This window comes from Suncus etruscus, chromosome 16 (assembly GCF_024139225.1).
Source record: "Suncus etruscus isolate mSunEtr1 chromosome 16, mSunEtr1.pri.cur, whole genome shotgun sequence".
NCBI lineage: Eukaryota > Metazoa > Chordata > Mammalia > Eulipotyphla > Soricidae > Suncus > Suncus etruscus.
In genome coordinates, this window is record NC_064863.1 from 35,230,540 (window position 1) to 35,302,628 (window position 72,089).

Here is a 72,089-nt window from a genome sequence, read left to right on the forward strand (position 1 = left end):
TAAGCAACGATGCAGAAAATAATCCACACACACTGAAGGGGGTAAAACAGGTTCAGGAACTCCAACACACAAGCCTTCCACTCCTAAGTAGCAGATAGCTCAGTAGAGGAGAGCCAGAAATGCAAGAGAGCATTTTCCCGAGACCCGTGATTTTTATTACCCATCCTGGGGTGGATACTAGGAAGAGGTCTAGTTAATCCAATTGGACTCTGGTTCCAAGATCTCTCAGTTTTGCTCCACAAGAGTGACCTGACTATTCCATGAGTGAAGATCAGATTCCCCTAGACGCAGGGTTCCTCAAACTTTTTAAACAGGGGGCCAGTTCACTGTCCTTCAGACTGTTGGAGGGCTAGATTATAGTAAAAACAAAAATTATGAACAAAATTCTATGCACACTGCATGTATCTTATTTAGAAGTGAAGAAACAAAATGGGAATAAATACAATATGTGGCCTGCGGGTCGTAGTTTGAGGACCATTGCGAGAGCAATTGACACAAGAGAAAGGGGGTACAGAAACTAAGTATGTGGCAGCCCAGAGTACAAGCCAGTTCTCTAAGGTTCTGTTTTTTATATCTGGGTAAGAATATTACAAGAATTTGGGCCAGAGAGATAGCACAGTGGTAGGGCATTTGCCTTGCACACAGCCGATCCAGGAGAGACTGTGGTTCGAATTCCGGCACCAGGTATGGGACCCTGAACCAGGAGTAATCCCTGAGTACTGCCAGATATGACCCAAACCTGATATATGTATATGTAAATATCAATACGTACTTACGTACGTACGTATGTATGTACGTATGTATACAATGTAAATAATGTAGCAGAAAGATGTTTAAAAACCTACCACAAAGCTCCAAAGTCTGATCAGTTGACCTTGGGAAAAATTTTTATGAAATTAAATTGGAATATATATATAATATATATTTGGCCACATTAGGTAACGCTCAGGGGTTACTCCTGGTCATGTGCTCAGAAATTGCTCCTGACTTGGGGGACCATATGAGACACCTGTGATCGAACTGAGGTCCGTCCTGGATCAGCCGCTTGCAAGGCAAATACCCTACTGCTGAGCTATCGCTCTGGCCCTAAACTGGACTATTTTTAATAATTAGATTTTTTTAGTTATTAAATTAATTAATTAATTAATTAATCTATTTATTTATTTATTATTTATTGTTTTGGCCCAGATCCTGCAGTGCTCAGGAGTTCTGTGTTCAGAGGTGACCTCTGGCGGTGACTATATGTAGTGCAGGCAATCCAACCACATTCACCCTGTCTCTGGCTGTTCTTAGATGCCACCTGTCACTGTGACTATAATAGTAGACATTAGGCCTGTTCCAGTTCTCTCCCTGAAAACATGGTAGAAGCATATTTCTCACTCCTATTCCCCTTTTGTCTATCATGTCATATAAGTTACTTTGCCAATGCAGCACAAATAGAAATGAGATAACAATAATGGATAGGGATTGAAGGATTTGTTGACTATCTGCTCTTGTGCACAGAAGACCTCTTCAGCATGGACCTCTGAGGGACATAAGTGAGCATAGGCAAATGCCTTATAAATATACCTTATCATATGTTTAGATATGCTGTATATGTATATAACTTATTATAGCAGTATATAAACAGGAGGAAGCTGCCAGAGCTAAAATCCTCCTCATTCATGGAAAGCTCATTAGAGCTCATGGAGAACTGCAAGATTTCTTCACTGTGTGAGCTGATGCCACACTTAAGCCACCAAAAGCCACCACCGTTCACAGTAAAGAAAATCAACAGTGAATATTAAGTATGTCAAGATGACTAAATTCCTATTGGATTAAGATAAACAGAAAACATTCTGGCTCCTATTTTATAGTTAAAAACAGTAAGAACAGGGCCAGAGAAATAGCACAGTGGTAGGGCATTTGCTTTGCATGCAGCTTATCCAGGATGGGCCATGGTTCAAAAACAGCAAGAACAGAAAAAAATAAGGGTCTGAATGGATAGTACAGTGGGAAAAGTGTTTGCCCTTATGCTGACCCAAGTTTAATCCTGGCATCCTATATGGTTCCTCAAGCCCTGCCAGAAATAATCTCTAAGAACAGAACCAGAAACAAGCATTGAACACCACAGTGGTGATTAAAAAAATAAAACAAAACAAACAAAAAATCAGAACAACACAAAGATGAGCTCCATGAACTCAGAACTCCAGGGTGGAAGTGAGTCCATGTTATTCTGTGTTGTTCTGATGGATGCAGAAGAGAGAATTGGAGTTAGGTAATTAATTCATTTAATTCGTCCCTCTTAATCTTGCTCAGCCTGTCAGAACAGACTTAGTACTTTTTTTATTTTACCACAACTTTGGGAAACCAATATATTCATCTACTCAAATATTTACACCTTTATAGATAGGTAACATAAATATTTCTAAGCTTCAGAGATTGTCAGAGGTATCAAAGACAAAATAAAGTTCAAAAAGTTCTTACAAAATGTGAACTTTCTCTGTAGCAACAACACTAGTGAAAAGCTAGCAGTCAAAACCAGAAATATCCCTTGACTCAGTTGTTACTATGCAGGGGCAGAGCAGGGAAAGAGGATCTCCCTGGCTCAGGAATCAGGGTCTAGGGCAGTGCCAAGAATTGAACCCAGACCACCTGATACAAAATATGACCTCAGCCCACTGAGTGATCTCTTTGCTTAATTCTCACTTTTTTAATTAGTGCTTAAGTAGAAATAATCATAAAGAAATGACTATATATTACAGATGACCCTTTCTATGAATAAGGGGACTTTGATGGTGTAGGGACAGAGCTGACCGAAACCAAAGAGAGGCTTCAGTGCCCAGGGGCTAGGAGAGGCCAGGTGGGTGGGGATGGTAGGACCACAGGGGCACTGTTCTCTGCTCAGCTTCTTCTTGGGCTGTCTCATCCAGAAATTTTTTTAAGCATTTAAAGGAAATATAAACAGGAAATAAAAACAAAACATTTTTGTTTAGAGTACAGAAAACTATGCTAAAGTGAATAGTAAAAGGTAGTAAAAAGTAAAAAGGTAGTTTCAACATAAAAATAAATTACTTTTAGGTAAAAATGCCTTAGAGAAATAAAAGGTATAAATTAGAAAAAGAACAAAAAGGGACAAGGTTAAATTTCCAACTGCTGATGGCCGAAATATTTTTTCAAGGATAGGACTGTGATAATAAAACTATTATGGCACTTAATTATATTGGATATAGTTTTAAAGGGTAATACTTTATCAATATGGTCAGTATAGCAGAAATTATATTCTTTGCACTGATTTAACTTGGAATAAAAAATTTCAGGTCAATTTAAAAATATATGAGGAGGTCATATCATCTATGGTTCACACTAACTAAAAATGTTGGATAAAAAGAATTAAAGAAAGAGATAAAGAGGATGGATGTTTTTGAGTGGGGTGGTTTGAAGGTTATTCCTTGTAGTGATTAGGGGACCATGAGATTCCCAGGATGGAACCTGGGGTTTTCCATGTAGCTTATTACTTTTTTCTTAGATGTGCAACCATTTTCTCACTTAGAATAAATTATTTTTTAATTTTTAAATTTTTTTTTGGTTTTTGGGTCACACCCAGCAGCGCTCAGGAGTTACTCCTAGCTCTATGCTCAGAAATCGCCCCTGGCAGGCACAGGGAACCATATGGGATGCCGAGATTCGAATCACCGTCCTTCTGCATGCAAGGCAAACGCCTTACCTCCATGCTATCTCTCCGGCCCCAGAATAAATTATTTTTTTAAATGTTTATATTTTTGAGGTACAGTAATTTATAATACTGTCAATGATGGTTGCCTCATAACATGATGTATTCACCATTCCAACTCCACATCCATCACCATGGTGCCTTCCCTCCATCAAAGTCCTGACGGCCACCCCAAACATCTTTAGTTGTAGGACTGACTCTCCAGTTCTGCTATCTTTGGTTCTTTGTTACTCTATTACTATGTTTCTTTAAATCCCATGGAGGCAATAGATCATTCTGTGTGCCTCTCCCTTTCCCTCTGATTGACTTCACTCAACTTGATTATCCTCTAGTTCCATTCGTGTCACAACAAATAGCCAAATAGTATAACTTTGTTCCTTTCTTGCTGCTTTGTAGTATTCTATTGTACCTATATAGCACAACCTTTTTTTTTTTTTTTTTTTTTTTTTGGTTTTTGGGTCACACCCGGCAGTGCCCAAGGGTTACTCCTGGCTCTGCACTCAGAAATCGCTCCTGGCAGGCTCGGGGGACCATATGGGATGCTGAGATTCAAACCACTATCCTTCTGCATGCAAGGTAAATGCCCTACCTCCATGCCATCTCTTCAGGCCCCTATATACCACAACTCCTTGATCCATTTATTCGTAGTTAGTTGGGTTGTTTCCATATCTTAACTACTGTACTACTAAGCACTGTGATGAACATAGGTATGCATATATCCTTTCAAATTAATGCTTTTGTGTTTGGGGTGATAGATGCCAATAAGGGGTTTTTGCTGGGCTGTATTTGCATGTACTTTAGGCTTAGCATGCACTTCAGCCCATTGAACTCCTCAAGGCCCCCAAATAGATACTTGTTTATAAAAAGCATATACAGGGGCTGAAGCGATAGCACAGGGATCGGCCGTTTGCCTTGCACACAGCTGACGCAGGACAGACCTGGGTTTGATCCCAAACATCCCATAAAGTACTCCAAGCCAGGAACAATTTCTGAGCACATAGCCAGGAGTAATTCCTGAGCATCATCGGGTGTAGCCTAAAAATAAAAAAAAGCATATACAAAATAATACTAAATGTTATATAAAGTATTTAATATATAATATAGTATAAAACAGTTTAGTATAAAATCCATAATCTAAAGTAATAGATAAGCCCTAACAGAGACCATAGAGAAACAGATCCAAATGCTTCACAGGTGGTCAGTGCCTGTGCAGGACAAGAGATAGGAGCCCCAGATGTGGAGCAGCGGCTTCGTTGATTAGTGGAGTCACAGTGCCAGCTCTGAATCCCAAGAGATGCTATCCACCAGAATACATCATAATTGTACTCTAAAATAACCAATCTCTCAATGACTTGTGCATTTATAGAAATATCTGCAATGGACACACCCACTGTGATGAGACAGATACCAAGTTTCCCTCAGTTCATTTACTAGGTCCTATGGACTAGGACTAAGATTTGGGATTAGGGTGAAGCAAGAGCAGAAAGACCTGAGGTTCCATAGCCTGCTGCATCCACTCTCTTGCCCCAAGGGAGCCTTCCACAGACACAAGAGAACTCCTGTCTAAGGACCAAGTCATGCCCATGGCAGGCTAGGAGACTCCTAGTATTTTGTGTATGCTTAGCCATGTTTCATAAAACTAGGAATATATTACCATCATTGTTTATTACAAACAAATTCCAATTTCATCTCTGTCATCTGATCTGAAGGTGACTGAAACCAAAGTTTCAGGCAAAGCCATTCTTTGTTCACACAGAAAATAAGGAGATTTTTTTTCCAACATAAGATGCACGATACTCATCACATGTAGAGTTTTCTGGTTTAAATATGAGGTCAAATTTTACTTCCAAATCTTTGCGGTGTAGAGACAGTAGGGATTGAACTCCCATGTAGCTCTAATAAAGCCTATAATAAATGCAACCATAGAATCAACTTATGGGAAGATGACCACTGGACATATTAATTATTCAAAATAAGGGTTGATTATGACCACTCACATTGGCCTGCACTGATCACAGCCACTTTGAAGACAATTAGACAAGAAGGAAGCTTAAAAGAAAGATGCTTAATTCACTCTGCATGCATTTAATCTCCAACAGATGCTACAAACCATGCCAAGATTAGGGAATAGGCAGAGAAGCAAGGCAGTGTCAGCTAGGGGAAAGACTTCAAGCGGAGGCAGACTATTCCTCATTCCTCACGATAAACTGGATGTGTGAGGCACAGTCAAAGATTAAGAGAGGGTTATAGAAGCGTGCACCGAGGGACAGCCTACACAGAGGAAGCATTTGATCTCTGGCTTGAAGGAAGTGTTGGAATTTACTAGCAGCCAAGAACTAGCCATTCAACATGGAGAGAGCACAATTGCTACCTGGAGAGCCTTTAGCACATGTTGGCTTAAGAAATGGAAAACTGGGCCCGGAGAGATAGCACAGCGGCGTTTGCCTTGCAAGCAGCCGATCCAGGACCAAAGGTGGTTGGTTCGAATCCCGGTGTCCCATATGGTCCCCCGTGCCTGCTAGGAGCTATTTCTGAGCAGACAGCCAGGAGTAACCCCTGAGCAACGCCGGGTGTGACCCAAATACAAAAAAAAAAAAAAAAAAAGAAATGGAAAACTGGGGCCCAGAGAGATAGCACAGCGGTGTTTGCCTTGCAAGCAGCCGATCCAGGACCTAAGGTGGTTGGTTCGAATCCCGGTGTCCCATATGGTCCCCCGTACCTGCCAGGTGCTATTTCTGAGCAGACAGCCAGGAGTAACCCCTGAACACCGTCGGGTGTGGCCCAAACCCCCCCCCCCAAAAAAAAAGAAATGGAAAACTGGAAACAGGATTGGAGAGAGGAAAAAAGTAAGGCACTTGCATTATCTATCCAGGGGTGGCGAACACGCGGCTCCTGACCCGCATGCGGCTCCTGGCCAAAATGAACGCGGCTCTTTGCCACTTAACATTCTTTTGTATATTGTGGCTCTTTGCCAAGTTTGGATTTTGTTCTGCTGCTTCTGAGGAGGGACCTCTGAGGAGATCTCCGAGCTGCGTCCTTCCGTCTCCCATCCCTTGGAAACAACTACACGGGCCAGCGAGTGGGGGATCCGTGGGTCACATGTTGGGTCATATCTTGCCTTTAGTTCTGAGTGTAGAGGACGCAGCACACCCTCACCATCACTGCAGGATTTTTTACCCTCACTTAAAATGGCAAAATGCTATATGTGTTTAATAAATTATGGTTAAAATTAGATGCTTTTTGTAAGTGTTTGTTTTGGCAGGTCACTGCGTGGTGTGGCTCTCTGACTCTCACAGTTTAAAATTTTGGCTCTTTGTGTCGAACTTGTTCGCCACCCCTGATCTATCCAGTATCCCATGTGATCCTGTGAGCCTGTCAGGAGTGATCTCTAAGCACAGAGTCAGAAGAAAAGCCTTAATCTGGGGCCGGAGAAATAGCACAGTGGTAGGGCGTTTACCTTGCATGCAGCCAATTCAGGGAAAACGGTGGTTCGAATCCCGGTATCCCATATGGTCCTGCCAGGGGCGATTTCTGAGTGCAGAGCCAGGATTAAACCCTGAGCAATGCTGGGTGTGACCCCCCAAAACAAAACAAAACAAAACAAAAAAAGGAAAAGAAAGAAAAACCTTAATCTGCCAGATGTGGCTCCAAAACAAAAAAAAAACTGGTAAAGAGCTTCTTGTTCCTGACATATAAGGTTTGGTGGGGTAGACTACAGACAGGGGAGGGATGGCATCCACCCACCTGCAGCTGGAGAGTGATTGATTTCACATGATTGAGCCTGTGGGCATGCAAAGAAAGAGAAACTCTCCTGATCTCCCCAGAAAGGCGGACCAGATGGCGAAATGTAAAACACATCAGGGTTCTACAACCAACTAGAATCTTCTGGGTGTACAGACATTTGGTGCTTATCAAGATAACCATTTAAGGGTAAAGACAAGTTGTTGCAGATTATTTTTTTTATAAACAAGCAAGCGAATGCTGTGGGTTAAGAAACTGAGGAGTAATGTTCATATGCAGGATAGCTACTCTGACCAGCTTTTCTAACAGCCCAAAAGCAGAACACAGAGAAAGAGACAACCCTCCTACAGGCCCAGATCAACAAGATGGTGTTTGTCACCTGGGCCTTGTGGCCTAGTAGCTCCCACATAGTAAAAGCATTTATGACACAGAGGAATGCTTCTTTGGCTGACTTGAGTTTAGACCTTGAGAGTTTAAGCAAAGCCATGCATGCCTCTTCTGCTGACAATTCCATTTAAGAAATAATATCTGGCTTGTGTTTGTGCTGTAGCCAAGGCCGAACTGTACACACAGAAGGCTCATTATGATGTGAGTATTAGTGAGTCCTTCAAGTAATAGCATTTGCTATGCAGAGCAGTGACCCATTATCAAAGGGAAGAAGTGGGGCCATAAGGGCTGCCATTTAAGCAAGTGATTCAATGCTAACAGCTTCACTCCATAATTCCTTCCAGTTCTCAACCTATGAATATGGTCTTGGGTATGGAAGATAAAAATTTTAGATACAAATGATGATTTCCTAGGCCCAGAGAGATAGTACAGTGGTTAAAGCAGTTGCTTTGCATGTGGCAGATCCTGATTTGATCCCTGGTACTGCATAGTCCTCCACATACCTGCAGGGATCACTTCTAAGCTTAGAGCCAGAAACAGGTCCTGGTCACTTCTGGGTGCAGCCCCAAAGCAAAACAACAAAAATGATTTCCTGATCTCATGCAGAAACACAGTCTTTAGCAACTATGAATATTCTCCCCTTCCTTTCATTAGAATACATCTCTGTGTGTATTCTTTTTCTGTTTCCATAGTGGTTGCTGTCTCAGTCTCTTTTTTTTTTTTTTTTTTTTGTGTGTGTGTGTGTATGGTTTTTGGGTCACACCCGGCGGTGCTCAGGGGTTATTCCTGGCTTCAGGCTCAGAAATTGCTCCTGGTAGGCACGGGGGACCATATAGGGCGCCGGGATTCGAACCGATGACCTCCTGCATGAAAGGCAAACGCCTTACCTCCATGCTATCTCTCCAGCCCCCTGCTGCCTCAGTCTTAAGCTCCAGAATAACAAAGAGGGGTTGAAATGAAAAGAAAATGACTTCTGATATGAATTATGGAAGCAGTGGGAAGGTAAGTGCAAGCACATTTTTGGTTTGGTTTTGTTGTTTGGCTGTGCATGGTGCCGGGGTGTTTGTTGATAAACCATATTCATTTGGCTGACAACTGGAAGGAATTATGAAATGAAGCTGTTAGTACTGAATCACTTGCTTACATGGCAGCCTTGTGTGTGGAGATCTGGTCAAGGTCCTTTTGGCCCCACTTCTTTCCTTTGATATCACACATGAACCATACTTGGTACCATTGATCCTTCCCTGGACAAACAGGTTTTGCTTCTGTCTTTATTTGATGGTTTGGCGTGTTTAGAAGAGTCCAGAGCAGACTCCCCAGGCCCCCCAGACTCCCCATTAAATACTTGGCTGCACACTCAGAGGTGGTAATGCCATAGAAGAAATATTCTTGTCATAAACTGTGGTTCACAGATAACTCTAGTGACTGAAAGTTCTTGGCTCTCAGTATTTCCTAAAAGCTCAGGAGAAAAGGTAAATGGTCCCATCTCATGATAGCCAATGGTACCATCTATGAGAAATGATGTCCAAGATAATTTTCCATTTCACAGAAAGCAAGGACAGTTCAAGGAGGTGAAATACCTTTGCCTAGGTGATCAGAAAGCATATTGGTGTCTTCCATGCCCTCCTCCCTTCCTCCATTTTGGGTCTTCTTCATTCTCTGCACTCAGAATGTTGGACATATGAAAACAGAGAAGTCCAATCCATGATAGGAAGTTTGCCACAAATAGCAAGGGACTGCAGTTAGGGCAGAGAAGGATCTTCACTCTGTACAAGAACTGGGTGTTGAAAGGAGGTAAAGTGCATGATACCCCTTCAGTAACAGTATTGCAAACCATAGTGTCAGAGAGAGAGAGGGAGCAGGCAAGGGAGAGGGCAGGAGGAAAACTGGGGACATTGGTTGTGGTAAATGTGCACGCTGAAAGTTATTATATGTTGTAATACTGACACAATTATAAAGAACTTTATAACTGTGAAAAAATCCCAACCTTATTATGATCAATCTTGTAACCACAGTGCTTAAATAAAGTAATCAAAAACAAATAAGCAAACAACTAGGCCCAGGCATATGGTCGCTCTCAGAAAAAAATGTCACTGACATAAAAAAAGAGCTCAAACCACATTCAATCCCTGAAGAGTTCATGCTCCATTTTTTACTCATGGGTCCATACTACACTCCCAAACCAGAATGTTCTTCCATGTCCTCCTGCTCACACTTATCCTAGATCCTAGGCAGGTGAGTACCTCCTCTAATCAAGTCAGTACCACCAGCAGCAATAACTAAAAGACTTAAATTCTGCTTTAAAAAAGAAAGGACAGATATAATAGGCTAGGAAAAATTTTGATCATACATAAAAATTAACATCAATATTCTGCAAAATTTATCAATACCATTTAATGTAGCCAGTAATTATCACTTCTATCATTTTAGGTTTTGTTTGATCATATTTCCTTGAAGATTAAAAACAAACACTAAGGGCTAGCATGATAATATAGTGGGTAAGGAATTTGTCTTGTACATGGCTGACCTGGATTTGATCCAGGGCATCTCATATGATCCCTGAACTTGCCACAAGCTTAGAAAGCAGTGGTGACAAAAGTGATGGTGGTGATTCAGTGCAAACTAATACTTAAAAGGTAAAAAAAACTGGAGGCAGCAACAAAAAAGAGGGGACAGTGGCAGCAGGAGGAATGTAGGGGACAAGGGAGGACCACAACCTGGAGCACTTCCCTGTCCCTTCAGTTCAGGTCTTTCTACAGAAGGACAGAAAGCATGCCAAGTGACATCAAAGTAATTTCAAGGCAAACATATTTATCTATTCACAGAAGTTTAAAGAAACCACATTGAAGTAAGTGTTTGCTCAAACATACCACATTGGCTCTTCTGTCTAAGGTCATGGCCAAGGTCAAATGAATGAGTCAGACTTCTGAAAAAGGGTGTTTGAATGAATTCTCCAACAGAGAGATAATGTTCTTTCCAATGGCCTTATAAGTAATAAAGAAGCATTCTTGGGGCCTGGTGGGTTTCTATCCTCCTCTGCTCAGACCTGATATTCAGACAATTCACATAACCATCTGGAGTTTCACTGTGAACACTCAGGTTACAGGCAGAAATAGTTCATAATTCTAGGTCCATCTTCATTTAGTGCAGGATTTCAGGGAAGTTACATAACTTCTCTGTATTTTCAACCATTAGATGTGAACAATATATAAAAAGATTGTTTGGAGGAAGCCAGACTGAAAAAAAGAGCACATCATGTACAATTCCATTTCTATAAAGCTAGAAATTGCCAGCTGAGTGGTAATGACAGAAAGTAGATCATCAGGGAAGGTGGAAAGACATTACAAAGAGGCACAAGGATAACTTTGATTAAAATCTTAGACTTGGCAATTCGTTTCACAGGTGTAAACATATGTCAGAACTTACCACATGGCCCATGATATAATTGAAACATTTTTGTATTACCTGTTATACCATGTAAAGTTGTTTTTTAAGGTGAGGGAAGTAAATGGGATAGTATGTACAAAGAAATTATTACATTCTATAAGTAGATCTTTAAAAATGAGCTCTTAGGCTCCTTTGAGTCTCAAAAAAGGCTCAGTAGATTGAGTACCTGCTTCACATACATGATGCGCAGGTTCGATCCCGAGTATCATATGAGACTGCCCGGAATGACTCTGAGCACAGAGACAGGAGTAGCTTGTGAGCATTGCCAGATGTGACCCAAAAACCAAAAATAAGTTCTCTTTTCTATTTATGTCACATAATAGTACAAAAGTGATATTGGACTCCATAAACATCCATTACTATTATAAACCCTAAAATCTTCTCAACAGTTTTGTTTCTTGATAAATATTTTCAGAGAAAGATATATAGTGGTATGAAAATACCTATGTGGTTTATGTCTGATATTTTTTTTTTCAGAGTCTTTCTCTGAAACATTTGTTAGAAGCCTACTTCACATTATTGGAATAATATTGTAGATTGGATTTGTATAACCACTTTTCCACTTCATGTTTTTAAAATGTTAATTAATTTTTAAATTTATCTAGTGTTGGGAGGATCTCCCAAGCAATGCTTAGGTCAGAGGACCCTCCTGGCAATTTTCAATCAACTGGGCCAGTGGTTCAACCTAAGGACTTGAGGCTGCAATACTGCTCGGCCTTGTGTTGCTAGGGCTACCTAAGATACCCCAGCTGTATTTGGGGAGCTTCTAGAGCCACACCATGTGGTATCAGGATTGTATCCATGCTAGGCACTTGGCATAATAACTAAATTATCTCTCAGTGCCCATGTTTTATCCCAAATAACTGGATTCTTTCTTTCATGACTCTCCTTCATTTTCTCATTGAAAATAGAGCTGGCAGGATTTGTTGAAAAACTGGATTTGTGGGAAGGAGAAAAGGATGTACCAGTAAGGAGGGGAGAAACTCCAGAAGAATTGGCTGTGCTGGAATCTAAGAGGATATTTCAGAGAACAAATACTCCATGCATGGTGGGGGCTGTAACCATGGTAATTTTGAGAACAAAATATTTTTGGAGAGAATTTAAAATGTTATACAACAAACAGAAATTTCTCAAAAGAAGATATGTGAATGGCTCATAAGCACATTAGAAGATGATCAACATTGTTAACCATCTAATCAAAATTGCAGTAAAATACCAAATATTATAGGGTTATAGGGTGAAAAATAAAAGACTCAAACAAATGTTGGTGAAAACATTGGAATCCTCATTTGGTTACAAGTGGGAGATGAAATGGGGCAGCACTTTGGAAAATAGCTTGGAATTTCTCTAAAAAATGTTTAAAATAGACTTACACTACAAGTTACTAATTGAATACCTAGGATATATACTCTAAGAACTAAAAACAGATATCCACACCCAAACTTGAGCAATGTTCATAAAGACATTAAACGTATGAAAAAATTTCAAGTACAGAAATAAAATAGTAAGTTGACTTGGTGAAAGAAAATAAAGCAGCAAGCAAAACTTTTTGCATAGCAAAACACAGTCTTGGAATGCTCTTACAGTTAGTTTTTCCAAGCACACAGAGAAGAGTTGATTCCATTCCTGCACAGGTGATTACTGAGCCGATAAGAAGGAAATTCAGGCTGACATCAAAGATAGTGGTTGTAAAGTGAACCCTTTCCACCACCCCCCAACTTCCTTTTTTTTTTTTAACACTCTTTTGGTTTGTAAAAGCACACCTGGATTACAGGCCCTTCCCCCACCCTGGTGGGTGGGATTCTGGATAATAAAAAAAGGGTCTGGCTTTGGACTCAGAGAGAGGGCACATGGCATAGGCAGCACAGAACAGTGAGAGCACATGACAGAGGCTGCACATGGCAGAGAAAGGCCATGAGGCAAAAGGCAGACTAACTTCAATGAAACTTTAACTTACTGGCTGGTTGTATCATTATTTCTGCCGCTACCCTGCTTTATCAGACCTGTCCACCTGAGGGATTAGAAACATGGTGCAATCCCAACTTGTGGATTATATTTTTATTTTTATCTTACAAGTGGTAGCACAAGCACCTCCAAAAATAAAATCTTTAATAAAATATGACTCTGTTGTAACTTGAGTTGGAGATGTAACTCAGCAATAGGCACTTACTTTACCTATGTGAGACACTGAGTTCCATCCCTGACAACTTAAAAAGAAAACCAAACTGAAGGGGAACCAGTTTTTCCAGTACTCTAGAAATGGGTCCTTGGACCAAAAAGAAAACAGGTGCTGGTCTGCAGGTGAAGAATATTGAAGAAGGGCCAGAATGATAGTACAATGAGTAGGGTATTTGTCTTGCAAACAACCAACCTGGATTTAATCCCTTCACATTTTATATAGTCCCCCAGCATGGCTGAGAGTCATTTCTGAATGCAAGGCCAAAAGTAAGCCCTGAATTAAAACTATGAGCAGAAGCAAAAAAATGAAAGGGTTGAAGAACATTAAGCTAAACTGAGCTAGTGGCTCAGTTTAAATACACATTTAAATTTTTCATCATTAAATAAAAGTTAGGCAACACAGCTTATGACTTCACCTGTTAACCCTACTCCAACCAGGTTAGTATTATAGAGTATTTGGCTCACAATATTTCATCAAAAGATACATTAAAATATAGAGATGTGGCTCAGTATTGGTCATCTGCCTTATAGGCCTTAGAAGTTCAGTCTCAGGAGCTACCCCATATGCCAAGTGACACTGTTACTGCCATAGGAGCTTCTGGTGCCACAACAAAGTATGCAACCTCCCATCACTGCAACAGTCACAAAGAGAAGCAAAGGGAGAAATTATGTCAAATGGATCTATAGACTATGAAGCAAGGGGCTTTAATGAGAACAATGAGAACAGATATTCGATTCTCTCCTGTTCATTGTTTTTCCTTCAAAGTCGTGATCACTCAATTCATGAACTGTTTTTAGGAAACAGGAGAAAATGTTAATTTACCATAGGAAGTAACTGTGGTCACTTCTTGATATTTATATTATTTTTTACTGTGTTATTTTTAACTCAAAGAGCTGGATGTCAGAAGCTTTCTTCTGGGGAAACAGTATTTATTGGCAGAGGAATGGCAGTGTCAGTTGAGTCAGTTGAAAACTGTTGAGAAAGTACTCTGTCAATAATTAATGTCATGTTAATTATGAAGTCTAAGCAGACTCTAAAACTTCAAGGTGAACCTTCAAGGTCAACCTTCGATGACCTGCTATTTTCTGACACTGCAGAAATTATTTCTTGTTATTGGCTGCGCATAGTCCTTATTTCTCATGAGAACTCAGGCTGTGGGGCTGAGTTCCATTGGCCTTGGATGGAAGCCGGCAGGAAAGCTGTGCTTGCCCTTGGTTTTGAAACCAAAAGAAGTTGGCTTCAGACCCTGACTTGATCTCAGCAGCTCTGTGACCTTCAGCAAGTTTAAGGCTCTTTGGAGGTCCTGCAAAATCAAGGTAGAAATAATCATGATGTTGGCATAGGAGTCAATGGGAGTAATATACACAATATCTTTGACCAAAATAAAAATCAGTGCTTTTTTTTTTAATATCCTTCCTAAGGGCCCCTGATGGCTTCAAGATAAAACCCTTATTTCTCAAAATATTTGGGAATCAGTGTTTCAGTGTTTAAATTTTCTGCCTCTTTAAATGCACCGAATATTGTACCCATTCACTATCAAGTCTTTTGTGATTAAGAGTTTTTTGATCTTTGAGAATTGTAAATGAGATCTATTACTTTTTAAATATCCTTATAGGTGAATAATATAGGCTTAAGCTTAGAATATTATAGGCCTGACTAAATTGGTGACTTACTTGACTTTTTAGTACACACATATGCACACACACACACAGAAAAATATGCAGCATTTATTACACACATACAAACAAGTAACTATGCTTGATTTTCACCTAAAACTCTTTCAGGGGTGCAGAAGTCCAATACAGGTGTTCCAAACGATTTTAGGTATATGGGGGAATAATGGATTTTATATAGGGAGTTAATTGTTTGCAAAGCTACTGGGACCAGAAAGATAACATAGGGGTTAGGGCTTTACCTCATAAGGGACCAACCTGGCTCAATTCCTGGGACCACTTATAATCACCCAAAACAATTCCAGGAGAGTCCCCTAAGCACAGAGCCAGTTGCCTCCTGAGTTAGATAATCAGTAGATCTAGTCTGATGACACCTTTGTTCATTGCATAGTTCCCTTTTCTATGGGATTTTTAATGCGATCACCACTCCAGATGTCATCCATTGTGCAGTCCATTTGCTGAAAGGGACAGGCAATTTTGCAAATATACAAATGAGACTGGGACAATGAAGTTCATTCAAGGCCGATCATTTGCAGTGACAAAACAGAAAGCTTGTCTATTTGATTTTGTTCTTACTGGCCTCAAACACAAAGAGAATTTTGGTGTTCAAACGGAAATTCAAAAAAAAGAAGAGAAAGTGCTATTCAGGGAGTCAGAAAAGGGTGGGGTTCTGTGAGAGATATCCCAAAGGGTTTAGCACATCAGCACATTAGGAGCCTTGGGTTCAGTCCCTGACACTGCATTGTCCCATGAACACAGATACCAAGCACTGAGTTGGGGATTGTCTGCTGAGTACAGTAGGGTAGCCAAACAGAAATCCAAACAGAAATGGCAGAAATCCAAAGAGAAATGGTAGGAAATCCAAACAGAAATGGCGGAAGCTGTCCGCCACTGCCCACTTCAACTTGCTCAAGGAATCATGAAGGTAGACTGTCTAGACTAGGTTAGAGTTATCAGATTGGATGATATCACCCCAGTCTATTGAAAGAATCCAAAAACCTGGTAGGGGAGGGATGGTCCTTTCTGCATATTTGCTTAGCCCATTGATGCTGCTGTGTACCACTAGTGGCCCACATTCAGATGGGGTTTAAGTAGCACAAATTGCAGTGCCAGACTCAACATGTTAAAGAAGGTAGATTTCCAGGAAGGATTTGAGTGGTTACCAATTTCTGTTAAGTGGGAGTGCGCAATTGTTTGGGAATTTCTAATCTAGAGAAACAAAGACATAAACATAAACTCTGTGGTTTACAGTTGTTCATAATACAATTATTTCTGGCATTCCGTATTCTCCAACCAAGGCGACGTTCTCTCTACCCTGGTCATTAGTTTCCCAACCTTGGCAGGTAGGAATCATTTACTTAATATTTTGTGTACTCCTACTTGGAAATCAGAATTAAAATTATGAGGGTTGGAGCCGGAGCAATAGCACAGCAGGTAGGGCTTTTGCTGGGGTTTGATCCCCAGCATTCCATATGGTCAACCAAGCCTGCCAGGAGTGATTTCTGAGCTGAGTGCTAGGAGTAACAGCTTCTGGTGTTGCCCAAAAAAATTTTGGGGGTGTCATGTAAGCGGTTCCACAGATTTGAGGATGTACAGTGCTGAACTGATTAACTCATATGGTGACAGTAGTAGTTTGAAGGGGTCCATTGAAAGGTCCCGGAGTGATCAGCTGCGAGGGTGCTATATCCAGGAGTTTTTCCTGCTAGTTGGGCCTCTCCTTTGAGACTTAGAAGAGCTCATGGCATTGGCTGCTTGCTCAGACATGGCAGGAGGATCATGGGTATGCTGCTGAGTGCTTCTGGAAGTACAAAGGTGGGGTGGGGGTGGGTGGGAGGGGAGGCACCCCTGCCTGGCTCCACAACTCCCTGGAGATGTCAGCTACAAAACTGGCATACCTGGAGTGTTTGGCTGCTAGGAGTCTCTACAGAGCTGAGTGAGTAGCAGAGAAGCTGGGTCATTGGCGTGGTGGCAGTTGTAAGGTAGATTTGTGAATACAGCCCCCAGGACTTCAACGGGGCAGGGGTCTGGACCCCGTCCCCTTCTGAAGAGCCCTAGGATCAGCTGTAAGGCGGTGTGTCAATGAGTTTTTCCCAGCTAGTTGGGCTTCTCTTTTGAGTTACATGAGTCTATGGTGATGACCACTTGTGCAGACATAGCAGAAGGCTCTGATTTATGGGTGTGGCTGCCAAAGGCTTCTGGAATAAAGAGCCACTTTTGACCATTTGCTCACCGGTGCTACTGCCCTGAAAGATGAGTCTTGCCTATACTCTGCAGTTGCATCAGCCACTATTTCCAGCAAAGCCCTTCCAGCATGTTGTCTGATATTGCAGAAGTTGGAGAGTTGAACACTACATAGACCAGACACACTTGTAGCCAAGATTCCTGAGATCACTGTCATTTCTAGAGCTTTCACAAAAATTTATGAGATTTGAAAGGGGAACAGGAACAAGGAGTCATCTTTCTGCTTATCCATATTAGGAGTTTACATGATGCTTTTGAGGGCAGTAGGAGAGTCTCCTTAGGGAGTTAGAATCATTATTCATAATTCAATGCAGAGGCACAGGGATGGGATGCTGCTCAGACTTTAAGGTACATGGGATTAGCTGAGTCACCTCAGGGATGCTCAGTATTTCAGAGCTGTACCCAGCCATGTTTTGGGACCACGTGGTATCTGAGATTAAATTGGGAATATGTACACAAGATTTTTCTACAGTGGAATTCCATGGTGTGATAAAAAAACAACCACAATTGTCTTTAACATTACCAGGATCCAAGCCTCTACCAGGGAAGACCTACCACTGCTATGGCATTGACTTACTCCAAAGAGTGCTCCCAACACCCAGGAGACTCAGCAACAGTCTGCATGCAGGGCAGATCGCTCTGCATTTAATGATATGCTGAAACTAGAGGATGCTCCACATCAGCCTGACATCGATGAAAGAAATGCACAGAATCCAGAGTCTTTAAATATAAGAGTCTGATACCAACAATAGCTAAAGTGTGAAGAAGTTTCACCGGGACCTTGAGAATGACTGGAGTTGGATAGACTGGTATGCCTGGAACCCAGAGTCTGTCTTATGCCAATAAACTTCTGGGGTGAGGCCTTTTTGTAATCAGGTCAAGGATTTTTTTTCCATTTTCTCCATTTTTCTGGACCTATGCAAACATTGGCGATTGCCTCTATCACACCTTTACTATATTTTTTTCTCTTATCCTTTAAGGAAAAAAATAAAACTTACTGAACTTAAAAACTAATCACTAAAAAACAACAACAACAACAATAACAAAAAATAAATAAACTAATCACTGTAGTAGAATGCCTGTCTCGAATACAGGCAGGGGATGGGAAGTGGGGAGGGGGTAATGTTGCACTGGTGAAGGGGGGTTTCTGGTTATGACTGTAACCCAAATATGATCATGTTACTTAAATAAAAAATATATTTAAAAAAGAACTGTTTGAATATCCAGAGGGAATTGGTGATCTTGGACTCCTTGTGCAGTAACCACTCACCAGCTTTGTAAATTTGGGGAGGAAGTTGCATGGCAGCAGTGGTGGGAGATTAGGGAGCCCGGGATGGCAGGTATGACAATATAACCCTTATTTGAGTAGTTCCAGTGACTGCCTTAGACCCATATCTCTGGCAAGTTGGTTGTACAGTACTAAGGGCATCATCCCCAAATGGAGTCTTCTGGCACTTTTGATGGGCTTTTTGTGGGGGAGTGGGAGGTTGGGTTCAGGCCACATCCAGCAGTGCTTAGAGCTTACTTCTGAAGGCATTACCAATCCTAGAGATGCTCAGGGGATTGAACCATATATGATGCTGAGGATTGAACCAGGGCTAGTTTTGTGCCATACAAGTACATTAACCCCTGTAATATCTAGCCTGACACAGAATGATGTTTCTGCCTGAAAACTGCTGTTTAAATGACAAACAAAGGAGAAAACTCACCAAAAGCATCTAAGGAGTAAGACTAAAGGCCAGTGGAGGGAAGAATCACTCCACTTCAGCAATGTCAAGGGTGGAGGGCAGAGGACACTCATTAGGTAATTTAGTTCACAGGCCTGGTGCCACCACTTAAAAAAGCTGAATATGCTTTAAGGAAATTACTTCACTTTGCTGCACCTTAGTTTTCTCATCTGTAAAATGGATTAATCATTATAGAAATTACATGTATCTGGAAGATATTTTTTAAAAAGGGAATATTTTTAGTTCATGCTTTTGTTTATAGTGACAGGGATCAAATTTTGGCCTTCATATGAAGCATGTATTTTGCAGCTGAACCAACACCCTCAAGTCTCAAAACTAATGAATGTTATAGAACTTCCAGCTACAGACTACAGAGGAGTAAAACAATGCTCAAATCATCTCGAAAAAACAAACACCCCCACCCAAATAAAACCAGCTATATAGCACTGAGCAAAATTGTCAAATAGTTTCATCTCAGGACTCTGGAAAACAGCTCAAGGCACAACCAATTGAAGAATAAATGAATATTCATCCAAAAAATGCTGCACTCAGGCTAGAAACGGATTTTTTGAAAGCATTTTTAGAGGTCCTGGAGATCCTTCCGGCCTCCAGTCTAGCTAGGTCAGCACTGCACAGTCATTGACCATTGTAGGGGTGGTCCTAAAGACAAGTAGTAAATGGTGCCCAGCAATCACTCAGTGGCAAAACTATATACCCTCAAGCCTGAGGTTGTGAGTCTGACCCCCCACTGCTGCCCTCATGTACAAATCCAGGACCTGGTAACTAATGCTTAGGACCACATCAGAGAATGAAATCTCTAGTGTAGGTGCATACAAGCACATGGCTAGGTGTGTCAGCCCTGAAAAAATCACAGCTGAGTGAGCCCTAGATCATTACAAAAAACTCCAACAACATAAAGGAAGGGAAAGAGAGGAACTTTAGCTGTAGACATAAGTGATGACTTGATTTGGGGTGGAGGGTGAAGGGCAGGAAAGTATGCTCAAGGGCAGCTGGGGAAAAGCTTAGCTCCTCCAGCCTAATGCTGCAGAGGGGAGTGGGCTGGCTGCCTACCTAGACATTTCAAAGAAAGCTCCTGGAAATGAGATAGCTTCTGAGTTGTTTTATTTAAAAAAAAAAAGAGAGAGAGAGAAAGAGAGAAAGGATGGGGGCTAGGAGCCAAGTGGTCTCAGGGCATTGGTGGAGACAAAAAAAAAAAAGGACAGAACTAAAAGCCAAAGTAAAAAAAAAATAGAATCAAAAGACCCAAACTATAACAATCTAAACTTAAAATGAGCCTGTTATACTGACAGGCCAGGGGGCAAAGGGTGGTGGTATAGGATGCACTCTGGGAACATTGGTGGAACGAGGTCAACACTGGTGGTGGGAATGGCCCTGATTCACTATATGTCTTAAATCCAACTATGAAGGACTTTGTAAATCACAATGCTTTCTATAAAATAAAATACATTTCTAATTGAATCACCATGTTATAGATATAGTTACAAAGTGTTCATGAATGAGGAGTTTCAGTTGTACAATGCCCAGTACCCATCTATTCACCACTGTATATTTCCCACTACCAATGCCCCAGTTTCCCTCCCTCCTTCACCCTCCCCTGCCTGCCTCTATGACAGACATTTTCTTTTCTTTTTAATATTTTCTTTATTTAAGCACCATGGTCACAAAACATTCATAGTTGGGTTTCAGTCATAGAATGTACACCCCCCCTTTAACCTGCGCAATTTTCTCACCATCAATGTCCCCCATTTCCCTCTTGCCCCACTCCCAGCTGTCAAGACAGGCATTCTATTTCTGTCTCTCACTATCATTGTCATGGTAGCTGTTAGTGTAGTTATTTTTCTAACTTAGTTCATCACTCTTTGTGAAAAGCTTCATATTATGAGTCTGGAAGGCCCTCATCTCTAGTGTCTCTGGGTATTATTTACATATTCTTTTGTTTTTCTTATGTTCCACAGATGAGTGAGATTATTATGTTTTTAACTATCTTTTTCAGACTTATTTCACTCAACATAATAGTCTTCATATTCATTCATGTATAGGCAAATTTTGTGACTTCATTTTTTTTCTAACAGCTGTATAGTATTTCATTGTGTATATATACCAGTTTCTTTAGCCACTCATCTATTGTTGGGCATCTGGATTATTTCCAGATTTTGGCTATTATAAATAGTGCTGCTATGGCTATTGTAAAATAGTGCTGTTATGAACATAGGAATGCAGTGAGATTTTCTGCATGGTGTTTTTGGGTTCCTAGGGTATATCCCTTGGAGTAGTATTGCTGGATCATATGGGAGCTCGATTTCCAAGTTTGTTTTTTTTATTTAAATGACAGACATTTATTAGAATATATAATGGCAAATCTTACACAGTGATATTTAAGGTACACAGTGGCAATAAATGAGGGCCTTTCCACCAGCAGAGTTGTCATCCCTTCATCCCTGTTCCCAAGCATATATCCCTTGTAGCCCTCCTTTATCTCCCAGAATGCTAGTATAACTAAAAGCATATATGTTAACACTAATGTAAACCCCCCCTTTTTTTGCAGTTCCAGATATTTTTACTAGTGGTTTCTTAAAGGTTTGGAGTCAAAGGAGCACTGTAAAAACAATGTTAGTGTGGCAATTATCGTTTGCATGAGCCCACCAAAGTATGGGGGTCATGGAAAGGAAAAACTTTGGCCTAAGTACAAGGAGACCCTACCCCTAAAGTTTCCTGACATAAGACCATTTTTAGGCTCCAGGCAAACTAGTTTGTTCAATCCCAGTCATTGTCTGTAGTGCCCATACAGTTATATTTTTCACAGTCTCTGTTGTTGATCTCACGTTTCTGTATTGAAGGTCCTGGAATCTGTATATACTACATTGAAGTCTGTCCCGTCCTGCAGGACTCCGTTATTCCGTGGGCGTATAGAAGGGACCCAGTCTGAAAAGAAAATGGGGGAAAAAAGAGATGGAGACCACGTAAAGTGTCTTATCAAGGTCTCGCTTTATTGAAGGGTACAGGCTCTTTTAAGCACGATTAAACAGGGGGTGGAGAGGAAGCAAAATGGAACAGCCAGTATTACAGACATTCTCCACAGAAAGCATCCTGTGAATAAACTTTGTATGCTATCTTTACACAGGAACCATTTTCACTCTAAGATAGTAAAGCTTCAAAGATGTCTCAAGCTTCCTGGAATGTGCGACTGATAGAATGCTGTGGCATTTCTTTGAGCTCTTGGGCTAGTTAATAGCTAATGCCTTAGGTTACTCATTCAGGCCACACAGAGTAGCTTGTCCTGCAGAATTCCATAATAGGGTTTGGTCTCTGGCAGTCTCTGACAGAAGTCAGGATGGTGCAGAGCAGTGTCTAATTTCAGCTCGCAATTAATGGGCAATGCAGAAAGCCCTGTCCAGTACGCAGGTTGTTGTTGTTTAAGTCTTCTCAGTGTTAAGGGAAGACTATTTTGAGTAAATCTATGTCAGAGCAGCAGTAGGGTCTTCCCTGGTAGAGGATTGCTTCCAGGTGATGTCATAAACAACGTTGGATGTTTCATGGATGGCTTCCCTGGTTCAGGGGTGACTGGAAAATACCCAAACCTCTGAGGCCTGTGCTAGGTCATCATGTCAATGTTCAGGGTTTGTAAGGTTCCATTGCACCACAAGATTTGTGTCTTCCTATATCTATTAGATAAGAACTTATTTGTATGTATAGTATTTTCCATTTTAATGTGCCCATGCAAACAAGGAATAATGCCACCTGGCATTATCAGCGCATAAGAGGGCCGCAAGAACAAGTCCAACAATCCCCGTGACCTGGTTCAAACATAAACATTAAAATGAGGGACTCTTTCACCAAAATTCCTTATTGAACAGTTCACAGAGAGATTGGTGCCTATGGGGATGCTAGAACAAGTCCAACAATCCAATAGACTTGATCCTTATATAAACGTTGAATGGAGAGACACTTCTACAAACAATGGGAAGGAAAGATAGAGAATTGCAACCAAAAATGCAACCAAAATATCTTATTGAACAGTTCACAAAGAGGAGAAAAGATAAAAAATGGGGAAAATAAACAATCTAACTTAAGACAGTGGACTCAATTGTCACCGTTCATGGGAACTAATCAGAAACCTAGTATGGTAGCAACCATCAATTTCCAAATTTTTGAGGAATATCCATATTGTTTTCCAAAAACGCTAGATTTCCAAATTTGGCATTCCCACCAGCAGTGAATGAGAGTCCCTTTCTCCCCACATCCATGCCAGCACTGATTATTCTTAGTTTTGTTTGTTTGTTTGTGATGTGTGCCAGTCTCTGTGGTGTGAGATGGTACCTCATTGTTTTGGTTTGCATCTCCCTGATGGTTAGTGACGTGGAACATTTTTTCATATGCCTTTGTGCCTATATTTCTTTTTTTGAGGAAATGTCTTTTCATTTCTTCTCTCCATTTGTGAATAGGGTTAGATCATTTTTTTCTTGCTAAGTTCTATTGGTGCCTTGTATATTTTAGATATTAGCTCCTTATATGATGGGTATTGGGTGAAGAGTCTATCCCATTCTGTAGGTAGTTTTTGTATCCTAGTCACTATTTCCTCTGAAGTGAGGAGGTTCTCAGTTTAATGTTGTCCCATTTGTTTATCTCTGTTTTGACTCACTTGGACATCATGTTTCCTCCTTGCAGATACCTTTACTTCCAATGTCATGGAGTGTTTTGCCTAGTTTTCCTCAATGTACTATATGGTTTCAGTTCTGATATCAAGGTCTTTAATCTATTTTGATTTGAACTTTGTGCACAGTGTTAGATAGAGGTCTAAGATCTCTTTTTTTATTGCATGTGACCACTTGTCCCAACACCACTTGCTGAAGAAGCTTTCTTTGCTCCATTTTGTATTCCTTGCCCCTTTATCAAAGATTGATTGTATGCCTGAGGGTCATTCTCTGAATACTCAAGTCTATTCAATTGATCTGAGAGTCTGTCTTTATTCCAATTCCATGCTGTGTTAATGACTTTTGCTTTGTAGTACAATTTAAAGTAAGGAAAAGTAATGCCTCCCATCTTCTTTTCCTAAGGATTGCTTTAATTATTCCTGGGCATTTATTGTTTCAAATGAATTTCAGGAGTGTTTGATCCACTTATTTAAAGAAAGCAGACATTCTCCTTCTCCTCCTCCTTTTCCATCTCCTCCTCCTTTTCTGTTTCTTCTCCTCATCCATATTCTCCTCTTCCTCCCCATCTATATTCTCCTCTTCCTCTTCCATATTCTCCTCCTCTTCTTCCATATTTTCTTCCTCCTCTTCCATATTCTCCTTTTCCTCCTCCTCCTCCTTCTCTCTCTCTATCACTCTCATCTTTAATTTTTTAGAAGACAGAAAATTTATTGGAAAATAGAGGAAAAAGAAAAAGAAACTCCTCATGTGGGCAGGAATTTAGCACAGAACTAAGTTCTTACTCTCCATTTTTGACATTGTGATTTGAAATATTGTTACTGAAGGGATATAATGCATATCACTTTACCTACTTTCTGCACAAAATTCTTGTCCAGAATAATCTCAGGGATTTTGAAAATGGTCAGCTTTAGATATTTGGGGATCTGTGTACTTAAGAGGACTCTGGGTAAAAACAAAACCAGGATCAGCTTGAAAATTTCTCCAAAACCCTTAGGTTTCCTCCAATCCACTCAAAGCAATGGAAATCTCACCGAATCTAGTGGTCAGAGCAAAATATTTATCAGTGAGGCTGAAGCCTTAGTACTTAGCACTTGCCTTGCATGCGACCAACTGAAGTTAGTCCCTGGCATTCTATATGATCCCCTGATCATGCCAGGAGTGTTCCCTTAGTGCAGAGATATGAGTTTGTCTTGAGTACTAAATGTTTTCCCAAAACAAGCAAAACAACAACAATAACAACAAAAAAAAAAAACTCTATCAGTCACTGATGTCTGGGTAATAAAAGCTGGGCTAGCACTTTGAGGAGGAAGGGAAAGAAGACTTCCCAACAAAACTAAATAGCAACACGAATGAGGCAATCAGCGGCTGCCCACTGAAGGCCATGACCAATCTGGAGAAAAATTTGCAAAATCAATGACAAAATGATGAGAATTTAAATAAAAAGAAGGGTTAGCTAAATTGCAGAAACATAAGACCAATTTTTTTTTCGAAGTTCTAGCCACGAACAATAAGAAAAGGAACTAAGATTCCATTGTCAGGTTTAAATGGAATTTAGAGCAGATGTCTTTCATGCACAGGGGTCTGGGTTTGCTTTCAGGCACAACATTCCATCCACCCTGCAGGATATACCCCCACAGTGACCCAGCATTTCTATTTACGATGAAACCAAGCATACAGAATAAAGTACTTACCAATAAATTACAAAAGAATCCCAAGGTATTGAAAACATGTGGATATTGAAAATTATAGCATACTACTGAGGATGTTTACAAGGTCTAAATAAATAAAGACATTCAAAGCTCACAGTATTTCAATATTTTTCAGAGAGCAATTTCTCACAATTTAGTACACAGATTAAACTCAAATGCTCTGCAAATTCTGGAAGACTTTTATGGGTTAGAAATGAATAAGAAGGTCCTGAAATGTATATGGAAATATGAAGAACCTCAAATACACAAAACAATTTTCACAGAGAACAATAAAGCAAGGCTAGAACTTCCAGCTTCCAATCTTTACTTATTTTGTTAAATATAATATGTTTTGTTAAATGTTTTGTTAGATATAAGATGCCTCATTATATGCATGAAACATAGATATATAGTAGTCAAGAGTCCCTGGTGGCAAATTATTCCCATCAAATCTTCTTTTCTTGCATCATATTGTCTCAATTTCTTTAACCATTTTTGGTTTTGGTTGTTGTTGTGAATTGGGGGATTCACACCAAATGTACTGAAATAGGAAGTGTGTATGTGATACCAGATACTGAATCTAGGAATCTAGGGCCTTAATTAAACACACAAGGCAGGAAACTGGAGCAACAGTATAGTAAGGTGCTTGCCTTACATGGGGCCAATCTGAGTTTGATTTCCAACACCCCATATGGTTACCTGAGCACCATTGGGAGTAATTCCTGAATATAGATCCAGGAGTAAACCCTGAGCAACTTTGGGTGTGACTCACAAATAAACAAACTAAAAACCATACACCATACACACAACTTGAGCTATATCCCTCTCTTCCCATCCCTCATTTTTGCACTTTTATTCATCAGATCTCCAATTCATTGTCTCTTTTCAAGTGTGGTATTGAACATTTTCAGCTGAAAAGTAGTTGTTAAATATTTATCATATGCCAGGCACTGGGCATCTTAATCCAGTTATAAGCTGGTCAATTCAGTGGGTAGAATTTTCTTCCCTGATTAGCTTCTGAATATTACATTAGTCTAGAAAGAGAGCAAACAGCTGGCAATTGCTGCCATTTCCCTTCACCATATGTAGAACAGTTATCACTGTTCAATTATAACATTTTCCCTCTACGAGCTCAGTGCCCTTTGGAGCATCAGAAGCCAAAATGGTTAAAATGAAGTAGAATCTCTCATTCCTGGCAGTACTGATGAAGTCTCTGTAAGTTTTACATTCAAACTTTTATTCAAATTAGGAAATAAAATATTTCCATCTTTTCCTCAGGTATTGATCCCAAAGTTAGATCATCCCAATACCTACTCTACATATCAAATTAATTTTTAAAAAAGTGGTAAAATGCACACCTTACATGCATGGGATCTGAGTTTGAGCCCTGGAATTGGTACTACACACACACACACACACACACACACACACACACACATACACACACACATGATGACTTGGGGCTGAATGGAAGCTCAATAGGTTGAGTACATGATTTTTATGTAGGAGGCCTGAATTCAATCTTTGACATCAAGTACTTACCTGAATACCAGCAGATACAATTAATTAATTATAATTAATATAACCTCCACAAAATACAGTTTTTCCTTCCCTTCTTTGACTCTGTCTTCCAAATTATTGTGTACTTTTTTTATTTAAACACCTTGATTACATACATGATTGTGTTTGTGTTTCAGTCATGTAAAGAACACCCCCCATCACCAGTGCAACATTCCCATCACCAATGTCCCAAGTTTCCCTCCTCCCCACCCGACCCCCGCCTGTACTCTAAACAGGCTCTCCATTTCCCTCATACATTCTCATTATTAGGACAGTTCAAAATGTGGTTATTTCTCTAACTAAACTCATCCCTATTTGTGGTGAGCTTCCTGCGGTGAGCTGGAACTTCCAGCTCTTTTCTCTTTTGTGTCTGAAAATTATTATTGCAAGAATGTCTTTCATTTCTCTTAAAACCCATAGATGAGTGAGACGATTCTGTGTTTTTCTCTCTCTCTCTCTCTGACTTATTTCACTCAGCATAATAGATTCCGTGTACATCCATGTATAGGAAAATTTCATGACTTCATCTCTCCTGACAGCTGCATAATATTCCATTGTGTATATGTACCACAGTTTCTTTAGCCATTCGTCTGTTGAAGGGCATCTTGGTTGTTTCCAGAGTCTTGCTATGGTAAATAGTGCTGCAATGAATATAGGTGTAAGGAAGGGGTTTTTGTATTGTATTTTTATGTTCCTAGGGTATATTCCTAGGAGTGGTATAGCTGGATCATATGGGAGCTCGATTTCCAGTTTTTGGAGGAATCTCCATATCGCTTTCCATAAAGGTTGAACTAGACGGCATTCCCACCAGCAGTGGATAAGAGTTCCTTTCTCTCCACATCCCCGCCAACACTGTTTATTCTCATTCTTTGTGATGTGTGACATTCTCTGGGGTATGAGGTGGTATCTCATCGTTGTTTTGATTTGCATCTCCCTGATGATTAGTGACGTGGAGCATTTTTTCATGTGTCTTTTGGCCATTTGTATTTCTTCTTTGTCAAAGTGTCTGTTCATTTCTTCTCCCCATTTTTTGATGGGATTAGATGTTTTTTTCTTGTAAAGTTCTGTCAGTGCCTTGTATATTTTGGAGATTAGCCCCTTATCTGATGGGTATTGGGCGAATAGTTTCTCCCACTCAGTGGGTGGCTCTTGTATCCTGGGCACTATTTCCTTTGAGGTGCAGAAGCTTCTCCACTTGCAAAAAATTGAATTTAGACCCCCAGCTAACATCATGTACGAAGGTAAAATCCAAATGGATTAAAGACCTCGATATCAGACCCAAAACCATAAGATATATTGAACAACACATAGGCAAAACACTCCAGGACATTGAGACTTCAGGCATCTTCAAGGAGGAAACTGCACTCTCCAAGCAAGTGAAAACAGAGATTATTGTGTACTTTTATAATCAGAGAATCAAGAAAAAAAAAGTGGCCGAGAGGGGTTAAGTTGCTTGCTCTATATGTGGTTGATCCAGGTTTAAATCCCCAGCACCACATATTGTTCCCTAATCCCCACCAGGACTGATCCCTGAGTGTAGAGCCAGGAAGAAGTCATGAGAACCTCTGTGTATGACCAAAACAAAACCAAAACACCCAAAATAGACCTAAACCAAAAAAATCTGCAAAAGACACCACTTAAATCACTGTTTGGTATTGCTGGCTGAAATTATACCTTTTTTCTTTTGGCAGAATGGCTTTAACAGCCTGCAAAGCCACCTCAATATAGGGGCCACATAGTTCAGGGGTTCAACACCTGGTAGCACATGCTGCTCTGAGCATCACTGGGGGCAACTCACTATCTCTGAATCAACTCACCATCTCTCACTGCCAATGCCCCGATGCTAGTTGTGGTCCCCAAATCAACAAAAACACAGGTGTACAATGATAGTGCAGAGGGGAAGGTACACTTGACAGTGTTGTGAGCAGCCGTGGTATCCCGCACCAACTACACCAAAGTATTGTCTGCATTGCCTGGCTTTTGCATTGAACACCAGGCAGGCCAGTAATTACCCTGAGGTCTCCTGAGCCTCACTTGGGAGACCTCCCCCACTTTGCAGATTCAAATAAACAAACAAAACCACTCCCACAATGAAAATATTAATCTACCAATTCAAGCAATGTGAGGAATGTCACAACCTCCAAAGAAGGTGCGTAAAGTTGCATGGCTGTGTTAAAGTACCCTTCTATTTTTCTAAGAGTTCACAAGTGTGGATATAATAGTATTAGATTTAGCCTAATATCAAAACCCTCTGGGAACAACTTTTCTCTTGGCTTTATTTTTATTGTTTGAGTTTTATTTATTTATTTTTATCTCTAGGCTTACTTCTGTTGCTACACTTAGGGATTGCTCCTGGTGGGCTGGGGGGGGGGGCAAATGGAGTTCCAGGGTTTGAATTCAGGAAAGCATGCATGACAAGGGCCCTACCACTGTTTCAGAACGTTATTGTTTTGGGTGGCCACACCCAACAGTGCACAGGGGCCATTCTTGACATTGTGTCCAGTGATCACTCCTGGAGGGGATTGGGGGAACCATTTATGACCAGGAATTGAACCTGGGTCGGTAGCATGCAAGGCAATCTTGGTTTTATTTTGAATCTATGTTTTTGTGGTGCCAGTGCTTGAACCCATCACCTCACACAACAGGCAAAGGCTTTTCTGAGCTATGTCTGGGGCTGAAGTTTCTCTTACAGGTCATATTCATGTCTAATTTCTGGCACATCCTTAGCTGAGAATTGTGCGATTCCAAGTTCAGATGCTTCAGAAGGCACATGGCAGGCCCTCAATTCAGGGATCTGTTGTATGAATGTAGGATGGCCTTACCAGAGATTTCTGAAAATGATTTTATGATAGTTTATTGTTGATCTTGGTAATAATTTTCACCTGCTAATTTCTGCCTTTCCATTAGCCCTTATTGAAATTGCCCTTATTTTCTAGAAACTTACAGAACCTCTGTACTCAATAAAGTATTTTTGCTCTCTACTCTGTCACACAAGGGTCTTGTTTTGGGAACATACCCTGCAGTGTTCAGATGTATTTCTGGCACTGTGCAAGGGACCACATGTTATGGGGGTTGGAACCCAGGTATTGGATTAACTAGGTCCCTTCTTATTCTCCACCCCAGGGTGTGGTCTGGATTTTTCCTAATAAAAAATCTTGGATCTCAGGAAAATTCTCTCTTGCATTTCTGACTTTCCTCTATTGAGCAAGAAGGCTTGCATGTTAGAATTTCTGAACCCATTTTAAACCCTTCAGTGTATATTATTTCTTGTGTCAGAGTTTACTTCCATATCCATGTGTCTCCAATGACTTGGTCTTGAAGCATGAGGCCTCACACCTGTAAATCTTATACCTCAGCATGAGCTATGTCTAACATCCATCCCACACCACTGTTATGAAATGGACAAAGGCTCTATCCATCCATCCTCCATCCATGAAGCAGGGATCTGGAGATCAAGAGCTGGAGTATATGCCTTGTATGCTTCCTCTCGAGTTGGATATCTAGGCCCAGCTGGCCTGAATCACCTCAACATTACCAACTGGCCCTGATACACCACAGCAGCACTGATCCCCTGCAGCTCTGAATCACTAGATCCCAATATTGACACATCAAGCCTAATAGTAGCTCCTGGAGCCACCTGAGCTTCATTCAGGAAGCCTCTTGCAATAGTTTTTTGGTTTGGTTTTTGGTTTTTGGATCCCACCTGGCAGAACTCAGGGGTCGCTTCTGGCAGGCTCAGGGGACTATATGGGGTGCCAGGAATTGAACTCAAGTCTGTAATGGATCAGCAGCATGCAAAGCAAATGCCCTTCCACTGTGCTATTGCTCTGGCCATCCTGCAAAGCTTCTTGAGAAAAATTTCCATGTTGATTTGCTGTGTTTATCTTCATATCCTGAACTCCAAATTAGTTTCAATTCCAAAGTATGTATTGCTAAACCAATGGAGTAAATTGGAGTGCAAAGGCTGGCCTAAGACAAGCTGTGTGTTCTTAATATGACCAATTCACTTTTTGTTATTTTTTGTTTGTTTGTTTTTGGATCATACCTGGTGATCCTCTGGGGATCCTCCAATCTCAGTGCTTGGGAGAATCATGTGGTACCAGAAAAAGACTATAGGGCTCCCACATTCAAGGTATGCATTCCAGCCCTTTGAGCTTTCTCCCTAGCCCAAGAACCTGTTCTGACTTAGAAATCCCTTTCCAGTTTGATTGAAACACAATTTACATGCTTAAGTTTATCTGCTAACTTGTTTATTTTATTTTTTAATCTAATTTTCCCTCTCTCATTTTCTGTGTAGAGATCCACTTTTTTTTCTTATATAAAAAGGAGAATAAAATGTAAGTAAAATCTTGGATAGTGAACAGACTTTAGGGGCCCAACCTGCCATGATTTGTCTCTCAGTTTTACTTCTCAATTGTGACAAGAAGCAATGGATTCCTCTTAGTCCCCTATCCTGTTCTCTAAAATTGCATCGAGAACAGTTTCTTTATTGGAGATCTTAAGGATGAAATCAGATGACAGACAAGAAAAATCTGAAATCCTATCACAAGATGTCGATTCCTCCCTCTCCTCCACCTATTCTCCTCCAACTCCCTAATCAGTACATCTATCACCATCTTGCTCTGAGCACATTTACAAGCATATCCAATCTGTCTGGTTCCTAAGCATCTGGCAAGCCAGTCTAAGTTTTAGCTTTCCAAGCACTCTTCTGATTCATTCCCTGTTTTAAATCAGCCATTGGCAGATGCTTTCTCTCCATCTTTTCAACATGCTGATGTTAAGGAAAAAGTAATTCACCTGAGAGCATTAAAAATCGATGGCTTCTTCACAAGCCACTCCCTTTCTTTCTCAGAAGGGATATTCTACTGATAACTCAGTATTTTATTTTCCATTCGGTTGAAAACATGCATTTCCCTTTTACTGCTCTCATATCAGAATCATACCTAGATCTGTTTCCTAAAGTCTCCGGCTACCCTCCTTCTTGTGTGCGTAGTATTGGGTGACTTTACTGCTTCCCTATGACCAACCAATTCTTTAGGAGTCATATTACATCAGCATTACCAATGCTCTGACATTCCAGGCAGTTTTATTTCTAGGCAAGCATTAAACATGAAGCTCGTCCTGGGTCTGATTTAACATGGAGGCTGAATAGTCTGAAGGCTGATGCCCACAGCCGCGAGGCTGGGGAAAACCTAATTATAATCACTGTTGTACCTGTTGAATTTGGGCTTTTTTTTTTTTTTCCACAAAGCTTTTCAGGCCCTGAGATTTGGGTATTGAGGAGTGATCGAAACGGTACGTTCCCAGAAACTTGGCAGCATAGGGAAAAAACCTCCATCCAAAGAACTGCTCTGGGCACGCCCCAGGAACTTCCACCTGCCCACCCAACCCATCCGCACAACCGAGGGATGCATTAGCTCAATCTCCAGTGAGACTGCAAGGTTTGGGGGCCCGGCTGTACCACTCGGGGCCTCGCATGGGGGCGTTCGTGCCCACTTGGCTGCGACGCACCGTTCCCCCACACGTCTGCTTTGGCCCCTGCTCCCCCTGCGCAGGCACCCAGAGTGAGCCAGGCCGGCGCTTTATAAGTGGAACCTGGGCGGCTCCAGTTGCTGTTTTTTCCTTTTCAGTGGCTGCTGGCATCTCCTGCGGGTCCCCAAGATGCAGCTCAAACCCATGGAGATCAACCCCGAGGTGAGCGCCTGGGCGCCTGGGCCTGCCCTGGGGACCATGGGGGATGTATGCGCCCAGCCTGGGGAAGCTAGCTGCTTTCCTAACGGTTTTGGGGGGTATGTGGTTTTTTACTTTGTATTTTTAATGTTGATTTATTTATTTATTTTTTGCATTTGCTTTTCAGATGCTGAACAAAGTAAGTGGGGTCTGTCCTCCTCCCCCCCCCCCAGGAGGGTGACACGCCCTGGCTCCAGCGGCTTGACCCTGGATCTGGGTATCCACTTCTCTGTGCCCCCCCCAGCGTGGAGAGATGCCTACGAGACCCGATTTGGGGGTGCGCGGGGAGGAGTCGGGGCGCGGCCGAGCTCCCGAGGGCGTGGCACTGCGCGGTGGCGCGATGTCTGTCTGGTACCCCCGTTTTGTGGGAGCCGCGTGGGGCCACGCTTTGTGCTGTGTCATTGCACCGGGTGGGGTGGAGTGGGGTGGGGGCTCGTGGGGCGGACCCTCCCTCCAGCAGGTACCTGTTTCGGGGTGTCCTCTCTGCAGGTGCTCGCCCGGTTGGGGGTCACCGGCCAGTGGCGCTTCGCCGACGTTTTGGGGCTGGAGGAAGATGCTCTGGGCTCTGTGCCTGCTCCGGCCTGCGCGCTGCTACTGCTCTTTCCCCTCACCGCGCAGGTAAGGGCGTGGGGTCTGGGGTGCCCGGGTCCCCCCGCATTCTTACTCGCAGGAGGCATTGAGAATCAACCGGTTAGGCGCCCCACAACAGGTTAAAATCGCCTCCTTCCATCAACTGGAATCCTGGTTAGATAGAAGTCATTTGAGACGGTGGGAGATGGGACTTGATAGTTTGGGGGGTTCATAGCGCTTGTTGCTTTTCCTGAGCTTTCATCCAGAATTGCTTTGGGTTTTGGAAGTGAAGAGGCCCCTGGCAGCTTCTCATCCCGCTTCTCCAGGGAGCTAGCTTGATTCTACTCACTTAGACATCCATCCTAGTGTCCGCCAAAGTCTTCCACACCTCCCTCTCCCAGGCCTGGCTGGTGCCATTTCTTGGACCTGTCAATTGATGGTTTGGTTCTCAGATTTCTCACCTTGTTAAAAAAATGGAGGGGCAGGGGCTGCGAAGAAATCACTAGGAAACAATGGGTTTCTTTTCTACTGCCACCAGCTGTGTTTTCTTCGGAGGAGATTCTTCAGCCCCTTGATTCCCCCCTCTTTATCCCCAGTAGAACACATTGATTTTTTATTTTTACTTATTTTTAGCCTCTGGAATGAGCTGCTTTTACTGGGGAGGGAAGGGAAGGCTCGTCTTTCTGTGCGGGAATCTCCTCCTTTCCAACTCTGACCTTGTAGCTGAATGGGATGGGGTGGGGGCTCCCTTGTTTTTCTTCCCTTCTGGTTGGACTTTCTCCTGCTAGGTGCATTGTTTATGGATTCGTGTAGCTGGAGACTGAACATCCCACATGAAAAACAAAAAAGCTTCAACTAGTTGGGATCTTGTCATCTTGCTAACCAGCAGGGCCTTGTCTGTTGCTGTCTCAGAACTTGAGCCCTGGCTCCAAACACGGTTTAAGCCAGGGAAGCCCCTCCTAAGGCTGGGATGCTGGGGGAGAGAGGGGAGTTCCTTGGCGTGGGCATAAGTAATGATCTATTGAATTTTCAAGCCTTCACCTTAGTAAATGGGCAATTAGAAGGTTCATACTTATTTTTTTCATTTTTGAACTTGCCACATTGTTTACTTGGGTGAAATAGAGCTGCCAGTAACTGGGAGTTGAGGTTCCTTGGGGGCCAGCCCCAAGACTGTGTCCTTCCCAATCTCATCTACTTTCCTTGCCCGAAGGCACCATGATGACTCGGGGGTTTTGAGTCACACTCAGAGGCCGGCCTCTGGGAGGCAGTGAAGCACTGAGATCATCTTTCTAAAGCCCACTCACTGGTCTTTCACCGGCACCAGCAGGTCTCCTGAGAGGCAGTTCTGATGGAAGTGTGGTACATAGGAACAAGATACTTGGAGCAAAGGAACTGCCTGGTCCTTAGGCTCCATGTCATCTTTTGGGGTTCAAAACTCCCTCCTGGGCTAAACAAACACAAGACAATGTGGAGATTTACAGAATGACTGCTGAACAGTTGACGTAAATATGGCAAGTAAGTATTGTATCTGAGAGGATATTAAAGCTCCTAAATGGGCCCCTTGCAACACATCTATTTTTCATAATGATATAAAATTGTCTCCGTAATAGTTGGTATTATTTCATTAACAACTTAGTCTAGAAGAATGAGAAAGCCCAATGGGCAATCAGTAACAGGGTGTGTGTGTGTGTGTGTGTGTGTGTGTGTGTGTGTGTGTGTGTGTGTGTGTGTATGTGTGATCTGTGAATGGAACATCTTGTTGGAACTATAAGTTCCTCTAGGGCAAGTGCTTTTGTTCTGATGGAGCTGCAGGCTAGGTTCAAACATTATTCCTTGTAGTAGGAAGCAAATCTAAGATCAAAAAGAAGCTTTTGGCATTCTGTCTGGATTTTACTGGTTGTGGGGGATGAACCATTTCTGTAGTGCTCTCTTTTAACTGATTTGTCACCTTGCAGTCTCTTAAAATCTGAGGTGAAGAGGTGAGGCCATGACTTTGCACTACAACTACATGACTTTGCAAAGTGCTGTTACATGCATTGAGCCAAACTGTAGTTGATTTTCACAGATCCTAATATTAAGCTCAGCTATTTGGCAGGTCAGGACTAACACATATCCCATCTTCCTCCTGTGGGATATAAAGTATGTGAGATTACAACTCACTCATTTCTGCCCCCTTAATTAGTAGTTTTGCTTAAGAAGTGGTGAGAGAACATAGTTCATATCTTTACAGTGCTCCTTGCAACCAATTAAGATTGATTTGGGTTGTGCTTGAATCGAACAGAACTTGGAGCAATAGTTAGGTCTAAACTGCCGTATGTTCTCATGGGCTGTGCCTGTGATGTAGCTACGTTTGTGTGCGGTGTCCATGTGGAACTGTCAAGCTGAGAGGAGCTAGAGCTCATCTTGTTTCCTTGGCCTTGTGACACCATCCATTTCAAGCTATGAGGTTGCAGTGGTGTCTAGACAAAGCCTTGGGCGCTTTCCAAGGGCGGTCCTGCACTGCCGCATCAGGATGAGGTGGACTTGTCCATTCTCTGGAACCCATGGGCTGGTGGGTGCAGGAGGCAGACAGACCAGGCCACTATCTGGGCCCCAGCCAGCCGCAGGAACTGAACCCTGGCTCCCAGTCACACATCCCACTTGCATTTTGGTTGCAGTGGTAGAACTGGCTGTGCTGCCATCTGTTCTGGGCATTTTCATCTTGAAATCAAAAAATGTGTTTCCTATTCCAGCATGAGAACTTCAGAAAAAAACAGATTGAGGAGCTGAAGGGACAAGCAGTGAGCCCGAAAGTATACTTCATGAAGCAGACCATTGGCAACTCCTGCGGCACCATTGGGCTGATCCATGCTGTGGCCAATAACCAAGACAAGCTGAAATTCAGTAAGTATGGGGCTTAGGGGAAATTAAGGTTTACCTCTTCTTTACAGTTCTAACCCTTGCTCTCCCCTCTCCCCCTTAACAAGATCTATTTGGCATCCTTACTGGGAACCTTCTTAATCCAGGTAGAATGGGGGTGACTTCCTGTTGCCCTTGCGGGAAGGAAATGTACCCAGATTGGAGGCTGATTTGTGTGGTTTTTCTCCTGTTTCCATGGCAGCTGCCTCACATGGTCTGCCTGAGAAGCCTTGAGGGCCATTTAATGATTCTCCTATGTTCCAATTTAAGTCTCAATAATTTAAATCAGAGTTCAGGCCCACCTTATTAAGTATTGAATCATACCTGGCATTGCTTAGTAGCTATTCTGGCTCTGTGTCAGGGTCACTTGCAGTAGTGCTGGGGGAATCAAACTAGAACCTACTGTATGCAGAATCTTGTGCTAAATCCTGTGAACTCTCATTGGCTTTCCATCTTTATTTTTTGTTTAGGGACCACATTCAGAGGTGCACAGGGGTCATTCCAGCTGGTACTTAGATCATATATGGTTCTTTGCTTTGGTGTTGACCATATGCAAGGCAAGCATCTTAATCCCTGTAGTATCATTTTAGCCCTTCACATCTTCACTTTTATTTTTTTTTTTTGGGGGGGTGTAGCATGCCACCAAATGTGACCAGCAAGTAAAGCCTGGTCTGAGCCTTTTGAACTCTCTTTTGGTGCCAGGACCTATCTTTAATGCTGCATTGTCTCCTAAGCTACAGGATAAACCAAACAGCCTGAGGCAGATGGGACCCCAGGGATGCAAAATGCCTGCTGAGGAGGCCTGGCTGAGATTTGAGAGATGGCACTGTGATCAGAGGCAGGCCATGGCCTTCAGTCCAGTCATGAGAATGTTCCAGAGAAGGCTGTAAAGAGTTAGAAGAAATGAGAGCAGGTGCTCAAGTGTGTAAAAGGCAGTTAGCGGCACTAACCTTGAGAGTCCATAGTCATTTTAACTGGAAATTAGGGTGCTGTTGTGGGGGCATGGTGCTGTGTTTGAGCCTCTGGCTTTGGGAGGTCCCATCCCAACAGACCTTGAATTGAGTAACTGTAACTTCAAGTCCTTGTGATGCTTGTAGCAGGTCAAATACCTTATTTTCATTTTTTTGGGGGGGGTCACACCTGGCAGTGCTCAGGGGCTACTCCTGCTCTACGCTCAGAAATCACTCCTGGCAGGCATGGGGGACAATATGGGATGCTGGGATTCGAACCACCATCCCTCTGCATGCAAGGCCAACACCCTACCTCCATGCTATCTCTTCTGGCCCCTTTATTTTTATTTTTAAAGAATAGTCTAGACTGCACCTAGTATACCTTTGAAATGAGCCAATATTGTCTAATCATAAATACTCAGATTGAGATTTCACCATTTATTTGACCTTATAATCCGCTTCTCAGGAAAAAAAGCTCACACTATTGTCTCTAGAAACCTGCCTTTAAGTGACTAAAAAGAAAGTGTTCCTTAAAAAATGAGACTACTGAGGCCAGAGAGATAGCATGGAGGTAAGGCGTTTGCCTTTTATGCAGAAGGTCATCGGTTAGAATCCCGGTGTCCCATATGGTCCCCCGTGACTGCCAGGAGCAATTTCTGAGCCTGGAGCCAGGAATAACCCCTGAGCACCGCTGGGTGTGACCCAAAAACCACCAAAAAAAAAAAAAAAAGAGAGACTACTACTGTTCCACCTCCCAAATCACTCCAGAGCCCTAGGGACAGTGCCAGCCACTCTGATGCAGATTCTAGCACTTTCAATTTTTCAAATATTTAAATAAAACTCTATATTTGGTGGTTCTCTTGAACTAGTAGTTCTCCTTAAACTACAGCCGGCAGGCCACATGTGGCCCACTGAGGACAGTTATCTAGTCTGCTGGGTATATTTTTTCTTTTTTGGTCCACACCTGGCCTGGGGAGTGCTCAGAGGTTACTCCTAGCTCTATGCTCAGAAATCGCTCCTGGTAGGCTCAGGGAACCATGTAGATGCCGGAATAGAACCTATATCCTTCCTGGGTCGGCCATGTGCAAGGCGAATGCCCTATCGCTATGCTATCTCTTGCCGGGTATTTTTGCTGCTGCTGCTGCCTGTTCTGTTTAGCAGTGGACTTGTACTGGGCACATAATTTGCATGTGTAGGATGTGTGCCGCAATCTCTGACTCCTTCCTCTCTGTCTCTCGACTACTTTTCTCTCAGTCTTGGGCAGGACTCCTCAAACTACAACCTGCCTAAAGCAGGCCCATAGTACCCATAGAAATACTGATAAGTTTGTTGATTTAACTTTATTTGTTCTTTATTTTAAATATTCTATTCCCTTTTTTTGTTTTGGGTTTCTTTTGGGGAGGTCACTCCCGATGACACTCAGGGGTTACTCCTGGCTTGGGGAACCATATGGGACACTGGGAGATTGAACTGAGGTCTGTCCCAGGCTAGCAGACACAAGGCAGATGCCTTACCACTTGTGTCACCACTCCAGCCCCTCCTTTTTTTTTTTTTAAACTTCAAAATAAGATGTGTGCACTGCGCATAGGAATTTGTACAGTTTTTTTAAAATGTTAGTCCAGCCCTCCAATCATCTAAGGGACAGTGAACTGGCTCTCTGTTTTAAAAGTTAGAGGACTCCTCTGACTTGAGCAGGTTGTCCGATAATTTCCAGAGTTATCAGGCTCAGGCCTGGTGATTAAGATGCTTCTTGGACCCTAATTGCCCTTGGTGCACTACTTTGAGTCCTCTGGGCCATACAGTGAAGCTAAGGGGTGAATATGTAGTGCTATGCTTGAACTCAGCTTTGTCCATGCTAGAGATGCACCTCTGACCCTTGAGCTTTCTCCTGGGCCCCTGTTTTTTCATACTGTTGGCTGAGACATACTAGAAAGTTGTAGCTTGGGTGGAGAAGTGGCCCAATTAGCTGAGTTCATGCTTTACAATGGTGGAGGCTTGGATTCAATCCTTGGCACTAGGTGGGATGTCCCAAGATACTGCTGGGAGTATCCTCTCAACTCAACACAAAGTTATAGCTTCATCCTTTTCTTCTGCAGTAAACCTTACTTTGGGGTAATGATTCATGAGGTCAGCAGATATTATAATCTTTCTGTGACCTTGGCCAGGAAGGTATTACAGACTTCATGTGAGACATACCCCATCCAAATATATATATATTTGGTTTTGTGCCACACCCAGTGATGCCCAGGGGTTACTCTTGGCTATGCACTTAGAAATCGCTCCTGGGGGGCCATATGGAAAAATGGGGGATCCATCTGTGGTTCATTCTTAGGTCAGCACATGCAAGGCAAACACCCTACTGCTTGCGCCACCGCTCTGCCCCCCCCCATCTAAATATTAAACGAATGTTATAATTGAACATCTTCTATTTAAAAGTGGAGATCTTTTATTTCTTTAAACATTTTTTTTTTAACTTGGTCACCATGAAATTGTGGTTTCTCATGATTGGGTTTCAGGCATATAATGTTTCAGCACTGATCCCTTCACCCCTCCACCACTCATCCCACCAGTTTGCCTCTAAGAAAGGCACTTAGAGATGTTATATATGTGTATATATATATATGTGTATATATATGTGTATATATATGTGTGTATATATAAGTTTTGCACTGTGGTTACAGGAGTGTTTCTGATAGGGCTTCATGCATAACACTTTGCCAACTTTCAGTATCACATCCTCCTCCCAGTTGAATGCTTCCCTCCACCATAGTCATTGCCCCTTCCTTGTCCTATTTCCCTGCTCCCTCAGGTGGCGTATTTTCTATTGAAGACCATTTCTCATGTTCTTTGTTTCCACTGTCTTTGGACATTCATTGTTCCACCATTATGCTTCTTTGTATTTCATATATGAGAGTTCATCAGGTGGAGATCTTTAGCTCAAACTGGGTCATGAGCCTAGACTTATACCACTGTACACATAATAAAATTCCAGGACCAGCACTCAGCCCTCAAAAAGTAGGCCAGGTTATCTGACTCTTTCTAATTCTAGTTAAGTTGCTTATATTGGTGTGGATCACAGTATTTCTTTGCTTGTGTTTCTTACCCTGAAATACAAACTGTGGATTGAAAACTGAACAGATGAGAATATCAGTATATATTCAAACGTGCTCCAATATTTTACTATGAGGATGGTATTAGCAGACACTTGGTCCTATTTAGGTGACACCAAAATCCAAACACACATCATGAATGTTTTGGTGTGGTAACAGTGGTGGAGATTGAGGAGGTAGAGGGTATTTTCCTCTGAGAAAATGAGTTTTTTGACTCAAAGGCCAGTTGAGTGAAGAGGGGTTGAAAAAAGGCTGGGTTGGGTTGGATAGGAGGACTGAGAAGGCTCAAAGGTGGTGAAATGTGTGTTTTGCTTGCTGAAGCCCCAGGTTCATTTCAGCAAGATGCTTAGAATAGTGCACAAGCACTGCCAGGTGTGATTCAAAAACCAAAGTGGCTGAGGAACAAGGGACAAGGGACAGTTATTTATATCTTCAGAAGATACTAAGGTTTTCCAAACATATTATTTTGTGATGGCATTCATCAGATTTGTTTTGTGGATTTTTTTTAGATGATGGGTCAATCCTGAAACAGTTTCTTTCTGAAACAGAGAAGTTGTCTCCCGAAGATAGAGCCAAATGCTTTGAGAAGAATGAGGTAGGAAGAGACCTTCTAGGGCATTACTTCTCACACACACTGGGGAGGGGTGTGTGTGGCTAATGGTTCTCTCTCCTGCAGGCCATCCAGGCAGCCCATGACGCCGTGGCTCAGGAGGGCCAGTGTCGGGTAAGTGTAAGCAGAGATGCAGCCAGGTTGCCCAGTGCTACTGAATTTGCTATCACTAGTATAGTTTCACCCACAACCAAGTTAGGCCATAAAGAAATGCCTCTGACCAGATCTTTCTGTACAGTGAATCTTGGGACACTGAGTTGACACTCTTGAGTGAACACAACTGAGAATGACTGGTGTGATTTTCAGTGAGTCCAACAGAATTTTGTGTTTTTACCTTCCCTAGTAATGGAGTTCTTAAAATCCTCATCTCAATATTGAATCCTCATCTCACAAGGATGGACAGTGTCTAGGAGGGTTAAATACATCATTGATGTGGACAGAGCTTTGGGTCAGTTTGCAGATTAGCTGTAAGGCAGTAGTAGCATTGCCCCTATAACTATAGTTGGCTCTGCCCTGTCTGATATGGTCTTCTCTTTTGGTGAGATGCTTGCCCTTCCTTGTTCTTACCTTCCTCCTCAGTTAAAAAAATTGTGTATCTTTAGGGCAGGGGAAAATGCTCAATGGGCTTTGCATTTGAGAAGCCAAAGGAATTTGATCCCCAGTACTGTTTGTTCTATCACTAGAGCCCCACTGGGAGGGACCTCCAGCATCATTGAGTATAATCACCAAGCTGAAAAAAAAAAACCCAAACATGATTTAGCAGCTTTCCTCACTGTTTTGATCATTTTATTCACCTTATTGGGCTGAGGATAAGGCTCATACATAGATATACACAAATACTAGCAGTCATAATTCAGTATATATGCTTTAGTCTTGCTCAGTCAGGTGGTGAGGAATATGCTATTTGCTACACAATTGACATCAAGAAGATGACCTTGGAGTCCACTAAATATTAATGAATCAATAGCTTCCTGTTGGCTCTCCTGTTATTGATGTCTGGCCAATAACAGTAAAGTGACAATGTATTTTGGATGTTAAATATTACATACTCTCCAGTGTATACTTACATGAGACTAAGCTAAAATAAAAATGTTAGTGGTATTGGGGGGATTTGGGTATTTTGGACCCCTAGGACTTGAGCAGCATCATACCTTTGGTGAGACTTGCAGGTGGGAACCCAGGCATGGGGAGGAGGGCTAACCTCCAAAAATATTATGAAGAAAATAGATATTTACTGGACTGCACTTGTCAATACTGTAAATTCATATCTGTTTCAAGGACACATGTATATGGACCCATGTTGTTCTAAACTAAATTCATCATCAATTATATAAGGAAATTAGCTCAAATACTTTTAGATGGTGAAAGTTCTTTACAATTTTAATTCCACTCATAAAATACTCATCTTCTTCCTCCCCCAAAATTCTTGACTCTCTTCAGGTAGATGACAAAGTGAACTTTCATTTTATTCTGTTTAACAATGTGGACGGCCACCTCTATGAACTTGGTAAGCGTTATACCATTTTGGGACTTAGGTAATCTCGTGCCTTCTTTCAGATTTCATTACTCTTAATAGTAACATGAGATAATTCCACATCATATAATTTGTCCAGGAAGTGATGACAAAGTTTTCTCATAGCACTACCCTTGCAGCCAGCTAGTCTGATCTGCTGGCTTAGTTAGAAAACTTTAGGAGACTAGATTAGCCTTGGTGCAGGGAAGGTATGTTCAGAATTTTCTCTTCCCACCTTCTACAGTATCATATGATGGGGTCCGTCTATGAAGAACACATTTGTGGAAAGTTATGCTTGAATGTGCCTTTGCTTGTGTAAGGAGGGTTTAGATATATGGCAGATTTTCTTTTCACTGGTATAGGACAACAGAGATAGTTATTTATTCACAGCACCTATGGGCACACAGGGCAGAGGAGAGGGGACAATTTGCAGTCTTTGGACAAATGATATCTCAGGGGTTTCCTTGCCTCCAGTCTTCTTGTTATCCTAGAGAATCTTAACTTTTGCTCTGTGGTCTTCCCTGAGAGGGAGGCATGCCTGTCTCTGAGATGAACTGGATTAGACTGGTGTGGTCTTGTGATGGGAGATGAAGTTGCCTGGGGTGCAACTGGAGGAATAGCTCTTCGTGTTCAGCCTGCTGCTTCATCACCAGCCTACTTTTTGTGCTTGTGCCAGTAGTTTTTGTAAGAATCAAAAACTGCCTCCAGGCAGAACCAGCAAAGTGGCCAGAAAAGGTAACAAGGAAGTTTAATGCTCTTTTATTCTAGATGGCCGAATGCCTTTTCCCGTGAACCATGGATCCAGTTCAGCGGACTCACTGCTGCAGGTAATCATTGGGACCCATCTTCACTCGGGCAACATTTCTTTACATGAACTTGTGGTACATGAATCTTGTGGTACTCAGGGATCACTCCTGTAGGTGCTCTGAAGACCATGTATGATGCTGGGGCTCAAATTGTGTTGGCCAAGTGCAAGGCAAGTCACCTTAACCCAAAAGAATGATTACTCTGGCCCCTTTTATTTTGTGTATGAATTTTTGGACCATACCTGGTACTCGGACTATTCCTGGGTCTGTGCTTAGGAGTCACCCTGATGGTGCTCAAGGGGCCATACATGGTGCTGGGATTAGAACCAGAGTTGCAATGGCATAGCCACATGCAAGGAAGATGCCTTACCTCCTGTACTGTCTCTTCTTAAACTGGTTTCTACTCAGATGATAATAGCACTTAGCCTCCAGCAATAGCCCTCCAAGTTGCTTGCAGTCTTAAGGGTTTAAAGAACATGCCAGTAATCCTGTCTGCTTTAATTCAAGACAGTTTTCAGAAAATCTCTTTGCAGTAGCCTTACTAATCTGTAAGCGTGTGCACCTTCAGACATGTGTAGACTGAGCCCAGAAGTCATCACTTTCCTTTCTTTGTGAGATTAAGGTGGCCATTGTCCCCCTGTCAGATCATATCATAACTGAATACTGAGTAACCGAACCCAAGCCTGCCATAAGCTGGCTAAGCCTGTTGAATTCTAGATCAGTTTTGTAGGCAGCATGCTCTGGATTCTTAGATACTAAGATTCTGATAGAAAGCTTTTAGGAATTTGTTTTCTCTCATAATCCACTGAGGATAAGGAAAGAGATTCATTCTTTTCTAACCCAGCTTTCAAATCCAGGCTCACCCCTGCAACAATCTAGGTATGAATGACAACAGGAATCTCTCAGTTCTGGATGGCAGTGGGCACACAACTACCCATCAGTGGTTTGTGATCACTGGTTTGTGAGTCTGCTACTGGAGGTCTCTTCATCTTAAATATTTTCCAGTGGCTGGGGAGATACAATAGTGGGGAAAGGTGCTTGCCTTGCACACAGCACTCCAGAATATGTATGTGAGATTTCTCTGTAAAGAGCCAAAGAAAATATTCTGGGCTTTGTGTGGTATCAGGCTTTGTAAATGTTCACTGCCATGATTCAGCTACAGAGAGGCCCATAGACCATGGATTAGATGAGTGAAGGGCTTTTCTCCCTCAGACTGATCTTTTAAATCCAGCATCAGGCTGAATTTGGCCCACAAATTGCATTTGGTCAGCCTTTGTGCTGATTGTTCGTGTGTGTGTGTGTGTGTGTGTGTGTGTGTGTGTGTGTGTGTGTGTGTGTGTGTACATGGTTATATGGCTTTCTCTGGCACTTTTCAAGGGATCAGATGCAGTGCAGGGTACCAAACCAGGGTCAGTGACAGGCAAATTCAGCAAGCAAAATGATTTTACCTGCTCTTAGCTGTATTTTTTTATATACTTCTCTTGTGGATATTACCAGGTAGCTGTTATTTTTCAACAGGTGAGGAAACAGAGGGACTGAAGCTGCATAGTACCCAAGGTTAAAGACATAAATGACCAAACTCTAGCTCAAATCTGGACAGTATCTGTAGCAGGGTTGTCAGCTGCTGACCACACTCCCTTTATGACAGTCTTGTCTGTAAAGCCTCAGAGATGCTATGAGCTCCAGGTGCTAAGGGACCAAATAACACCTCTCAGAAGGAGGTGACTTTCTTCAGTAATGGACACTGAGAATAGGCTAAAGCTAGTTCTTGATGCTATATGAGGCATAGGCATGTGATAATAGTATGTGAGAAAGAAACCAAGAGAAGTGGGCAAGGGAGGGGGAAAGGGATGGGGTTGGATTTTCATGAGAGCTAGAGGAATAGAATAGTAGCATAGGGCCAAGAAGATAAATATAAAGGATTGGGGGTCATGCCTGGCATGTACAAGGTCCAGAGTTCAATCCTTGTCATATTCTGGATGTCCTGGTGGCCCCCAACATCCTATCGCATCTGACTTGAGTATGTGGCCCTGCAGACCCCACAACCAAGCCAGGCATCCTGGGGAAGGCCCCCTTCATGTCAGTGCCTGTCTCTGGTTGGGACCTGTTGGTGGAGGGCCAGAGCAATAGTCCAGGGGGAAAGGTATTGTGTATCCCATTGATCTAAAGATAAATCTGGCATCATGTAGTCTCTGCAGTGGTTGTTCTAGACTTAGTCAAGGCTTGGTTCTGGGCTGGAGTGTCTGCATGTGGGAGTTCTGGGTTCAGTCTTTAGTACCATATGATATCCTAACATTAAGCCCATGTAGCCCCTGAGCACTACCAGCAGGTATGGACCTCTCCATCAAACAAAATCAACCAAAATTCCTAACACTCGGTCCTAGAAGAAGGTGGAGGTGGGAAAAAGGGCTGGAAAACTTTTGATGACCAATCTATTAGAGATAAAATACAGCTGTCGGTTCTAGTTTTTTTTTTTTGTGGGGGAGGGCTAATTATAAAAATTTATTTTGACATAATTTTGGATTTATTTTATATGATGCATATTAAATTTTATTTTTTATTTAAATACCTGGTTACAACGTTATGTATACTACAGTTTTATTCATAAAGTTGTTCATGATTGAGTTAAAATCAAACAATGTACAATAACCTTCACCATTGTGCATTTTCTGCTACCAACATCAATAGTTTCCCTCTCACCCTCCCTTGCCTGCGTTTCCCCCACCCCCGTATGTCTCTTCTCCCTTTTTTGATATTGAGGTTTACACTACTCTTAATGAAAGGATGTCATGCATGTCTCCTTCATAGTAGACCCTTCTCTACTCTTAACTGTAGACTCCACTCTTTGTGGCAAGCTTTCTACCATGGAGGGGCCCTCCTAATCCTCATCTCTATAGTCTCTGGATATCAACTCCACACTTTTATTTTCCTTATATCCCACAGATGAGTGAGGTTATTCTATGCTTATCCTTCCTCCTCTGACTCATTTCCCTCAGCATTATAATCTCCATGTCCACCCATGTATAAGCAAATTTCATGACTTCATTTTTCCTAATGGCTGAATAGTATTTCATTGTGTAGATATACCACAGATTCTTTAGCCACTTATCTGTTGTCAGTACCTGGGTTGCTTCCAGATTCTGGCTATTATAAATAGTGCTGCAATGCAGTTCTAGTATCCTAAGTGGCTTTTCAGAGGGAAACGAACCTATAGGTTGGTTGATACTGTTGAAGGGTCAAACTCAATACTGAGCAGATTTGTGAATTTGGAGAGCCAAATGATGAACATGAAACCTTAAAGGACCTAACATTTAATGATGGATGGAGCTCTTATGTCATCCTATTGAATTCTCAAATAGCTTGATGGAGGTTTGAGTCTGATCCCAAGGCTTTTAAACTCTGGGTTTTGGCAAGTAAGTAACAATGTAATCATCTCAATTAACCTCCTTTATATCTAGGTCTTAGAATTAATAATATACAAGACTATAAATATGGAAGCATCTCAGTTATCTGTTCCTGAACATTAGATAGTCGACTCTACTTTGTAAACTTGACAAAATTGTCACTGATGGGTCTGGGAATTTGAAATTGTTTTCCCTCTTGATCCTGATGTGAGAGATCTGATATTCTTACCTTGTTTAGTTTGAAAAAAAAAATGGCACTAATTGTAGAGTTCTTGGAACCAGGCCCAAAGCCAGGGAAACAGCACAGAGCCTTAGGGAAAAGTAACAGCTTCAGAAATCTGACCCGGAGTTGGGCCCTAGTCTTGCCAACCTCAGCATCTTTTTCTCTCTTATCCTTTGACATAATTGAAGGGGGGAGTATTAGAGCTGATGGGGGTGAACCTGGAATATGATGAGTCCTACTTGGTGCTTCCCCTTGGACACTGACTCTGAACTGCTACTATGTGCATGTTAACAGTACTTCTTCTTTTCAGGATGCTGCCAAGGTGTGCCGAGAATTCACTGAGCGGGAGCAAGGGGAAGTCCGCTTTTCTGCTGTGGCCCTCTGCAAGGCAGCCTAATGCTGGGAGAGGGCTTTGCAGTCTCCTCTTCCCTTTGGCATCAATTCGTCCTCTATTGGCACATTCGACGATGTGCCCCTACTTGTAGCACATAGCTGGTCTCCTTTGGTTCTGCAGATAATGCTCTTACCCTCAGCCACCCCACACCTTGGCAGAGCTCAGCTGTCAACTGAGCACTTAGGTACAAGCTTCAGATGGCTGAAGCTTCTCCTGCCCCCGCCCCCCCCGTCCCATGTCTTGAATCTCAATATCTCATGCTTTAAATGGCTCTGTTTATGTCTCTAAGTTAAGGCCTTGGACATAGTTGGTTTGTCCTTAAAAGAAATAAAATTTTTCTGCTGATTAGAGATGAGCCTAAACTGTTTTTCTTTTTCTTTCACTTTCTCTGAAAGTTTTCATCTTTTAATACTTCTAATTCCTACTTTTATGTGAAAAGTATTTTAGTTTTAAAGGAGGATAATCTTGACTCTTGGGAGGGAGGGTCACTCTGCCTCTGTGCTCAGACATCACTCCTGCTAGCTCAAGGGACCATATGGGGCATCGGGGATTGAAACTGGGTCCTCCAAGTGCAAGGTAAATGTCTTGTTAGCTTGTTCTATTTCTCTGGCCCCTGTCTTTACTACTTATGTCCTGAATCCAATGATGTAAAACTAAAACGGGCTGGAGCAATAGCACAGCACTAAGAGCATTTGCCTTGCAAGTGGCCAACTCAAGTTTGATTCTGGCATCCCCATATGGTCTCCTGAGCCTGCTAGAAGTAAATTCTGAGTGCTTCTGGGTGTGGCTCAAAAAACAAACCAAACAAAAAACAACTGTAAAACAGCCATATAGTTAATTAAAATTATTTTGATTTGCCACCAGAGAGAGTCTTTTGGGGGCCACACCTGGCTATGCTAAGTGCTGACTTCTTGCTCTGTTTAGGCATGATTTCTGGTGGTACTTACGGTACTCTGAGGTGCTAGGGATAAAACAAGGGTCAGCCATGTGCAAGATAAGTACTTGAACTCCTTTACTATCTCTAAGATTCACAAAGGAATGCACTTTTTTTTTGTGTGTGTGTGGTTTTTGGGTCACACCCAGCAGTGCTCAGGGGTTACTCCTGGTTCCATGCTCAGAAATTGCTCCTGGCAGGCATGGGGGACCATATGGATGCCAGGATTCAAACCGATGACCTTCTGCATAAAAGGCAAACGCCCTACCTCAAGCTATCTCTCTGGCCCCAGGAATGCACTTTTAATTCTGACTTGGTAAGTTATCTGGACAGCTTGGAAATCAGGTAATGAAGCAAATCCCCTTCTTACTGCTCAAAGTTGGTAAGAAGGTTGCTGAGACATAAATGAACCCACTAAATGTAGCTATAAGTCTAGGTTAGATAACCAAAGGTTCAATTTGGTTTCCCTGAGATCTGTCATGTCCACCCACAGAGACCAATTCTTAACATCTTTCTGCCCCCTACCAGGAACTGTGCACCTCTGGAGTCTTGTTCAAAAAGCTTTGTGTGAACTACATCTAGGACTTATGCAAATGTGTGGCTTATTTAGCCTCTGGTATCAGAATAAAACCAATCAATGCACTAAGATTCCTGGCTCTTTTTTCATGAATAATAATTGACATAGAACATATTATTTGTGGTTTTGTTTTGAGTCTACATTGACTGTGCTCAGGGTTTGTTCCTAGCTCTTTGTTTGAAGGCCATTTATGATGGGACTTAGAGGACCATATGTGATGCCAGGGTTTGAACCCAGGTTGGGTTCACATGCAAGCAAATGTCCTATCTGGCACTATCTCTGGCCCTCTTTATTTTTGTTACTCTGGAGGGGCCATGCTCAGCAACGCTCATGGCTAACTTTTGGCTCTGTGCCCTGAGATCATTCTTGGTGGTTCTTGAAGATCATATGGTATTCCAAAGATTGAATCAAGGCCAGCTGCATTCAAAGCAAGTACCTTAATCCCTGTCCTATCTCTCAGTCCTGCCCTTGGGGTCTTTTCTTGGGGTGCCACACTTGGTGTTACCTTGTGATACCAGGGACTGAACAGGGATGACCCATATTCGAGGCCCTGGTACTCTTTCCATTCCCCCACTCTGCCTTTCAATGGGCTCCATGATAAGACTGCTTTAGAACGTAATCTTTACCTTCTAGATCACAATTTATTTGAAACCTGTTCATTTTGGAGGCAGGATAAGCCCTGAGCACCTCTAGATGTGCTCCTAAAACTAACAAAGCAAACCAACTTGTTCAGTCTCCTGTCTCCTGCACAATTTACCATTTTAACTGCCATTTTGCTAATTGGGCTGTTTTCTTTTTCCCCCTAGATGATGTGGTCTTAACCATTTATGCCCTAGCAGGAAGTTGCTCACTGCCTTGAAGCCTTGGTTTTTCATCCACGAAGGAGTGAGTCACTAGGCAGAGCAGTAAAGAGTGCATATCTGTGCAGGTTGATTTTTCTGGTGCCATCTGGAGACAGGGAATAGTGGAGCCTCTCACAGGTTTATTTAGATTGTGCTGAGATAAGGCTCCGACAGAAGGTCCAGAGTCAAATGTGCCTTCAGCAACTTGTGGAACAAGGACCTAGGAATGTCTGTTCCAATCTTAATGAACAAAGGAGAAGCATTACCAAATGCTTTTCATTACCAAATCCCTGGATTTGGCAATTTAAGCTTTTTAATAGTTTTCTTTCCCTTTGCTTGCTTGTGATCAATGTCCTTACATGGATACAAAATCACACCAATATGTTAGGCATTGGAAAGTCTGATGCTTAAGAGGGATGTTGATCAATTTTTGGTATTAATTATTGTCTAAAAGACAATTGAAATAGACCCACATAGTGTTGAGCTGGTGGCTAAAAGGATTGGAGAGCAATGTTTTATGTGGGGAAATCCCTGGGTTTAATACCAGCACTATATGTCTTAAGCACTATTACTAGGAGTGCCAAATAATAAAAAATACAAAGGTTGGAGATGGAGATGAAGATAAGGCACAAGTATTGCAAACGAACATTTATGGTCGAGTCTTGTTTTGGACCCCTCACCACATATGGTCCACTGAGCACAGCTGGGTAGTTCCTAACATCTTCCCACCATCTCAATCCAAATACAGATATACCTTACTATGGTGCCTTTGCAACAATGAACTGGAACTAATACATAATTATTAAATAAATATGTACCAATCACATTGATTTGGAGGTCACTGTGGTCTCTGGCTAGGACAGTTCTGCTAGTCTCGTCTCCAGGGGCTGTGCCTGTGCTTCCAGCCTGGATCAGCAGGGGGAGATGCATCCAGAGCTTCTGTCCTCTGTAAACGGAATTCAACACCTTGTCCTCCAAAAATGCTCGTGAGCATCACCCATGCTTTCTTGGGAGGAGGTTCCTGGAACAAACTCAGTGCCATTTTACGTCTTATATTAAAATCTTTAAAATACTGCCGATATATGAGAGCTCAATTTCCAGTTTTTGAGGTGGGAAGCTTGCACTGGTGAAGGGGGTGTTCTTTTTTTTTTTTTTTTTTTTTTATGACTGAAACCCAACCACAAACATGTTTGTAATCATGGTGCTTAAATAAAGATATTATTTAAAAAAAATACTGCTGATATATTATTCTATTTTAAATGTTTTCGTGGTGCTATCAAACCCACATGTTTCCTTGTTCCTGTTTTTGTTTTTCTGACTGCCAGTTGTTACCTCCTTTCTTTATCCTTTAGCCTAAACATCCAGGTTTCAAATATTCTTTGCTTCTCTCTGCTAAGCAGATATTTCCAAACTTAAAGCCCCAATTTCAAAACAGATTTCTGGAAGGGCTTCTCTGAAACCAGCCCTCTCATTCCATTGCTGCCTCCTTTCTGCAGGAAGGTTCACTTGAGTTCACATTGTCATGAACTTTGTATTTCACTCCTTTGGGATACTGATTTTGGGAGGAGCTTACGAGTGGCATCATCTAGTATTTATCTCTTAAATATGGGCTCATTTGAAGAGATGTTGAGAAAATAGAAATTCATAGCTTGTTTACTGCGGTTCACATTGTTATCTTTCATCTTTAGAGGAAACAATCTTTAACTATTGGGCTGGAGTGGGAGGGAAGGGATAGGGGCAGGGCCTGAAAAAGAAGATATTGCACTGGAGAGACAGTACAGCAAGGTAGGAGCTTTGCCTGTGCACTGCTAACAAGAATAGGTCTCCAACACCAGAAATGTTTCTATGCACAGAGCCAGGAGTGAGTTCTGAGTACAGACTAATTTATTTTAAATCACACCATTGCAAAATTAAATAAAGTAGTTTGATATTTATGCACAAAATTGAGTAGCTAATATCTGAATTTCACATGTAATGAACTGAGGATATGATTTATTCAGAACTATACTTCTTATATCCAGCAGATGGCAGCACAGGAAGGCATATGACAATTTTAGACTGTGCTTCTGGGAGCTAAAAATCAACCACTATTGTTCATGTGGTCCTTCTGGGCAAAGCAGAGATATGTGAGAGCTCTTGGGACTTCATGTAAGCCTGATGGTTTTGAACTGGATGAACCAGCTCCCAAAACATCAGGCTTAGTCCTGTGAAAGCTTACAGTTTTGCTACTATAACAAGGAGTAAGAATTGTTACATAACCATAATAATATTCATTACATGAATGCCACTTCTGATGCTACATACAATTGATGTGATGTTACATACAATTGATGTGATGTAACCACTCTTTTTGTTTTTCAAGTCATTAAATCCTTAAAACATTTTCTGAACACCTCAGTTAAACAATATTAATGTTTTTTTCAAGTAATTTTTTTTCAATTAATTTGTTTTTTCCCCTTTTTTGGGGGGGTCACACCTGGCGGGGCTCTTGGGTTACTTACTCCTGGCTCTGTGCTCAGAAATCGCTTCTGACAGGCACGGGGGACCATATGAGATACCATAGATCAAACCCGGGTCCGTCCCGAGTCAGCAGTGTGCAAGGTAAATGCCCTACCACTATGCTATCGCTCCAGCCCCATAATTTTTGGGGTATGTTTTTAGACAAGGGTCCAGCTTTGTTTTAGTGCACAAAGGAACCCAGTTTCCTCGTCCACACCACCTCTCCATTGACCATCTTGCCTTATCTTAACCTGATCTATAACCACCCACTGGCCATTGTGTCCTTCCAGAAACAATTCTTGCTTCACCACACCTTCAGCCATGACTCCAATCCTTCTACTCCTCCCTTATCCACCCTCATTCATCCCCATCCCAACTTCCTTCTAAGACTCCCAGTGGACTCATCACATCAAACTTCTTTCTTTCTTTCTTTCTTTCTTTCTTTCTTTCTTTCTTTCTTTCTTTCTTTCTTTCTTTCTTTCTTTCTTTCTTTCTTTCTTTCTTTCTTTCTTTCTTTCTTTCTTTCTTTCTTCCTCTCTCTCTCTTTCTCTCTCTCTCTCTCTCTTTCTTTCTTTCTTTCTTTCTTTCTTTTTTTTTTTTTAGTTTGATGTAGTCCTATTTATTTAGGTTTGATGTTATAGCTCTTGTTGGCATTATAGCATCAAAGACATTTTTGAAGTATAAGTCTTGGAGTGTTCTTCCTATGTTTTCCTCAATAAATTTTATAGCTTTGGGTCTAATTTCAAGGTCTTTAACCCATTTTGAGTTGACTTTTGTGTAAGGTGTGAAGTATGGATCAATCTTTAATTTCTTTTTTTTTTTTTACACCACCCATCACCAGTGCAACATTCCCATCACCAATGTCCCAAGTCTCCCTCCTCCCCACCCGACCCCCGCCTGTACTCTAAACAGGTTCTCAATTTCCCTCATACATTCTCATTATTAGGACAGTTCAAAATGTAGTTATTTATCCAACTAAACTCATCACTCTTTGTGATGAGCTTCCTGAGGTGAGCTGGAACTTCCAGCTCTTTTCTCTTTTGTGTCTGAAAGTTATTATTGCAAGAATGTCTTTCTTTCTTTCTTTCTTTCTTTCTTTCTTTCTTTCTTTCTTTCTTTCTTTCTTTCTTTCTTTCTTTCTTTCTTTCTTTCTTTCTTTCTTTCTTTCTTTCTTTCTTTCTCTCTCTCTCTCTCTCTCTCTTTCTTTCTTTCTTTCTTTCTTTCTTTCTTTCTTTCTTTCTTTCTTTCTTTCTTTCTTTCTTTCTTCTTTCTGTCTTTCTACACCTAGTTGTGCTCAAGGTTTACTCCTGCCTCTGTGCTCAGGAATCACTCCTGGAAGGCTCAGGAAAACCATATGAGATGCCAAGGATTGAGCCTCAGTTAACCATGTGCAAAGCAGTGCCCTACTCACTGTAATATCTCCTCAGTCTTTATCTGGATTTTCTTATTACATCTTTCTTCCCTTTTGATAAGTATTAGATTAGGAGATGGAAAACATCTGTTCTTGGGACAGACTGAATCCACTGCTTATTTTTCTAAATGAGGTTTTTGTGCTGTGGTCCTTTTTTGTAAGTGTTGTCTCTCCACAGGGCTGTTTGTGTACCTTCTGTGCAACCCAAAACTTCCCCCAATCAGACTGTAATTCTAAGCAGCAGCAGTTATCCCAGTAGCTAACATTTTTAATTCTGTAACACTGCTTTCATCCATAAAATATTCTATGCACAGGTTTTTGTTTCTCTCTTAGCCATCTGCAGAATATTTCTCCTAATTTCCCTGGTCTGCAAGTGTGAGATCAAGAACACAGTAGAGACCATCTTTGTGAAAGAACACAGTACAGGGGCCGGAGAGATAGCATGGAGGTAAGGCATTTGCCTTTCATGCAGAAGTCATTGGTTCAAATCCCTGCATCCCATATGGTCCCCCGAGCCTGCCAGGAGCAATTTCTGAGCATGGAGCCAGGAGTAACCCCTGAGCGTTGCCGGGTGTGACCCCCAAAAAACAAAAACAAAAACAAAAAAACACAGTACAGACCTCCTGTCATATACTTTCCTTCCTCTACTTTCCTACTTTGTAGCTAGCTCAAAGCCAGAACATTATTGGGATTCCTAACCTGTTCATTGACCCAATGTAAACATCACTTCCCTAAGGATCCTGATAAGATTCCTCTAAATCAACTAGTCAATTAAAGGAGAACCCTAGGGACTATGCTTATGAGTAGGCCCTAGAGGCTTAGACACCATCTATGAGAAGAAGACAAGAATTTAAGTGTTCTTGAAGTCCGGGAGATGGCTCACAGGCCAGTGCTCAGGCTTTGTGTGCAGGAGACCTGGGCAGCTCATAGTCTCATAGTTTGTTGAGCTCTGCTGGGAGCCACCCCTGAACACCAAACCGGAGGGAGACCCCTTCTTGAGGGAGTATTAAATAATCTACAGCAGCCTCTCAATAAGCAAGTGGAATTGAGGTCAGCGAGATAGAATAGTGGGGAGGGCACTTGTCTTGCACGTGGCCAACTTTGGTTTCATTCTTGGCACATATGGTACTCCCTAAGGCCCATCGGAGTGATCCCTGAGCACAGAGTTAGGAGTAAGCCCTGAACACTAACAGGTATAGCCCCAAATCCCACCTACACCAGCCCCCCCCCCCCAAAGCAACAACAACAACAACAACAAAATAGAGAGAATGGCATAGAGTGAGGCCATGCTGGGATACTATGGGATACCATAGCATGAGGCTCTGATAGCATTAACAAACCCCATGGGCTTCATTAACATGGACAAGAATAGACCAAACTGCTTCTAGACACACATACCAATCACTGAAGCACTTTAAAATGCTGAGGCCTGAGGGTTTCCCCATATTTGTTTGATTGTGGATATATCGTCTGGGTGTTGAGGTTTTTTAAAAGCCATTGTGAGGGCCGGAGCCATGGCGCAACTGTAAGGTGTCTGTCTGCCTTGACAACACTAGCCTAGGACGGACCTCGGTTCGATCTTCTGGTGTCCCATATAGTCCCCCAAGACAGGAGCGATTTCTGAGTACATAGCCAGAAATAATAATCCCTGAACATCACCGGGTGTAGCCCAAAAGCCAAACCAAAAAAAAAAAAAAATCCTTGTGAGGTCAGAGAGGCAGTAGAGCAGTGAAGGTGGTTTCCTTTCATATAGCCAACTATGTTTCTATCCCCACCAACCAGGAATGATCCTTGAGCACAGAGTCAGGATAAGAGCTGAGCATCACTGAATGTGGCCCCAAACTCAAAATAAATAAGTAAAAAAGTGAAATGGAAAATAAAACTTCTAGATGAGAAATGAAAATATCTTGTATTTAGTAGTGATGATAACTTGATATTATGATTGTACTAAATCTCAAAGTGACACTTGGAGTAGATTTTTTCTGTGTCTTTCCACAGAAACACAGTTCACAGATGATTCTAATGCCATGCCAAAGTTGAGAATCAATAAGCCTTTATCACTGTTTCTCAGAAAATTAGAACCTAGCGGGTTAAATTGGTCAGCAAACCTTGGAGCCAGATACGTTGGTTATGTTGGTCTGGACGGAGACTAACTAGAGTCTCTTGTGATCCTTATCATGGAGAATTTGGGAAATCGACCCCAGGTTTAGGTTTCTCTTGCTCAATCCTAAACACCACCATGTTTTCTCTCTATCTCTGTCTCACTTTCTATCTCAGTATGACATTATAACATTGTGTAAATCCCAGTAAGCATCACAGCAAATCTCCTGTGTAGCAATATGTGGATTTACCACATGGCAGAGGGTACTCAGAGTCTGGACACCAGCTATACCTGCATTTCTGCATAACAAAGGGAAACTCAATGGGATTAGCAAACTACCCAGCTGATTCTTTGGGTCTGATAAAAAAGTGAGCCCAGTCCTTAATGTAGAGTCTTCTCCCAATATTCTTAGGAGCTCAAAACAAGAGAACCAGAAGGGGAGAGATTGCTCAGTAGCACAAATGCATACAAAGCCTCCATTCCACGTGGGAGATCTGAGTTACATCCCCAAGACCTCACTGCTGGGAGTGACCCCTAAGCATAAGGCTCCGAGTAGCTCCTAGCATCACTGGGTGTGGCCTAAAATCAAACAAGAGTTAAAAAGAGCCATATTCCCTTCTGAAGATGCTGATTCGGAATCAGGGCCTGGCACCTACAATTTTATTTATTTCCTGTTTTTTGTTTTGTTTTGTTTTGTTTTTGTTTTTGGGTAACACCCGGCAGCGCTCAGGGGTTACTCCTGGCTCTACATTCAGAAATGGCTCCTGGCAGGCTCAGGAGACCATATGGGATGCCGGGATTCAAACCACTGTCCTTCTGTATGCAAGGCAAATGCCCTACCTCCATGCTATCTCTCCGGCCCCTATTTGCTGTTTTTCAAGTACTCTTGAGGAATAGAGTGAATACTTATTGTAGCTCTTTTTCTCCTCCTTCTCCTCCTCCCTTCTCTTCTCCTCCTTTTCCTCCTCCCTCCTCTTCTCCTCCTCCTCCCTCCTCCTCCCTCCCTTCCTCTCCTCCTCTTCCTTCTCCTCCTCCCTTCTCTTCCTCCTCCTCCCTCCCTCCCTCCTCCTCCTCCCCCCTCCTCCTCCTCCTCCCTTCTTCTCCTCCTCCCTAGAGAATGTTGCTGTCACAGAGTCCACTAGGAAACACACTTGCTTTGTTTTTGGAGGTGAGAATCACACTCCAAAGAGCTGGGATAGAGAAAAACAGATATGATTGAAGTTTACCAGGTACAAACTGGGAAGGGTAGTCATTTGAGGGTCCAGATATTATTTTTATGTTCCTTTCCCCCTCCTCAGTCCCTTTTCATTTGCAAAAAACATTCTTTTGCAATGTGTCCTTCAAAAAACTACCTGAAAACACTCACTGCTTCTTTGAAAACATGTCAGACACAATGGCACTAACTTTGGAGATAGGCAATCTGGAAGAGAAGCTCATTGCCTTCCCTCTGCTTGATCAGGGTTTAGGTGTATCATCAGTTACTCTCAAAAAGCCCAAAGCAGAAATCCCATTGATCATCAGTGGAAGCCTGTTTGCTGCATTTGGATTTCTTTTTATCTGTTTTTCTTGAATTTTACAACATTGTAGAGAGACCATTTGATCGCTACATTAAACAAGATCAAGGAGTTCTGAACTCTTACTGGGCCAGACTCAACCATAGTGTCCTCCAGGACTTAAACTGACAGTTGATGAAATTAGTAAGATTATTAAAGGGGTTCTGGTTTTCATGTACCCTGCCATTTGAAAATCTCAGCAGAATCCCATTCCATAAGTTAGCAAGAGATTCAATGTCCTATATTACCGTGAAACCAGAAATACAATCTCTTGAGTGTGGAACTAGATCCTACCATTGATTTTAAGGAGGTTGCAATATGTTGGCATCTAAGGGTCTTGGTGTTATTATTCTTTTTTTTGTTTTTTGTTTTTTGTTTTTTGTTTTTGGGCCACACCCGGCATTGCTCAGGGGTGACTCCTGGCTGTCTGCTCAGAAATAGCTCCTGGCAGGACCTAGATGAAGGGTTTTCTTTGGTCCAATTAAACTGACTACCTTTCCATTAAGATGAGTCGTATGTGACAATGAAGTCCTTCATCAATGAAGGTTTGTTGCTCTACTTTCAGGAGTTGCTTCTGAGATTCAGATTTTTGTTGAGTTTGAATGAGGACTTAAACGATGTCATTAAGAAGTTTTATTCTCTTGCCTCAAAGTCCCCCTCAGATTACCTGGTCATGAGAATCTTGCACCACTTAAATTCCAGAATTTATGCAAGGTTGCTAATATGAGAAAAAGGAAGATAGAATTTCCTTGCCTATATTTTGACTAAAAAGTCCTCGTCAATGTTGACAGATAAGGAAATAGAGGATGTAGTTTCTCAGCCTCCACTGAGAGAAAAGCTTTGAACCTCTCAGATACTGAGACCATCAAGGTAGACTTCAGAAAGATTGAGCAAGAAATAATGGTGCCTACCTCCCTCAGAAATGATCAATTAACTGCTAGCATTGATTTGATCTTGTCTGCTTTACCTGAGGCTCTTCAGCGATGATCACTGACTATGCCATAAGCACATCTTGCTAGTCTAATATATCTACATAAAAAGCACAAAACCCCACTGAAAAACAAAAAATCCAACATCTTGTCATTTGAATTCTAGTGCTGGCTATTTCTGGAGACATATTGATGGTTTCCATTGTGCTGAGTTGGGGATGATCAAACCTCAGTCCCTACATATTCTCTCTATTTTAAGACACTATTTGCCTTACAGGGGACAGACCTTGATTTTATTTCTGGCCCCATACAGAGATAGATTTCACTCCTGAGCACAGAGCCAGAAATAACTCCTGAACACTTCTTATGCCCCAACTTTCTTGGCCAAAGTGCATGAGTAAAATCAATCAATCAATCAATTTTTTAATTAAATTAATGACCAGGGTATGCTTGCACAGAGAGGAACTAAGTTTTGGACTTGTGATCAATGAGATGGATCAATGCAAGGGTCTATGATTACTTTGCATTAGCTCTAGCATGTAAGTGTTTTGCTTCTGGACTATGACTTTCAGCGGGAGGAGGAGATTTTTCCCAGTAGTACTCTGGAAAAACTCCTTTCCCTTAACTTGAAGCTGCTTTTAAAATATGAATCATTGAACCAAAAGAAGAGGCGGATCCGGTTGGGGACGATGATGCAAAGATGTCATAATGACTCACTGCAATGACGCAGGTAATTGAAGAGGAAGCCTTGAACGATGAGAAATCTTGTCAGAAGATTTCAGAAAAGTTCTCATTCTCACTTTCAGCTAGTCATGCAGCGGAGTATGCAAAAGTACGCTGCTCTTTTTGATTCTGTTTGAGCTTTCTGACCTGGGATATGGGTTTTAAAGGACATTGTACTAGCTTCATTCAAGCAAACAAAATATGAGAATGAAAAATGTCTATTTATATTAGGGATAGGCATAATACATACAACCACTTTCTCATTCATATACGATGGAGGGCACTTGGATTGCATACCTTAAATATTGTGGAATTATGCTGCAGTGAACTGATGCAGATGGAGAACAGATATCACTTTGGGATAATTACTTCATTTCCTTTGGCGAACACCCCTGGATCACAGAGTCCTTGAAGTGTGATTTCTGGAAGGACCTCACCTTCATTGCCGTGGTGGAGGCTCAAGCACCAGTTCCCAGCCACAGTGCGCAGGCCCATTTCCCTCACATCCCTGCCGGCACTCCTTTCCTCTAGTCTTCTGATAATATGCAAAGAGGTGTGAGTTTTCATCTCACTGTGGGTTTCACTTGCCTTTTCCTGATGTTTAGTGAGACTGAGTACATCTTCATAGGCATGTTGGACATATGTAGGTCTTTTGGACAATGGTTTTTGCAATAAAAATATTTTTATTGAGGTACCATGTCTTAATCATATTCTTATTTTCTTGTTTTTTTTTTTTTTGTTTTTTTTTAGGGAGGGAGTCACGCTCGGCAGCGCTCAGGGGTTACTCTTAGCTCTATGCTCAGAAATCGCCCCTGGCAGGCACAGAGGACCATATGGGGATGCCAGGATTCAAACCACCGTCCTTCTGCAATGAAAGGCAAACTCCTTATCTCCATGCTATCTCTCCAGGCCTCCTTATTTTGTTCTAAGCTTCTAAATGCCACAGCACCATCTCCAGGATGTCAGTATTCCTCCACTACTCTCCCTATGTTCCTTCTCTGTCCCTTTCCCCCATGTTTTGGTGGTTATTTCCACTCTTTTTTTCTTTCTTTCTTTCTTTCTTTCTTTCTTTCTTTCTTTCTTTCTTTCTTTCTTTCTTTCTTTCTCTTTCTTTCTTTCTTTCTTTCTTTCTTTTCTTTCTTTCTTTTCTTTCTTTCTCTTCTCTTTCTTCTCTTTCTTTCTTTCTTTCTTTCTCTTCTCTCTTTCCCTCCCTCCCTCCTCCCTCCCTCCCTCCCTCCCTCCCTCCCTCCCTCCCTCCCTCCCTCCCTCCCTCCCTTCTTTCCCTTCTTTCCCTTCCTCTCTCTCCCCTTCCTTTCTTGCAAACACAGGAAGTATTCAGGGTTATACTCCTGAATCTGTGCTCTGGGATCATTCATAGTACGGGTTAGATGATCAAAATATGCAGTGCCAGGGATTGAACTAGTTCCTACATACAAAGTAAGTACCTTAAGCGCTGCTTTATCTCTCTAGTCTACTCTTTGCCAGTTTGAAAATGGGTTTTATTTCAGGTTTTGAGTCATCTGAATGCTTTGAACTTGGGGTAGGGTGGGGGGGAATTGATCTATACCTAGTATACTATACTATATATATATATATATATATATATATATATATATACACTGTTCAGAAGCTACTCCTGGTTCTGTGCTTTAGGGTTAGTCTTAGCAAAGCTTTGAGGGAACCATATACAGTGTTGGGGATTGAATCAGTGTTGGTTGAAAGGCAAGTGGCTTCTTGTGTTATCTCTCCAACACTGACCAGTTTATTTCATGGTATTTGATTTTTGGTGAGGCCTCCCAAGCATTGCTCTGCTTACACCTGGTGGTGCTTTGTGGGCTCTGCTCAGAAGTGAACTCAGAATTATGCAAGCATGGCATATGCTATATAGTTCTTTCAGCTATCTCCTGGGATCCATCATTTTAGCTATTAATTTCTTATTGAATCTTACAGTCATTGTTTATAAAAGCAAATTATCTTCTTGTGTCCTAGTTACATACTGGCTTATTCAGCCTGAATAATTTCACACTGAGAATGTAATTTTCACATCTGAGAATGTAAAAGGGATCTGGACTTGCTTATTCAAGGGGCAGAGGGCATAGTCCCAGCAGAGAGGGAGTAGGGTGTATCAGAATGAAAGTAAATGCACACCAAGATCACTTTGCCTCCTACTGGAGGGCAAAACAGAGATCCTGGGTGGACACACACCAGAGATTGTCTGCCAGAGTGTCTCACACTGAGGTCCAGCCCCAGGCCTGGTTCCATCCCAGATAATTTGGTAGTTTATCCAATTTCCTTCCCTTCTTGGGAACTCAATGATTGTTTTTTAGCTGTAGACAATTCCACGTCAGGCAGATAATCCACAAGAAGAGGAATTCTTTTCTGATATCTTTTGGGCTTGATAAGAAAAACTCAAGCCTGAGAATCAATGAGAAGGAATTAATCAAAATTAATTTATTTCAGAATAATTTGATCTCTACACAAGACAATACTCTAATCTTACTTTGCCTGTCCAGTCATCATAAAATGTTCTCTCTCTGTCCTGCCAGCATCCCAATATTTTTTTCTGATGTTTAGAACAACAGGCCTGGCTTCTTTGGTAGTGTCTTGAATAGTCTTCTGTTAGAGCAAATACATTTCAGATACAGATGAAGAAAAGTCTGACTAAGTCATGACCCAGACTTGCCCAGCTCTGTTTCTTCTAACTGCAGAAGTCATAGCAGCCATAGTCAGGGTGCAAAATCTAGTGCTTACTCCACATATGGGAGAGAAAATTAAACAATCATTATTAGTCATCTCCCCATCAATTACTAATTTTCACTACATATCCATCTCCTGAATTCTTGGAGAATTTTTTGAAAATACAAACCTGAGGGCTCCCTGTGTGTGACACCAGGCGGGGAAAATCCGCGAAAGTACACCGGCCCAGTGGGGCTCAGCTGTGAAAGACTGTGAGTGTGACCTGTCTATGTCTGTCTACTGTCCTCCTTGCGTGAAACTCTTGCGAGTGGGGCAAAAAGAGGCTCAGAGGAGCACGGCCGCTCCGCTTCGCTACGCGGCCGTGCACTCTTTCTAAGGAAAGAACTCCATTGCAAACAAGGAAGGAAAAATCACACTAAGAACGGCGCTATATCACATAAGCAAAACATTTTCTCTCTGGACTGTCTTCTCTGTTGCATGCTCGGGCCTAAGATTTGACCACAGTGTGAGGCTTCATCCACGGAGGACTCCCCCTCCCTTAGAGGCAAGTCAGCCCATCCAGAAAGGGAGGAGCCAGAGGAGTGTGCTGCCTACATCCATATAGACAATGAATACCACTACAACACGTAGAAAAAACCCACAATACAAGTGTGACAATGGGGAAACAACTCAGGCCAGCATCAGACATAGAGAATGAAGATGACAATTCTGAGGACCAGATAATGACTGAACAACTAATCAACCTCTCAGATAAGGACTTTAGACTAGCAATATGGAAGGTGCTCACACAGACTCCAAGCCAAAAACCATGGATCGAGTTGAACAGAACACTAATAAGAACCAAGAAAATATGACGGCAGAAATGACAAAACTCCAAACTGAAATAACATGTCAACTAACAGGACTGAAAAAGTCAGTAAACGAAGTGAATGACAAAATGGATAAGCTCTGGGACAGGGTATCAGAAGCTGAGAATAGACTTGGTGCTGTGGAAGATGAGATACATAACAATTCCATACAGCAGGAGAGATTGGACAAAAAACTTAAAGCAAATGAGCAGACAATGGAAAAATTAGTCAAAGAATGGGAACAGACGAAAATAGAAGTCTATGATAGATCAACAGAAACAACTTAAGAATATTGGAGTCCCAGAGACCCAGGAAGAAACTTTCCAGGAAGAATCACTGGTCAAGAACATCATTAAAGAGAAACTTCCAGAGCTAAAGAATATATGTGATCATATCCTGCATGCCCCGAGCAGTACCAACCAAAAGAGACCCCAGAAAAACCACCCCAAGACAAAATCTAGTCACAATGACAAATCCCACAGATAGAGACAGAATTCTGAAAACAGCAAGATCAACAGGGGAAATCATGTTCAAGCAAGCTTCCCTGAGATGTACAGCAGACCTGTCACAGAAACGCTCAATGCCAGAAAGCAGTTGTTTGGGATATTGTGACAAGACTGAATGAAATGAATGCTTCACCCAGAATACTATACCCAGCAAACTCACTTTCGGTTTGATGGAAGAATACATGGTTTCACAGACAAAAAACAGCTCAGAAACTTCACAGACACAAAACCAGTCTTAAGAGAGAAAACCTGAAAGACCTAATCTAAGACAAGACTACCCAAAAGACACACCAAATTTTGAAATAAAGATGGCGTTAAATCCCAGGACAATTCTTTCTCTCAACGTCAATGGACTAAATGCACCAGTTAAGAGACACAGAGTGGCTAATGGATCATAAAACTCAATCCAACCTTCTGCTGCCTACAAGAAACGCACTCTGAATAGTCAGAACAAACATAGACTCAAAATAAAAGGCTGGAGAAAAGTTATCCAAGCAAACAACACCCCATAAAAAAGCTGGAGTGGCCATACTAATATCGATAATGCAAACTTTATACTCAGGAAGGTTGTAAGGGACAAAGACGGACATTTTATATTAATCAAGGGTTCGTAGAGCAGGAAAGAATTCACTCTCCTAAACATATATGCACCGAATGAGGGGCCAAGCAAAATATTTAATACAACTGTTGACAAATCTGAAAAAATAATATCAACAACAACACAATAATTGTGGGGGAACTTAACACGCTTTGTCAAACACTGGACAGGTCAACCAGCCTGAAACCCAACAGAATATACTAGACCTGAGGAGAGAAATGGAAGAAAGAGGGCACTAGTGGATATATATAGGACACTCCATCCCAGAAACCTGGATACACATTCTTCTCCAATGTACATGGGACATTCTCCATGATAGACTACATGCTGGCACATAAAACATACCTCCATAAATCAAGAGGATAGAAATTTTGAAGACTACCTTCGCTGACCACAAGGCTCTGAAATTATTTGTGAACTCCAACGGGAACTCAGAAGAAACACTTTAACACCTGGAAGTTAAACAGCCTCATGCTCAATAACCAGTGGGTCCGAGATGAAATCAAGGAGGAAATAAAAAGGTTCCTGGAAACAAATGACAATAAAGACACAAACTCTCAGAACTTATGGGACACAGCAAAAGCAGTACTGAGAGGAAAATTTATAGCTTTGCAAGCACACATCAGGAAGGAAGAAGGAGCTTACCTGAGTAGCTTAATGACACAGCTAATAGAACTAGAAAATGCTCAACAAAAGGACCCAAGAATAGGAAGACAGAAGGAAATAACAAAGCTGAGAGCAGAAATCAACGAAGTGGAAACTCAAAAAACAATCTGAAAGATCAACGAAAGCAGAAGTTGGTTCTTTGAAAAAATAAACAAGATTGATAGACCACTGGCAAACCTAACAAAGAAAGAGAGAGAGAGAAACTTGATAACTCGTATCAGGAATGAAAAAGGAGAGATCACTACTGATATGACAGAGATTCAAAGGGTAATCAGAAACTACTTTGAAAAACTCTACGCCACTAAAAATGAGAACCTGGAAGAAATGGATAAATTCTTGGACTCTTATAATCTTCCACGGTTGAAGGAAGAGGATGTAGCATATCTAAACACCCCATCACCATTGATGAAATTAAAACAGTAATCAAATGTCTGCCGAAAAACAAAAGCCCAGGTCCAGATGGATTCACTAATGAATTCTATCAAACTTTCCAAGAGGAACTACTGCCAATCTTGGCAAGACTCTTTCATGAAATTGAACAAACAGAAACACTTCCAAATAGCTTTTATGAAGCCAACATCACCTTGATACCTAAACCAGACAGAGACGCTACCAAAAAAGAAAATTACAGACCAATATCACTGATGAATGCAGATGCAAAGATCCTCAACAAAATCCTGGCAAATAGGATTCAATGCCTCGTTAAGAAGATCATCCACTACGATCAAGTAGGTTTCATCCCAGGAATGCAAGGCTGGTTTAACATCCGTAAATCTATCAACATAATACACAACATCAATAACAAGAAAAATAAAAACCACATGATCATATCAATAGATGCAGAGAAAGCATTTGATAAGGTCCAACACCCATTCTTGATCAAAACTCTCAGCAAGATGGAATGGAGGGAACCTTTCTCAATATAGTTAAGGCCATCTACCACAAGCCAGTGGCAAATATTATCCTCAATGGAGAAAAACTGAAAGCCTTCCCTCTAAATTCTGGCACAAGACAAGGCTGTCCTCTCTCACCACTCCTATTCAACATAGCACTGGAAGTACTTGCTATAGCGATTAGGCAAGAAAAGGATATCAAGGGAATCCAGATAGGAAAGGAAGAAGTCAAGCTCTCACTGTTTGCAGATGACATGATACTCTACTTAGAAAACCCTAAAGACTCTATCAAAAAGCTTCTAGAAACAATAGACTCATATAGCAAGGTGGCAGGCTACAAAATTAACACACAAAAATCAATGGCCTTTCTATATACCAATAGTAATAAGGATGAAATGGACATTAAGAAAACAACCCCATTCACAATAGTACCACACAAACTCAAATATCTTGGAATCAACTTGACTAAATATGTGAAGGACCTATACAAAGAAAACTATAAAACTCTGCTCCAAGAAATAAGAGAGGACACATGGAAATGGAAACATATACCCTGCTCATGGATTGGCAGGATTAACATCATCAAAATGTCAATACTCCCCAAGGCATTATACAGATCTAATGCCATCCCTCTAAAGATACCCATGACATTCTTCAAAGAAGTGGATCAGACACTTTTGAAATTCAGTTGGAACAATAAACACCCTCGAATAGCTAAAGCAATCATTGGGAAAAAGAATATGGGAGGAATTACTTTTCCCAACTTTAAACTGTACTACAAAGCAACAGTTATCAAAACAGCATGGTATTGGAATAAGGATAGGTCCTCAGATCAGTGGAATAGGCTTGAATACTCAGAAAATGTTCCCCAGAGATACAACCATCTAATTTTTGATAAAGGAGCAGGAAATCCTAAATGGAGCAGGGAAAGCCTCTTCAACAAGTGGTGTTGGCACAATTGGATAGCCACTTGCAAAAAATTAAACTTAGACCCCCAGCTAACATCATGTACAAAGGTAAAATCCAAATGGATTAAAGACCTCGATATCAGCCCCAAAACCATAAGATATATAGAACATCACATAGGCAAAACACTACAGGACATTACAGGCATCTTCAAGGAGGAAACTGCACTCTCCAAGCAAGTGAAAGCAGAGATTAACAGATGGGAATATATTAAGCTGAGAAGCTTCTGCACCTCAAAGGAAATAGTGCCCAGGATACAAGAGCCACCCACTGAGTGGGAGAAACTATTCACCCAATACCCATCAGATAAGGGGCTAATCTCCAAAATATACAAGGCACTGACAGAACTTTACAAGAAAAAAACATCTAACCCCATCAAAAAATGGGGAGAAGAAATGAACAGACACTTTGACAAAGAAGAAATACGCATGGCCAAAAGACACATGAAAAAATGCTCCACGTCACTAATCATCAGGGAGATGCAAATCAAAACAACGATGAGATACCACCTCATACCCCAGAGAATGTCACACATCACAAAGAATGAGAATAAACAGTGTTGGCGGGGATGTGGAGAGAAAGGAACTCTTATCCACTGCTGGTGGGAATGCTGTCTAGTTCAACCTTTATGGAAAGCGATATGGAGATTCCTCCAAAAACTGGAAATCGAGCTCCATATGATCCAGCTATACCACTCCTAGGAATATACCCTAGGAACACAAAAATACAATACAAAAACCCCTTCCTTACACCTATATTCATTGCAGCTCTATTTACCATAGCAAGACTCTGGAAACAACCAAGATGCCCTTCAACAGACGAATGGCTAAAGAAACTGTGGTACATATACACAATGGAATATTATGCAGCTGTCAGGAGAGATGAAGTCATGAAATTTTCCTATACATGGATGTACATGGAATCTATTATGCTGAGTGAAATAAGTCAGAGAGAGAGAGAAAAACGCAGAATGGTCTCACTCATCTATGGGTTTTAAGAAAAATGAAAGACACCCTTGTTTTTTTTTTTGTTTTTTTTTTGTGGTTTTTGGGTCACACCCGGCAGTGCTCAGGGGTTATTCCTGGCTCCAGGCTCAGAAATTGCTCCTGGCAGGCACGGGAGGACCATATATGGGACGCCGGGATTCGAACCGATGACCTCCTGCATGAGAGGCAAACGCCTTACCTCCATGCTATCTCTCCGGCCCCGAAAGACACCCTTGTAATAATAATTTTCAGACACAAAAGAGAAAAGAGCTGGAAGTTCCAGCTCACCTCAGGAAGCTCACCACAAAGAGTGATGAGTTTAGTTAGAGAAATAACTACATTTTGAACTGTCCTAATAATGAGAATGTATGAGGGAAATGTAGAGCCTGTTTAGGGTACAGGCGGGGGTTGGGTGGGGAGGAGGGAGATTTGGGACTTGGGTGATGGGAATGTTGCACTGGTGATGGGTGGTGTTCCTTTTATGACTGAAACCCAAACACAATCATGTATGTAATCAAGGTGTTTAAATAAAAAAAATTATGCATTAAAAAAAAAAGAAAAGAAATAGAAAAGAAACAAATAACTAAATAAATGGAAGAAAAAGAGAGAAAAAAAAAAAGAAAATACAAACCTGAATGTATTTATTAGAAATCTCCAGAAATTATCTCAGGATCTGGAACAGACTGAACAGTTGTCATTGTTGAAATGGATAGAGGCTCTATTTGGAATAAATGGAATGATGGTAAGTCTAAGTAGATTCTAATGCATGGATGATGATCCATACACTTGAACACATATGTAGTTGTATTCTGCAATAATGTTCTAGTGGCCTCGCAGTCCCCAAATAAAAAGCTCACTACATCTATCTTTGTTCTTAACATTTGTTTATATGGTTTAAAATATCTTTAATTTTTGTTCTTGCTCTCAATTGTGAAACTTGAATCAAGGTTCACCCTTTTATAGCACATTTTACTGGTGAGTGCCATCTGGTTGACACTGAGATTGTGTTCCCTGGAAGCACCTGTGAGATCTTGGGTACACTGCCACCAAAGGTATGGAAATGTCATAATAGAGTGTCACCCCCAAATCCCTGGATATTATGAACAAATAGGGGAAGTGGGAGTACTTTCCTAAAAACAAGCAAGAAATACCAGAAGTGTTCACCTGAACTGATGATTGCATAGGAAAGGCAGTCTTAGTGACTGTCATCAAGAAAGCTAGCATACACAAGATTTGCAGTGGTCCTCAAACTATGGCCTGCAGGCCACATTTTTTTGTTTTTGTTTTTTTGGGACACACCCAGCAGCGCTCAGGGGTTACTCCTGGCTCTCTGCTCAGAAATAGCTCCTGGCAGGCACGGGGGACCATATGGGACACCGGGATTAGAACCAACCACCTTAGGTCCTGGATCGGCTGCTTGCAAGGCAAACACCGCTGTGCTATCTCTCCGGGCCTCACATATTGTATTTGTATCTGTTTTGTTTCTTCATTGCAAAATAAGATATATGCAGTGTGTATAAGAATTCGTTCATAAGTTTTGTTTTTACTATAGTCAGACCCTCCAACGGTCTGAGGGACAGTGAACTGGCCCCCTGTTTAAAAAGTTTGAGGACCCCTGGAACTTTGAGTGTGACCTAGTATTACAGCATCCTTCAATTAAGCATCTGCACATTTGGGAAATGTGCATTTGGGAAAACAAAACAAAACAAAAAAACTGGTGGGTCCTTAATATACTAAGAACAGGGGGCCGGAGATATAGCATGGAGGTAAGGCGTTTGCCTTTCATGCAGAAGGACAGTGGTTCAAATTCCAATATCCCATATGGTCCCCTGTGCCTGCCAGAGGCGATTTCTGAGCATAGAGCCAGGAGTAACCCCTGAGCGCTACTGGGTGTGACACCCCCCAAAAAAGAAAAAAATACTAAGAACAGAACTTTCATTAAATCCCACAATTTCACTTCTAAGAAACAAGAACACTAGTTTGAAAAGATATGTGCACACAAAGTTCATTGCCGTACTAAGAAAGATAGCCAGGATATGGAAATAGCTCAAATGTCCAATTGACAAATGGACATAAAGAAGTTGTAGGGGGTGTGAGGACGATCTGGCTGTGTCATCTGTCACCCCATTGATCGCCAGAGTTGATTCGGCTGATCTGGCTGGCTAAGCGGGTGTCCCCTTCCTCCCTCACCGCTCCATGGGCGCCCCTCCCGAAGCTGTGCGCTGGGTTGAAGAGGACGGCCTTCCCTGAATAGAGATGGACCGTCCTTCGGTCGAGGGTATACGAGTAGCTGCGCTCCCCTGCTAGAACCTCCAAACAAGCTCTTAAGAAGTTTTAGGGGCCAGAGAGATAGCATGGAGGTAAGGCGTTTGTCTTGCATGCAGAAGGACAGTAGTTCGAATCCCGATATCCCTTATGGTACCCGTGCCTGCTAGGAGCGATTTCTGAGCAAAGAGCCAGGAATAACCCCTGAGTGCTGCCAGGTGTGACCCAAAAAGCCAAAAACAAAACAAAACAAAAAGAAAAAAGAAAAGCAAAAAAACAAAAGAAGTTGTAGAATATATAAAACCAATAGAATATGGTGCAGCTCTAAGAAAAGATGAAATCCATCAGTTTGCTGCAACTGGAATGGAATAGAAGGGGATAATGTTAAATGAAATAATTCAGAGGGAGATGGACAAATATTGGATGGGAGGCAAGCTTTAGAGACTAATGAAAGGAGTGATAGTGTGAAACAATGACAACCCTTGGCCTTATAAAACAATTCCTAAGCAATGGGGAGAGTGGTGAAAGATGGAGGAATGAAGACTGAACTAGAGAAAATAGGGACAGTGATGGAGGTTCTTAGGCATTTTGGTGGTGGTAAGTAACTTTGTACACCAACACCATATGCTTTAGCACTAATGTGACCATCTTACCTAAACAAAAATGAAAAATAACATATGAAACAAATGCCAAAATATGGATGGTTCTCAAGTTTGGGCTTTAGTTGGTATCCCCTGGGAACTTGTTAGAAATGCAAATGGCCAGAATCAGCTTTAGCAAGCTATGCTCAGATAGCTAATGCGGTGTTTTCTATCTTGGATGTGTTCTGGCCTGCAGGTGTAGAAAGACTAAAAATCCTGGTCTTAGCACCTTGGTTAGAGCTGCTGACACTGAGCTAAGGTTGAAGAACAATTGCTTTAAGAAACTCACCTGTTTGCTCATTTTTTTTCTTTTACTAATGATATAAACTGTGACTTACTTGAATTACTCTGAAAACAGATGCTTCAAGCTTTACTTGAAGAACTAAAAATGGACACGGTTTGGCGCTCTCTGAACAATAAAGCCAAGTGTGAAAATCCTAGGAAACGGACCTCAAAAATATTACAGCAGGTAAGACACTTGTTTTGTACACTGCTGGCCAGGGTTCAATCCCTGGCATGTTATATGGTTCCCCAAGCCCAGCCAGAAGTGATCCCTGAGTGCAGAGCCAGGAGTAAACCCTGAGCACAGCTGGGTGTGGTTTAAATCCATCCCCAGCCCTCAAAAAAAAAAATATCTGGGGAAAATCCTTTCATCTCTTTGCCCCAGAACCAACAAGAAAGGAGGGCATATGCTCCAAACCTGTCTGAAGTAGCTCCAGTTTATCACATAGATAAGACAACTGAAAAGAGTTTGTGCCCAGAGGCATGTAGTCCATCTTGGCACCGCATCACACAGACCCAATCTCTGAGCAAAGACTGTGCCAGGACCTCTGTGGGGAGGTGTCTGGTAAAAGTCAGTGATAGGGACCCTCAAGCTGCATCAGAGGCCTTCCTCTCTGTCCTCCTACCACTTGCTATATGAAAAGAAAGATTGAGAGGGAAACTTAGAACAAACTAAAAAATCAAAGCATTTGGAGAATGTAAAGGTTTTTCCAATCTGGGACTTTCTTGACCATGTGGCCTCTTAAAAGATGGCTGCCTGACTGCATTCATTCACAGAATGTTCTCATTTTCCTTCTCTCTCCCTTCTTTTCCTTTTGTTGTAATGACTGTAGGGATTGTGAGTCAGTTGCAAGCTTTTGACATTCTGCTGATATTAGGGCCAGAACCTAGCACAGCAAGATGAACTATAATAATGTCATACTCAAGAAACACTCAGTGAGACTCCATGACAGGTTGGCAGCCATAGAATGGAATCCATGTCTGGAATGGAACGGATGAGCCATAGGAATGAGGTGAATCAGCTGGATATAATATAACTCCTGCCTGGAAGGAGGTTGTTGTCTATGGGAGGAGAAAAAATAATAAGGGCAATAATAGAGAAATGACATGTGGTTGACTCTACCTGAAAGAGCAAAGGCAAGCTAGAATGAGAACTTGCTCTTGGAGTTGGTTTACCTTTTGAAAGATGGTATGTAGGAGAAGCAAGTGACTATTTATTGTTTCCAAAGAAAGGGAACAATGATAAAAGGGCAGGCTTCCTGATTGATGACAATGTTTCAAGAGTTAAGGCTATCTTGGAAGGATGGCATATACCACACAGAAGATCTTATTTAGGACAGAGAAGTTTATTGGGGTTTTATTTTTTTATTTTTTTATTTAAACATCTTGATTACATATATGATTGTGATTAGGTTTCAGTCATGTAAAGAATACCCTCTTCACCAGTGCAACATTCCCACCACCAATGTCCCAAATCTCCCTCCATCCCACCCCACCCCCACCTGTACTCTAGACCCCCTTTCCAGTTCCCTCATTCATTCACTATGATTATGGTAGTTATCTGTGTAGTTATTTCTATAACTGCACTCACCACTCTTTGTGGTGAGCTTCATGAAGTGAGCTGGAAGTTCCAGCCCTCCTCTCATTGTCTCTGAGGATTGTTACAAAAATGACTTATTTTTCTTAAAACCCACAAATGAGTGAGACTATTCTGTGTGTCTCTCTCTCCCTCTGACTTATTTCACAGATTCCATGTACATCCATGTATAGGAAAATGTATAGGAAAATTTTATGACTTCATCTCTCCTGATGGCTGCATAATATTCCATTGTGGATATGTACCATAGTTTCTTTAGCCATTCGTCTGTTGAAGGGCATCTTGGTTGTTTCCAGAGCCTGGCTATTGTGAATAGTGCTGCAATAAATATAGGTGTGA

The 72,089-nt window shown here is 41.7% G+C and overlaps 1 protein-coding gene across 1 annotated transcript; it reads left to right on the forward strand.

Annotated features, from left to right (window-relative positions):
* The first annotated feature begins 16,010 nt into the window (after window positions 1–16,010).
* Window positions 16,011–47,586, forward strand: UCHL1 (ubiquitin C-terminal hydrolase L1). The gene is made up of 11 exons (XM_049789824.1): window positions 16,011–16,064; window positions 21,966–22,088; window positions 32,336–32,552; window positions 32,618–32,722; window positions 32,886–33,376; window positions 36,061–36,211; window positions 40,796–40,881; window positions 40,963–41,010; window positions 42,337–42,403; window positions 43,178–43,236; window positions 47,153–47,586. The coding sequence occupies exons 1-11, from the start codon at window positions 16,011–16,013 to the stop codon at window positions 47,237–47,239; spliced, it is 1,488 nt and encodes a 495-aa protein (XP_049645781.1). The 3' UTR covers window positions 47,240–47,586.
* Window positions 47,587–72,089: the final 24,503 nt, after the last annotated feature.

Coding starts and splice junctions, on each gene's coding strand:
- UCHL1 (XM_049789824.1), top strand. CDS start 16,011: ATGGCGGAAGCTGTCCGCCACTGCCCACTTCAACTTGCTCAAGGAATC. Junction 32,723..32,885: donor CCATGGAGATCAACCCCGAG/GTGAGCGCCTGG, acceptor TTTGCTTTTCAG/ATGCTGAACAAAGTAAGTGG. Junction 33,377..36,060: donor TCTTTCCCCTCACCGCGCAG/GTAAGGGCGTGG, acceptor TTCCTATTCCAG/CATGAGAACTTCAGAAAAAA.